This window comes from Hirundo rustica, chromosome 4 (assembly GCF_015227805.2).
Source record: "Hirundo rustica isolate bHirRus1 chromosome 4, bHirRus1.pri.v3, whole genome shotgun sequence".
Classification (NCBI taxonomy): domain Eukaryota; kingdom Metazoa; phylum Chordata; class Aves; order Passeriformes; family Hirundinidae; genus Hirundo; species Hirundo rustica.
The window spans coordinates 45244635-45316723 of NC_053453.1; the positions used below are offsets into that span (position 1 = coordinate 45244635).

A 72089-nucleotide genomic window follows, 5' to 3' on the forward strand; every position below is an offset into this window, starting at 1 on the left:
CAAGTACTCTTTTTTCTTTCCTACTGTTCAAAACAACCTTCATTCTAACATTTGCTGAAATACATGTTGGGATTTTTTAAAAATTTAATCATCTAGTTAGGCTTTCTCTTTTCAGTATAACATAACAATGTACTTAAAAAACTTTTTGAATAGGATATATGTTCATAAGTGGAACATAGAGTCTCTAAAAATAAGTGTCTGAGGTAGCAGTTTTGACCACTTTGGCACATGCAATGCTAACCTTTTTTCTGGTTCTTATTCTGCCAGGCCTCTCTTAGTGTATGTGAATCATTAGACAGTAGGCAGCAGGGTCAGAAGTACATATATATTTATTTATTTAGGGAGCTGAATGTCAAGCAAGTTCCCTGCTCTTAATAGCTGATGATTTTATAAGTCAGACACTTTCCTTGTGCTGTCACTCAGGTTAGGGTTTCACACGAGATATTGTCTTGGTACTTGCAGTCTTGGCAGGCAGGCTGTGTGCTTGCCTCTTCCTCTTCTACTGCTGTGCCTTCAGCCTATTGATCTGTGGAAGGGGAAGTGGCCATCAGAGGCAAATCCTCATCTTCAGTGCTGCAGTCACTATCTTCTCCAGGTATCTCCACTGCCACTTCATTTTCATCTATCCTCATGTACTCGCGGTGGCCCATGAAGAACTGGTTGGTGTTGTGGGGTGTGCACATCCCTGGCAGCCGGTACCCTGCCAGGTTCATGGGCCGGAGGCGTGTTCTTGCCTCTTGCCATATTGTTGCTGGCAGATGTGAGACTGTGATCCAGGAGCGCTTCTTTGCATTCCAGAGCAGCTCTCTCTTTTGATCACTGCCACTCTGCTCACCTGCCTGGTCTTGGTGGAGGGGCTTAGTGCGTTGTAGTGGTTGTTGCTCCCAATTCCTGCTACAGTCATGACCCTGCCACTGTGCCTTCCCAGGCCGCTTCTGCTGTGGTCCATGCACAGGACTGCTGCGCTGGCCACCATGTCTCTCACAGCCATTTGAGGAAGATGCCCTGGGGTCCTGCTCCATGAGGTCCTTCTCTCTCTTCTGTTGCCCTCGTTGATTGTCTCCGTTAACGTGCCTTCTGCCCCTGTGCTTCCATTTCTGCTGTTGTCCCCTGCCAGCCCTGTTGCTACACAGGAGCACGATGAGCATGTCTCTTGCCTGTACTTGCTGTCCCTGCCTTGGTCTCTTGTCCCTGTCCTCACTTCGCTGTGCCTTCTTGCGCTGCCCAGCAGTGCCCGCAGCCAGCAGCAGTGCACAGCCAGGGGGATTATGCTGGGCTTGGTTTTCCCTCCACCTGCGGCCTAGCCCTGGAACGATGGCCTGGTGGGGGGTGTTTACCTGGCAGGCCTGTGAGTGAGCTTTGTACCTTGCCCTCTCCATGCTGGCACCCTGCTGTCCTGCAGAGGCTCTCCGTGTGGGCACTCTGCGACAAACTGCCTTGCCACCCTGGCTGGGGGAGCCAGCGGTGCTCGGTGGTGACATGGAGCTGGTGACAAGGGCACAGCCCATCAGACAGTAGGGGGCTCCCTCCCCTGTGGGCCCTGCAGGCCCAGGCCAGGCCTCGCTGGAACAAATCCAATCTCCGGCCCTGATACCATTGCCAGCCCTGATACCATCACCAGCCCTGGTCTGTGCTTCCCTCCGAATGCCTCCTGGGACTGAGGGAAAGTTGTCCTCAGCACCTGGTGAAGAAGGCTGCGGAGGGACTGTCGCAAGCTGGCACAGAAAGTCAGCACCTTCAAAAAGCTTTTCTCGCCCTCTTAACTCAAAATCCTGTATCCAGCCCTTTATGTCAGGTGTTGACATTAATTTCTGCTTTTTCAGTGTGGAAGGTGGAAAGCCTAGTGGATACCAGGCTTATCTCAAGATTAATTTTCTATACACAGTTTATTTACAGAACACCAGGTACTATTTGTAGCATCCCTTTTGTTGGCTTTTTGTGATACAAAATAAAAACTAATAAATCACAGAACGGTTTGGCCTGGAAGGGATCTTAAAGATAGTCTAGTTCCAATCTCCCTGCCATGGGCAAGTACATCTCCCACTAGGCCAGGCTTCTCAAAAGCCCCAGTCTGGACCCGAACACTGCCAGAGATGAGACTAAATAAAATAAAAACTTTTTTTTTTTTTTTTTTATGTCTGTTATGGTGAGAGAAAAAGCTTTATCAAAGCTAGGTTGAAGAGAAGAGTGTCCTCATTCTCACCACACAAGGATGAGAGTTTTGGGGCTGTGTTTGTCTTTGGGAGTGTGCATATTTTATGTTGCAGGGAATAGGTGGGTATTTATTGTTTTAGGCTCCCCACCCATCCACTGATACTATCAGACCAGGCTTATGGTTTCTTAGTGATGCATATCCACACTTAGACCAGTAAGTGTTTATCTGTTGCTGAGAGATATCATCAAGGACTCTGAATTTTTGTAGCTAATGATTAGAGCATCTGTATAGTATCATGCCCTGCAACATAAATTGTTATGATAGCATTTATAGTCTACTTATTTAAATACAAAACAAGAAAAATATTAGAATTTTAAAAAATATGTAACATACTTGTTTGCAATATGCTATACAAAAATGAGATTTTCCTCTTTTATATTTTTTTTATTATTTTCTAGGTTGATTTAAAATCCCCAAACAAAATACCAAAGCCAACCAAACAACCCCCTCAACAATAACAAAAACAAATATTTACATAATCTTCCTTTGCTTTTATCATCAAAGAGTTTTCCATTCCTTCAGCTTTTGTTAAAGATGAAAGGAGAAAAAAAAGTGCATAGGGTCAAGTTTACCAAACAAGTAAAAACAGGTCTCATCTGCCTGTGTCAGGCTTTGATATGATTTCAAGTTTCACTATTTATCAACACACGATGGCAGTAGTGGTCCATGAAATTGTTAGCTGATGATGTACATTAGTGAAACAAAATCTGCCTAAGGTGTTTTTTATAGAGATAGCAACAGTCTTTGCTTATGAATATTGGCAGTTCTGAGCCCAGCTCCACTGAGAAATATAAAGGCGGGGGAAAAAAGAAAAAAAAAAAAAAAAAGAAAAAAAAAAAAAGAAAAAAAGGAATGTTCACAGTCTTTTCTCGATCAAGGTGACTCTAGATGTTATCCCAGGTACAGTTTGTGATCAGTGCTTTCATTAATCACAATGACTTTTGGCCTATGACGTTAACTACAGCAGATTCTGTAGTCATTCTTTATCTCCTGGTCAGATTGTAGCATTTTGAGGATCTTCTCAAATCAAAGATTTCTCTTGCAGCCCATTTAGATAATAACACTCCCTTATCTGTGATCAGTTTTGAGTGAGGTAACAAAGGTTGTTGCATTGTGCTCTGTGTTATTTATTTCCTTATTGTATTTTTTGTTATTTATTTTCGTTATAATGGTTTGTTCTGTACTCCCCTGTTCTCCTGAGAAATGTTATGTTCCAAGGTTTGTCCCTGCCCCCTTCCCTGTCAATCCTCCCATATTTCTCATAGTCCCCTCCTACGTGCCCTGCCTGTCATTCGATTGTTCCTCCCGGCTTTAGAGAGTTTGGGTAAGGACATTGAGTGATAGGGCAGGAGCCAAGGAGGATCCTCCCTTTATGTTCTCATTGGTTTCTTTGAATAGCCCTCCAACCCTGTTCCACTCCCACCTTATCCTTCACTGGATGTTGGTTTGTCTCCTCCCTTAGTCCCACCCCTGTATTTAATCCCAGAACTCAGTGCCTGGGGCGGCTCAGGTGGAGCAGCTTCCCTGAGGTTAGCATGTCCCCGGGTGTCTGGGCAGGAATGGTAGAAAGCTGAAGCAGACTAGCCCATACATGATTTAAATATGTAACCTTGGCATTGTTGATGCTAACTGCTATCTGAAGTGGGAAGAGCGGCAACTGTATTACCTCTGATAACACTCTAATGCAGTAAGGGAAAGCATGCATACACACACAATAAAGGAAAATATACACACAAAACCTGTGAACTCCCTGGCTAGATTTCCACAACTGAATAAGGTCTGCATTAGATTAATACAGTTAACTACTGCACAAGAGAGGAAGCTCTGGTCTATGATTTTGGAGGTTTCTTCCAAGGCAAAGTTTGGCAAGGCAAAATAGAGAGATTATATTCCATTTAGTATTTCTTGACTTCTGGAGCAAAATAATATTTTTTTTTATTATTTACGGTATACCCTTTTCTTGCTGTCCTTGATCTGAGAGTTATCTTGCAAAACAGTCTTGATACTGCAGGTTTGCGTCATAGAATATGCTTGGGGATCAGACACCTGAACATCCATATTCCTTTGTATAATTGAGGTGCACCATGCTCTTCATGATTAGCAAGGTTTGCCCTCTCCAACAGAAATGCATCTTCCCTGAAACAGATGTAGTATTCACAGCAAATCCATCACTATGGCACGGAGTTTAACCTGTACAGGAGCTCAGGGCTGATTCAACCTACTGGAGCAACAGTGGAAGGGGCTTTACTGCTCTCCCTCACCTCCCCCTCAGCCTTTGAATTTTTATCTTTCCCAGAGCACGTGTTCGGCTGGGAACATGACCATCTGATGATGGCATGAGAGGTGGTAGGTGGATGGAAAGGAAAGGATAGAATTGCTTGACAATAAAACTAAATGCAGGTAGGGTATAAGACTTTTGAAATTTTGCTGTTCTCCCTCTGCCTTTGAGCAAGACAGGAGACAAAAAGAACGATCTGTCTCTGCTCAGTAAACACTGTTTACTTCCTCTCTTGCTTCATCATATCACTCCATATCCTGTCGTTACCTCACCTCCTTCCTCTCAGATCAAACCATACTGACTTTAGTCTGTCTAATCTCAACATGTGTTCACTTCTAGAAAGTGGCAGTGAGGGTGAAGAGTGAGGTCTCTGAACAGTTTCCCTTGTCTGGCCCAACAGAAATTCATCGTTTACATTTTAAATGAGCATACATGTTCAGCTAGATGAATGGGAACTTAGATATTGAACAAATACCAGCTTGTCTAGGTTGATTTGTTATGTTTAAAGGGATTTTTATTTTTTTTTTTTTTTTAATTTGCCAAAGTCTTTCATCAAACCTTTATCACTGAAGATGTGCAGGTGTTATTTGCTGCTTGTCACCATAGAACAGAGGAGCAGGTACCGGTGTTGTATCTAGTGGATCCTTCCTGGGGGCTTTCTCTCTAGAAAATTGTATTAAATCGCCTCCACTAAAGGAGAAGAGTTATTCAAACTATCCCAAGAGAGATTTTTTCTAATCTTTACCTGGAAAGCCAGTTAAATAGTAAAGCAGAGATTTTTTTGTGTGTGTGTGAATCAAGTAATTAGAAATTGAGCTTCACAAGGTGCTTTGTGACTTTGGTCTCTGAATCCTGGTCCTTAGCGTATTGATCTGCAAAATTTTCTCTATGTAAACATGACAAAGGGAGGTGGTGGGTGGTTTTTTTTTGTTTTGTTTTTTTTTTTTTTTTTTTTTTTTTTTTCTTATTTTCATTTTCTATGAAGAAAAAAATCTAGTATTTCTCAAATAGGCTATATTATGTCAGATTTTTATTATCACATAATCTGTCAGACAAGTCTGTTAAAGATACAGAAAGCAGCTTTGGGTTTCATCAGTATTACAAAGATAAATTATTGCTGAAAAAATATAGAGAGATTATGTGAGAGTAATCTGAGACTTGAGATTTGAGCTCTATATTTCATTATTGATTCAAGGAAAGATTCTGTTTTCTAAAGAAAACCTGTGTTTTGGAATATTGCTGGTACTTTTCCAAAATGAAGGGACCTTTAAGGAAAGAAGTAGAAAAATTGATATATCTCTGAAAGAATAATATTTAATTAAAACCCAATAAATAATCAATTGTGTACACATATATTATTTTTATTTCTTTATTTACTGGGTAATAGTTAGACTTTATATGTAAAATTATTTAAATTTAGAATTCATACATTAGATCTGAACAATTCACCAAAAATTTGGTATTTGCATTGTTTTTGTAGTAAAGTATATTTTTTGGTATTGCTAAATAACATGCAGTTGGGTAGATAATGAATTTGTCTTTAAGCATTTCCTAATCTTCTCAGTATCTTAGTAATCAATTCCAATATTAACAGAAATATTTCCCAAATCAATGATATTTGTAAAAATTTTTCTAGGTTAATGTAGCAGTGAGTTAATGATTTGTCTCTAGAAATTCTTACAGCATATGACAGTCTTGGCTGCTGTCAAAGCTTAGATGAGGTTACCAACTGGCAAACGGGGTAGACACATGTATGCATAAGGTGTTTTGCTCAAGTTGATGGGATTACCATCCAGTCTGATGTCTTCGAGAGCCCTACGCACATAAGTAAAATCTCTCATTTTGCAGAAAGTATCTTCATGCATCTCTTGAATGTTGTTGTTCTAAAAGAAAACAAGCAAACAAAAAAGAAGCTATCAGAATAGTTTCATGAAAGTAATTTTTTACTCTGAAACACCATTTATGGATGCATCTGCAGTGTCTAGAGAGATACTTGCTTGAACTCAAGGGCCCAGATTGTGGCAGCAAGTCCTCAAAAGAGAAATCTTCCAAGCAGGGGAAAATTTATTGGCCAGTGCAAAGCTTCAAAACTATGTAACCCAAACCATGTAGCAGAGACAGCTTTGAAGGAGGAGCCTGGTAGAAGTATAGAGCATTTTCATTTCAAAATTGTAGTGAAAATCCTTATTAAGATGAATTTGATCCACAATAGGCCAGTCCAAAAACTGTAGAAATATAATCATCATCCTGACATCTTAATATACCTCAACCTGCAAAGGTACAACTCTGAAACTTGATCTGTGACAATTTCTTTCCCCCAGGCCTCTCACATTAGTTTAACTCACATCCGTTAGCATCTGGGAAAATCGAACGCTTTTGGTTTATTCCTTTGATTTAAATTGCTATTTCATGCCTTATACTCACTGAGCTTCTGTTCTTGAAGCAAGCCATTCTCAACAATGAATTGCTGGAATACAGCATTTTCAGGAAACTGGGACTAAAAATTTCATCACCTAAATGAGGGTTTCCTGAAAATTCTTCCCTTCTCCATTCCTTTGCTAGTGAAAAATTGATGTGGAAAAAGTCCAGGTCACTAACTTTTTTCTGTACCACATAGCACTGAATATTTAATTTACAAGCACAAATAGGTGAAAAACAAGTAAGCTAGAAGGCAGAGAGATTCAATAAATTTACTTTCTGAAAGACAGAGGTTGAGTGATGTGAGGTACATTATGTTGCTTACTGAAAGGTTTTTTCTGTATGATGTAATAAATAAAAACCTCTGCTAAACGAAACTGTAAATTGTACCAAATTATACCAAATTGGTACAAGAGAAGATAAAGGGAAAGAAGCAGAGCTGGAAAAGGTTAAAAGGAAGAATTCAGAAAGAAACTATTAGATAAGAGTAATTCTAGAATTTGAATTTTGAAAAATTTTGTATTACAAATTCTGAAAATTAGCTGAGCTAAATTTTACTTCTTTGAAAGGCTACAATCACTAGTTAATTTTATGTTTAGCTTGTTTTGTCAAGTAAGAAGACTTTTGGATAAAAAGAAAAACACAAGACAAATGCTTGCCTTTCCCAGTCGTGAATACTATTTGAGCATGATATAAGGAGTCTTTTCTTTGTAGCCTACCTGAAGATGAAGGGCTTGGAGGCTTTCAGGGAGTGGCAATGGAATGTGATCCAAGTTATTGTCAGTGATATAAAGATGCTGCAGTTCATCCAGATTCTAGAGGAAGATGGATAAAACAGGGGGAAATGACAGACATATCTGAAAATCACAGGCAAGTAAGTTTGAAATCTATCAGTGCAATGAACACCACTGGATCACAAAATATTTTGCTTCCACATGATATGCTGAAAAGACAGAAATTCAAAGACAGTAATAAACTCTGATTTGCATAGACTCAGAATGGTGCTGATAAGGGTTAGGTATTCAGATTAAAATGGAGGGGAAAATGTTTTTCAAATATATACAGAATTATTAAAGATGTAATTTTAATGATGTTGTTGTTTCCTTTCTTTTGTGACAAGGCTACTCAATTTTGCAGAAGTGTATTGTGGTGAAGCAAATTATAGCTGTATAAGAAATGCCTCAGTTAAAAATGCCTTTCTCATTCCATTTCAAAAGGTAAATGATTTTCTCCCTTGACTTGTTGGTGGAATGAGTGTAGAGAGGTCTGTCAGACACCGTAGCTAGGCTGCTCACAGTGGTCTTTGAAAGGTCACAGGAATCAGGAGAAGTACCCGAGGACTGGAGGTAAGCCAGTGTCACCCCTTTCTACAAACAGGGCAAGGAGGATCTAGGTAACTACCATCCAGTCAGCTTCACCTCAATCCCTGAAAGGTGATGGAGTGCCTCATTCCAGAGGCCATCTTGATCCCCATGGATGTCAAGAAGGTGTTTAGAGGTAAAGGTAAACCACATTTGACCAACCTGATTTCCTTCTAAAATGAGAAAAAGTACCAGAATGGATGAGGGGAGAACAATGAATATTTTCTACTCTGACTTCAGCAAGGCTTTTGATGCTTTCTCTCATAGTATACTCTTAGCAAACTCAGGAGGTGTGGACTGGAGGAGTGGAGAGTGAGGGGGATTCAGAACTGACTGAACGGCAGATCCCAGAAAGACATAATCAATGGCACAGTCTAGTGGGAGTTCTGCCACTAAGGCTGTCCCTCAAGGTTCAGTATTCTTTAACATGTTCATCAATGACTTGGCTGGAGGGACAGATGCCTCCTCAGCACATTCACTGAAAACACAAGGCTGGGAGGAGTGGCTGTGCAGCCCTCCAAGAGGACTCCAAGAGGCTGCAGAGATGGTCCAAGAAGAACCATCTGAAATTCAACAAAGGCAAATGCAGGGTTTTGCACCTGGTCAATAATAATAATGCCACACAGCAGTACAGGCTGGGGGCTGATCTGCTGGAAAGTAGCTCTGCAGAGAAGAACCTGGGAGTCCTGGTGGACAACAAGCTGTCCCTGAGCCACCAGTGCCCTTATTGCCAAGAAGGCCAATGGAGTCCTGGGGTACATCAGGAAGAGCATTGCCAGCAAGTCAAGAGAGGTGATCCTGCCCCTCTACTTAGCCATGGTGAGGCACATCTGGAGTGCTGTGTCTTGTTCTGGGCTCCTCAAGATAAGAGAGAGACATGGAGCTCCTTGAGCAGGTCTATTTGAGTGCTGCAAAGATGATTAGAGGACTGGAGCATCTCTCTTGTGAGAATAGGCTGCACTTTAACCACATTCTCTGGAGAGAGGGAGAAAAGATTTTCCCATCACACTCAAACTTACTTTAAATGCCTCATTTGGTATCCCTCTGCGACCGAGCCTGTTCTTACTAACATCAATGAACGTTAAGGTGGATGGTAACTCAGGGAGTTGCTTTATCCTATTGTCACAGAGCACCAGCTCCTGAAGTTGGGGCAATCTTCGGAAGGCATCCTTGTGGATATCTGATATGAAGTTTGCAGTCAAATCAATCCTCTTTAAATGTTCTGGCAGAGAAAGAAAATACAACAGACTTATAAGAATGTCTTTCCTGAAATTTAAAAAAAACCCTGCCTGTGTCATTCTTTATACATCTTTCAGTGAAAGGCTTCAAAGTTAAGTTTTAAGATTTTGGTGCATTGGAAATCTTATAAATTCATATCTTTTTGGAAAAATGACAAAGGGAAATAAACGTATTTTCTACTACCTTGTTTCACATTTCTTTATTTCAATACATTCCTGTATATAAGAAATTTGATATATTGACTTCTTTATAAAATACACTCAAGCACTTTTTCCAATTAAAAAAAAAAAAAAAAGAATATTTGGGGGGTGTTATCACTTTTCTAAAGATGATTGCAAGTAACATTAAAAAGATCAATGATCATTGTTATTTATAATAATTCAAAAGTTTGACAGAGAATCTGCATCTAAAATATGGACCTTTATGCTCTAATGTAACAAAATGCATGTGCATTTATGTGTAAAATTTACCATAATCAAACATTATATAAAAATATATCACTATATTTTTAGTTGGTATGAGCCAGAAATAACAAAAATTAAAGTTGATTTCAATAATACTGCTATCCATACTTAAGTTAGCAAAGTCATTTCTGCTGATCTTCTTGATTCTGTTATAGCGTGAATAGAAATATGTGGTTTTTTTAGGCAATGGTGGAACAGCATCAAGCTCACGATCATCACAGTAGACTGTGGTGTCTAGGCATGTACACAAGAGGCAAGTGGGAAGACCTATCAAGGAATTTGAAAGAAAACACATTGTTAGAAAGGAAGTGTATAAAAATCATGCATAAATTACTACAATGAAATGCTCACATAAGCACCTAACAATCAGACTATGTCTATGGTAAAGTTCATTTCTCATTCTGCTTTGATCACCAAATCATGTAATTGCAACAGTAAAGTGATTATTTTTAAAATTATTTTTTTCCTCCCTATGCCTAGAATAACAATTAAATTGTTCTAATAAATTGTTTCTCAGACTGTAATACAATATTTGGTGACAGCAACCAACCAGAAGTTGATTTCCCCTTGTGATGGGTATTTTGAGATAAATTTGTGTTCTATATGTTATAAACTATAAACTGTATTACAAGCAGAGGGTTCCCACCAAACTGTGGAAACTCTCCTGCTTCCCAAGAAGGATTTGCAATTGTAGAGACTCCCTCAGATTTACTATTAAATGAAATCCATCCTCTTAACTTTGGCATATGGTCTTGTGTGGCTCCGGTTTTGCCCCAGCTAGCTCGAGAGACAAACTGCAGTTGGAAGGGATTTTCCTCAGGGTCCCAAAACCCAGGAGCAGCCAAGAACCTTTCCCTTAGGAGGGAGAGCAAGTCCCCGTTGATGGCAAAGGAAGGTCTGCACTTGATCTGAGGGTGAAACCAGGGCTTTATTCAGTCTTTCTTCTGTCATCCTGCCCCAGCCTGGGTCAGGAGCCCCTTCCCACTCCCAGAGCCAAGAGGAAAAGCCAGCCACGTGGCCTGGGCTTACATCCAGGGAAGGGGCTAAACACGGGTACAAGCCACTACCCAATTAGGAATAAGGTGGGAGTGGAACAGGGTTGGATTACATTCCAGGAAGGGAACAGTGTGAGAGATGGGCAGGGACAAACTTGGGATAGTACATTTTCCAGGGGAACAGGGGGGTACAGAAGAAACCATTACAAAATCCAATATAAAAATGAAATGCAATATGAAACCAAATAATACACAGCAACAGTCTTGTTTGTACCTTAATTCAGGCAGATGCATAATCCCTCTAACAATTTTAATAATAGGATTTTAACATTTGTGACACTGACTCTTGATACATCTTTTCCTGGATTATGAGTATAAATCAGCATATCTGTTTATCAGCTTTAATCACATAGAAATACTTTTTTGTTTCATGTTTTCCTCTTCCTTGTAGCAGATGGATTGTTTGCTCTTGCAGGATATATACTATATTCTATAAAATAGTAGGATAATTCAGGAATATGAAAATGTTTTTCTTGCAAATTAGTTTTTCCTCCAGATCAGATTTAGCTATATGGGAGATGTGCCTTCTTAATCTGCCCCAATTGTCTGTAGGTAATTGAGGTGCCTTTTGAGGCAAGATTAAAGAATCAGTAACCAGAGTACTCTTTTATTTTTATGTGATAATCTCTATTCATACATCCAGGAATACAATTTCTGGAGATATAAGGGTATTTTCATGCTTTCCCTAACTTTCTCCACAGGACAGATTAAACTGGCTGGAGAGAGAAGGTCTGACACAGGGTAAAAAATATTCACACTTTGAACTATTCCAGCAAATCTAGGCCTAAATGAGTATAGAGTTAAGAATGGCTGATAGTTTTTCATATTGCAATATAGTACCACAGTATGGGGAAAGTGTTTCACCCTGTCCTATTTTTGATCTTGGAGGAGTGGTATTTTTCACCTATTTCTGCTGGATGCGGAAAAAAACAGAGGTAGGGGAAGGATTCAAAAAGATATCAGCAAGAAAAATGAGCTTTGCATAATGGTACTGAGCCTTGTAGTCTTCTATTCAGTACCAGGCCAGTAGCAGCAGCATCTGAGAGGAGAATGTGCTGCTAAAAAAAAGGAAGACACAAGAGAAATCTGATTTGATATATAGAGCATTTCTTTAGTTAATGCACTACTTGATTTGCATTCAGTACTGGAAAATATTGAGAGATACAAAATTCATCGTATATAATATTTCCAGGACTTACTGTAACATCTTGTAATTTTCAAAATTGAAAAAAAGTATAAACCTTTTTTTTTTTTTTTTTTTTTTTTCCCTAGAAAATCCTGGGAAGTTCTCATTCCATTTTTATTTGTTTTGACAGGGTCTATTTTTTTCCTGTTCAAACTCACTTGTAGTATGTACCAAAATAAGACTGTGAATTATTAACATTTTGGAAGCAGAAACTCTGGGGTTTAGGTTTGGGTTGTTTGTTTGTTTGTTTTGTTTGGGTTGTTTTTTTTTTTTTTTTTTTTTTTTTTAATTTTCTTCTATGGCACTCAACTGTAGTGTTGGGCATAGTAAAAAGCAGGATTTTCCTGTTACTGTACTGATCACCATACAACACAAAGATCACTCACAACAATGGATCGCTCTAGTGAGCTTTACCTAGTATAACTAGAGCAGCTTCTGACAAATGCCAAAAATTAATAGTTCAAAATTTGTGTGGGAGAGGATCAGATTATGTTTTGCAATTTTCATCCCCCTGCAAGGTTTATAAAGTTCTTATTTCACTGTAGATAGTCAGAAGAATTGAAAATCTTTTTCACTAAAAAGTTCTAAGTAGCTCCCTTTCCTTAAGTTTTTCAGTTTATAGTTTTCATGGTCAAAATTTCTTCAACATTTTAATTATACTTTGTATTAATACTTTTATAAAAAACATAGCAAATCATTGTAAGTAAAGACAGCTGATAATGATATTGAAATATAAGACAGAAGAAGAAGTAGTGGTAGCATTGCCAACCATCAGCAAACTTTCAAGATGTAAATCTTCACTGGCACGGTTGTTTTCATAGTTAAATAGTATGGAAACCTTTTGACTAGGCACCTATCTGACTTTGGAGCATTCAGGGTAGGTATGTTGTATCTTTCTTCAGTAAGAGACATACAGAAATTATGTGCTTCATTTTCAGTAAAAAAAAAAAGAAAATAAAATGGGCTTGCTCAAAATCTAAGCTACACACAAAACTATTTCACTTTCCTACTAACCATCTTGTGTCTGGGGTCCAAGAACCCCTGACCCCTGTGCTGAAGACCCGTCAATTAATTTTGGCGTTGATGCCTCATCTTCAGTTTCTTCTGTCAATGGTGCAGAAGAATAACTCTCTTGAATTACAGAAGGTAGTTCTGTCCCAATATCTGTCTAGGGAAAATTAAAAGAAAATGTTACTGTTTACTTCCTGTGGAAGCTGTTTTTCTTCCAGTTATTCATATTCTCCCACTAGAGGTCATATGTTTTCTGAGGTTTAGTGCTTGAGTTGCATTTTATCCAGGAGCTATAAGGAATTCTGATGATATATAAACATTACATGAAAATCCAACATACTTACTCACTTTTTATCTCAGTGTTTTGAATATTTTTTTATGTATGCACACATGCATATACTTCCTTACTGAGAATATATAATAGCAAAATTATTTTTCCATATTTATTTAAAGATAAATTAGATTTGTCATAGAAATTGATAAACTGTGTGTGAAAAATGAAATTTTGTTTAAAATATCAAACATGTGCAAGTCATTTACCATAAAATTGTAAATTGTACCATTATAAATCCAATATAGCTGTGCAGACTGCTCAGAACACTAACATGATTTAAAAATATTACTAAATAACTCTAAACTCCGACATCACATACAACTTTCTAATATGTTAAAGACTCTGGTTAACTATATTCATTAGTAGCTGTATTATGTATTATGAAAAAAATGATATAGATAAAAATAATGGATAAAACCTGGGTTTTAAAACACTTATAAAATTTGGAAGATCCTTGTGTGGAACTAGGAACTTTTTTTTTCTTTTGTCCTTCACTCAACATAATTAGTCAAAGCAGTAAATTTTTTCAGGTTAACTTTAATTCTAAAAATGCATTCTGTTGATTTTCCTCTACAACAATTGAAGATAAAAATTAGGATGTAGCAATTTTCTTGTATCACATCACTGGTCAATAAAAAGAGTATTGCAGACTTGCCAGGCTTGTTGCAGAGTGATCTATGTTAGCAAAGGGCAGAGTTGTTTTCTGTAATCACCCAGATATAGTTATATGATCTTTGCAAATTACTTTCCCACTGTATCTTCATTTTACCATATGTAATAATATTGTTCAACTGAGCCAGAGCCACTTTTAAAAGTGCACTCTTTATTCTTTAAATCCAAAACAATTAATTAGTGTCATTATAGGGTTTTGCACATCTGAGGTGCTGTTAAAAATGTAGATAATGCATTTAACCCTGTGGGTGCTGCAGTTAGCACTCATCTTTAACTAAGGCACAGTCAAATAAAGGATTTTGTCACAGTATCATTATTCCAAGTGCAAAGGCACCAAAGCCCAAAATTATGCTTCAATTTTCATCCACTGAAGCTTTCTAGCACAACACCACCACAAAACTACTGAATCCTGAGTCTTTCACCAGACCAAGCATCTCCTTTTTTGAGACCATCCTACATCCTACTGCTTTCTTTGCTGTCTCCATGAAGTACCAATTGTTGAAATCAATCGCAGCAGTGTTCATAAATTCTAATTGTAAAAGACAGGTGAAAAGTAATTGCATCCAGACTGGCCAAATAGAATTTTAAAATTTGATTTTATATGTAGACCATAGAAGTTAAGGGAAATAAAACACCTGACATATCAATTCCAAGCACAGGCAAAGCTTTGCTGTATTTGATCTTTATTTGCATATCTTGGTATGTGTTATATATTTCATATGTAACCAGCAGCTCAAGGGATATGATTCTGTGCTTCTGCTCTGTTCTTGTGAGATCCCACCTGCAGTACTGCATCCAGCTCTGGAGTCTCCAGCACAAGGAGGACATGGGCCTGCGGGAGCAAGTCCAGAGGAGAGCCAAGAAGATGAAGACAGGCTGAGAGAGTTGGGATTGTTCAGTCCAGAGAAAAGAAGACTCTTGGAAAACCTTATAGTAGCTTTTCACTACCTAAAGGAGACCCACAAGAAATCTGGAAAGAGACTTTTTAGAAAGACATGTAGCAATAGAACAAGGGGGGATGACTTGAAGCTGAAACTTTTATATATAATTTAATTCTGTACTGTGCAGGTGCTAAGGCATTTGAAATAATTTCCCAGAGGAGTTATGGATTCCTTTGCTCAAGGGAAGGTTGGATGAGGCTTTGAGCTACCTGGGCTAGTTGAAAGTGTCCCTGCCCATGGCAGGGGGGTTGGAAGTAGAAGATCTTGGTCCCTTCAAACCCAAATAATTCTGTGATTCTATAAACCATGAAAATTTTGGAAAAAAACCCACTTTACATCTCATAAGACTATCTTGCAGCATAGCTATATATCATTACAAGCAGAATTAAGCATTATGATCCCAGATTGCTTTAGAACATCTAAATAACTACCTAAAATCTAATTTTTTTGTACATAAATAATTTGGTTTAGGTTATATAGTGGCAATCGGTTCAAATATTTTATATCCGTTAGTTTCACTGAAGAAAGAGAACATGAAAGCCATAAAAAACCAATACGCACTCTGAACCCACAGGCTCAGATATTGACTAAGAATGTTTTAGGTTTTCTGTATATTCTTTAGTTGTATTCTACTAAGCCACAGATATTATTACTAATTAGAGTTTATGGATAGAAATGCTCCAATATAGTTACCAAGGTCATAACCTCACAAAATGCAGGGTAAACAAATGAGCAAGATGACCTTCAGCTGAATTGGGTAACTCAAGTTGATGTAAGTAGTAGTAAGGATGTACCTTGTCATTCTCTTCACACAAGTACACAGTGTTACCATCTGCAGCACTGACAGTAGACAGCTTAACCAGGAATGGACTTGGGGACAAATCAAAAGAAGGCTTTGGGAACAAAGGAAATGGGACAGCTGTTCTCTGAATGGAGGAAGCCTAAAGGGAGAGATACATTCCAAACTTTTATTGACCCAGATTAGTACTGCACTAAAGTTCCTGCACATGCTGTCTACTTCTTCACCAGATTTGTGGAAATCAGATAAGAATCCCTCTTCTGAACTTAGGAATTAAATCCAGAGATTTTAAAATCTGTTAATGTCTTTATATGCAATTTTATTCTACTGAACGTAATATTCTGCAGAAGAATATTTTCAAGACAGACATTGTAAATAGGCCTCAGGCCAAGATAATTTTTCTTTAATTTTTTTAATGGAATTTTGGTTATCTACACTGTCTGCCACCTTTCTGCATATTTGGGGCATATTTTATGGAACTTACTGTCTTGGGATTTGTGATTTACTTTAGACTTTCTGAGGGTTCTTAGTTGATTAGTCACGGTAGCTGTTGGGTAGCAAAGCAGAGGTGCTAACCTCTAGCACTTCCATTCCTACACTGTTTTCTCTTTCTTACTGTAGGATGTTACCTAGATTTGTAGATATGCAGTTGAAAGTCTTCCAGCAGTTTTCCTGCAAATGCACTAAGTCTGGGGTTTAGGGAAACAGTTCCAAGTAGTTCGCATTATCTATTCAATATCCTGCAGTTGCAAGTGTCATAAGAAAATAAAAATTATTGATGTTAACTCAATGATGTTGCAATTTTTATACTTATAATGGAGTAGGAGTTCACTAATATATGTGCTTTACATACCAGACCCAGAGCATGAGCAGTATTTTCTTGCTGTACATTACTTGGACTTTAACCAGTGACCTAAACGTAAAAGTCTGTTTCCCATTATTGGTCATCTGATCCATGCAGCTTTGTATCTTTCACAAGTTTGATAAATCATGCAAGATTTTAACAAGACAAAGATGTTTCTTGGACTATATACTGTACAGAATAATCCCTCATCTTCCAGATACTTGTTTATTTTTGGCAACTGGACTTTACTAAAAAAAAACAAATTGAAACATAGATAATTGTATATCATTTAATGGCATTATTTTCCATAGGGTTTTTTGGAGGGGGCCTGGAATTAGGCAGGGAGTGGACTTGTATTTCATTTGATACTTTAAGAACTACTCTTTGTGAAAAATCACAAAGCAGGAAGAATATTGTAGAGAAATACAATAAAGTATGTTTCTCTTTGCTAATAGCTGCAAGTCTTCAAATAATAATCTGCCTTTCAAGACAGTTTTAATGCACGACATAAGAAAAAACTGAAGGAGTATCACATCACCTATCTTTAGATATCCATGTGGTTAATTGTTACCCTACTCTGCCTTTGGAATCAATCAAGAGATTTAGAGAATACCAGTGCAGGTTATTCCCAGAGCGTGCCAAAGGATAGCTGATATCTTTCCTAAAATTTCATGGAGTACCTACTTTTTTCCCCATCCTATATTTATCCAATGTGACTCCATTTTCTAGTGGAAGTTCTTAGTGTGGCTGGCCAATTCAGAGGCATTTTCAGACCAGGAAGTTACAAAAGTCAAGAATGCAGAAATCAGAACACATCAGTAAAGGATAAAATGCAATTGGTAAAATCCCATGTGCAACTTGCCATCCATAGGCTGGGCATTAATTTACATTAACCTTGTTTCACAGTCAGTACAGAATGAGACAAAACTTCTGAAAAGCAGCTCCAGATATTGGCTACAGAAATTCCTTTTAGGGTGGGCTCTTTAGGTATCTGTATCTCACCATTGACAGTAAAGGAGGCGAGACAAACAAAAGACGGAGAGGCTCAGGAGTTTATTTTATGTGTCTTTTTTATGTGTCTATTTTATATCTACATATTTTAGGATCAAAGCTGATGTATTACATGTGATAAGTTTAAATCCACAGGAGAATGTAAAGTGTGTTCTGTTTCAGTGTTTCTTTTACTGCAAAAAATACATTTATTACACAAATAAAAATTCAAAACTTAAAAAGAGGCAGTTTAACCTTGAAGGGACAGTTGTTCCACACAATGACCCATCAAAAGGAACTGGTTTCTCCCATAGCTGTTCTGAAACTACCAAAGGCTTACAAGAAAATGTCTAATTATGGTAGAAGTTATTCATAGAACCACAGAATAGTTTGGGTTGAATGGGACCATAAAAATCATCTATTTCCAACCGCCTTGCCATGGGCAAAGATGTTTGTTTTCCTTTCCAAAATTGGCCTATACTTGTTACTGAATTTTACATTTAAAGACTTATTTTCTCCCAGTGTTCTATCTTATAAAGAAATAGATTTGTTAGTCACTGCAGACAAGTGACCTGTAGTCAAAACCTTTCTGAAAAATGAGAAAATCCTCTGTGGGGATAAAGCTTCAAACAATAAGTTTGATTCTCTTATCAACTATGTGGCTATCTGACTTGTACATTACTTGTACCAATGAATAGGATTTCTTAAAAAGGTATATGATGTTCTGAAAAGTCATTGTATATCCACTTTGAAGTCTCTTATTTAATCAAATGCTATGACAGAGATTAGAACAGCAGTGTCAGCCTCTCTCAACTCTGCAGAATGGCAAGGATGAGTTCTAGTTCAAGTGCGGCTCCTCTTCGTGTGTGTTATGCCAACAGGAGAGACAGTTTGTGTGTATGCACACAGACATGAGCAAAAGTGAGTGAAACTCAAGTTCTGAGCTTTGTGCAGGGACCAAAATGCCCTATTGTTAGTTTGATTCAAATTCAACAAACTATGAACTAATGCTAATCAAAATGCATCAAGTATTAGACTTTCACTGTGGTTTTTTCTACATATTTTGTGAATCATACTTTACAGCTCATGTCTTTTATGTAAACAGACCCAGACCCACCTGTATTTAACTCCCTTGCTTTTCTGCTTATTCGGTGCTAGGCAAACCATTCTTAATTAAGTGCTCCTTTGCTTTTCAGCCTCACTGATGGCCTGTCTTAGCAATTAAAATATTTTTATGATGCTCCTATATTTTAACTTCTTATTTTTCTAAATTAGTTTTTCCTACTAAAGAAAAATTGACTGATTGTTTAACAGACACTGTGATAAAATCGCAGTGCCATTTCAGCTTTAGTAGCTGATGTATATAAGAATCTTTCTCCACAATCAGTTTTTCCTCACACATTTTCCAAATAAAGTTTTAGCTTCAAAGAGAGAAAATGTGAGAAGATCACACAAAAATTCCTTTGAGAGTCTGGTTTGATTCTATTCATTTTAAAGAAGGAAACCTCACTTTGTGTATGTTTTCAGAGCCATTGTGAGATGCAGTCTTGACTGTAGCCTCTGGACCCTATCATGATATAAATATTAATTCAAAATACTAATGAACGGTAAACAAGAGGGAAGATACATCAGATCATGTTTATACTGTTGTTACTGTCAGAAGAAAAATCCAAGACAAAGCTTGTACACTTATGGTGACATTTCTTTGATGTATCTTTCTCCTTGAGGACTTTAGATTTCTTTCCTTGATAATAGGCTTTTCTTTTACACTGCCTTTTTTTAGCCATTAGCTGTGAAAGAGTTGATACTGCTGTCTTAATGCCTTGATGCACATTTTATTTCTGTACAGTTTTTTCAGTAATAATCTCCATTTGGATGTAAAGCATTAGCTAGGTCTTCTGTGTCTTACTAACCTGAGATCTTGGAAACCACAGATTTTATAATCTATACTGTCACCTAACACCTGAATACATAGCTTTGTTTAAAGGTTCAATGCAATTTTCACAAGTAGTTCACAGCTACAATTACTTTCCCTGTGCAAATACTTGCATTGAAAAAGTATTCCATGTATACATTAAGTAACCTCTCCCAACCTTAAGATTTTTCTAGAATCTATGACAGAAATAGACTTCAAGTGGAAGAATATCTAGAAATGTTCTCAGAAACATACAAGAAACAATACTTCCAGAGTATGAGAAGTAGCAAAGAAGTCACAAACTTGGACTCAGTCACTCTTAGTTAACTGTATTAAGGAGAAATTCTCATACTAAGTCTGAAACAGATGTCTATGGTTCATCAAAATTGAGGAAAGTAGGTGTATGGGGTCAGGCTGGGATGGAATTGATTTTTCCCATGACATCCCTCAGTGCTATGCTTTGTCTTTTCAGCTGGAAAGGTACTGATAATGCACCAGCGCTCAGCGCCTGCTGAGCAGAGCTGGCACAGCACCAAGGCTTTCTCCAAAATTTCCCTCTCACCAATCGGGCTGGGGTGGTCAAGATATCAGATGGGGATGCAGCCAGGACAGGGGACCCAAGCTGAGCAAAGACGGCATCTGGTCAGCAATAAAAGATGAAAGAAAGGAGGCAATGAGAGCAAGGGGGTGGGCTTTATTATTAAGGTATTTGTCATCAGGAGCACCTGCTACACGTACTCAAGCCCTACTACTCTGGAACTTGTTGGCCAGTTTTTGGTGTAGAGAATAAATCTTTTGTTTCCCTTTGCTTCTGCACGCAGCCTTTGTTTTTCTTCATAGAACTGCCTATATGTCAACTCACATAATTAATTTCTTCCCCTGTCTGTCTGAGAAGGGGAAGTGAGACAGCATCTTGATGGTCACACACAGCCAGCTAAGGCCAACCCACGTCAGCAGATCCCAAGAGAACGATTCATACTTGTCTTGGACCATGGTCTTGGGATGCCAATCCTAATTTTAACCAGATAGAATGAGTGGAAAGAATCCCTTTCTAATTACCTTTAGGTCTTCCCTCACTTTGGTGATTATACATCAAATATGTGATTATAGTACCTAATGGTTTGGAAAAGGACATGCTGACATAGGTGCTTTAGTTTAACTCCTTGAGGTGCACAGGTAATTAATTCACGTTGGCATTAACAGGAGTAGCACACTAAATCTGTAATAATACTAGAACAGGTCAGTCTCCTGGACCTTCTGCAAATCAGTTGGATACACAACTTTGGTAAAGTTTGCATTTTGCCAGTGAGTCTAAAAATGAGATTAACAGAATGACTTATACTTGCAAGTAACTGAATTTTAAAATCTTACATTGAAGACAGCAACAACAGAAAATGGTCTTTGAGTCTTTTTTCCACCATTTCAGAAGTCTGAAGACATGATTCAGAGCTCTCTAAAGGGAAATTCAAGTCTTAAAGAGCTACTGCACACAGGCTAGATCTGTTGAAGGCCTGCTGTTTGTTTGAGCCTCTGTGGTATTGCTCATCATGTAAACTAATCATAATGAAAACTAACCTGTGACCTTAAATAAATATTGAATTTTACACATAGACCCACTTGTGTTGTTCATATCATTATGACAACAAGATTTTAAGCAGTAAAGTCATAACCACAATCAAGAAATCAAATGTATTCTGCTTAAAACTTGAGTGACATTAATTATATTCAGTGATTAAAATATAACTTGCAAGACTGACAAGCCTTATCAAATAGTACACTGACTTATCTATAAAATTTTCTTGATTTCTACAGCACTGACCACTCATATCTCCTGGGATATGGGGAACTATGAATGCTTCAGATTCTCTTGGGTGGTACATGGTATTAGGAATGTAAGCAAAAAAAGATTTTTGCTAAACATCTACAAAAAAAAAGGGCTCTCACAGGCAGGTCCATCCATATGCAAGGCAAAACTCTGTTCAACTGCTGTGATGGATGAACTTCACCTGATAAATTTAAAAAAAGGCTATCTGAAGAGCTCAGCAATGGAATAATCCTGCTCTGGAAAGAAGCTCATTCGTTTTCCCTGATTCTGCCTATTCCATGCCTTATAAAAAGAAAACAACCTATCCTTCACTCAGAAACAAGTAAAGGGCCACCCCATGTTTTGGTGTTATAAGACCTCACAGAGAGAGCACAGCACAGAAAAATCCTACCTCCCATTCAATGCATTACTAAGATACCTGTTTGAATGAGAAAAACTCAGTGATGAGACACATTCAAAATAACTTCTCCCATTTCTGGGAATAAAGCAGTTTCTGTAGGAATAATAAAGGCTTCATTTCTAAGAGCAAAGAGAGACAGAAACTGTGGTTTATTAATCAATGTGAAATAGAGCACAGCAACTAAAATTGGTAGTGACTTTATCAGGAAAGCAAGCTCAAGCAGGATCAAGTAGAGCACAAGAGTGGTGCAAGGGAAACAAGCCAAAGGCAAGTTCCTTACAGCAAAGTTCTCGTCAATCCCTCTTAGGCACTGAAAATTTATTTCTTACAAATTATAAGGTTCTGGTATTAGTGCTAACTTTAAGATTATTTTTATCTCTACAGTTCTCCTGATTTGGAATACAGTTATTCTTAAATTGTCTGTGTTCTTTGATTTCAAAGCTGTTATACAATTTCTGTCTCATATTGATGAAAAGGTAGCTCTTGTACCTCCTGCTGTAATCATGAATCTTTCAAAGGACTGCATTTTCATGAATTATGCATTATGTGAAAAAAGTACTAAAATATTATATATAAAAAATGAAAATTCCTTATTATTTAAATGTTATATTTTTGACTCAATTTCTATCACACACAATCCTGAATCACAGAGTGCTTATATTACCTTCATGGAAGTTGTGCCAATGTCTAATCAGCAGGGTAAGAATAAAATTAATGTAGCCTTTTAGTAATTGTAAAGAAGTAAAGGATTGTAGAAGAGGAAGGAAACATTTAAGTCAACAAGTGGAGTCCCTTGCATCTACAGGCGCTACATATTACTGGCTCATACTCTATCAGAATTTCAACAGTTCTTCTTCATTAATTTTTCTTCATTAATTTTTCTTACTTCCCTGTATTAAAATTCAAATGCTTTCCCTTTCTTTTTTCTTCCTTTTGCCACTTTCCTAACAGCAATAGAAAGCATTAGCATTTGTAGCCTGAAATACTTGTACTGAACATAAACCCAAGGAAACAGCATTTTGCAACCTCACTTAATGGGAAATGCTGGAAATCTTGTCTCAACTGCCTCTGTGCATCACTCAGACAGATAAATCACAATGATGACCTCCAACAGAATTTGTGAAATTGCATGGAGACCTGAGGAAATCATGATACCTTTCACCTACTCTTTAAGATTGCCACAAATAAAATCCAAATTAGAATATATTTTGGCAGTGTTTGTAGGTTAGGAAAAAAGTGAATGAACTGCAAAGGCAGTAGAAACCACATGAGTAGATTCGTCTGATTAGTATTTTCATGGCAAAGAAAAACTGATCTGTAACTACTGCATTTATGCACTTTGGAAAGACGGAATAAATTAAGTTCTAATTACCTCTACTTGGTCAGACTGCTTGTTTTCATCATAGGCAAATGGATGAAGCAGCTCTCTAAGTGGTATGTCATAGAACTCAGAATCATAAATTATGGTATCATTGATAGGGGCAGCTCCAACAGTATCAAAGAAAAAAAATCCCAGGAAAACTTTTACAAAGGTCTGCATTCTGTTTTCTTTTCTGAAAGAGAAGAAAATGGACTTGTAGGTACTCTGGTATTGACAAGGAATCTATGACAATTTAATGTCACAAATACAGTACTTACAGTACTTATATAAAACCCACAATATTTATGGTTAATAATTCATATTTATTTATGGTAATTCATTGGTATTCTTCCTGGAGAGTCCCTGGATCTGAGAATTCCATGAACTCTTTTGGCCATACTCCTAGTCCTATAATTTAGAAAAGACCTGTTGAATTTTATTGTTGTAAAAATAAGCTGACTTCAATGAGAAAGAGTCTGAATGGTATTTTTCCCCTTTCATCTAACTTCAGCTCTTTTCATTGCACTTAGATATGGACTTTTGAGAAACTAGAGAAAAGGTAAATTATTATATTACTTGTCTTTATCACAATAAATAATCTTCTGGAATGTATAACAATGTAATATTATATCTCTCCTCCATTATAAAAAAACTAAATTGAATCAATCAAACAAAAAACAAAAACTAAAATTAAAATTAAATTTAAATTTAAATTTAAAATAAACCACACAACTCCACAACCCACACAAACACAACCTGCCCCCTCGCCCCCCCCGCCCCCCCCCCCCCCCCCCCCCCCCCATCTACCCATCAGAAAACATTAGAAACTCTGCTCTCTCTGGATAAGCATAATCAAAACACTTTTCACTTGTTAGTTGTTTTGTCAGAACATAATTTTAATTGGGGTGGCATGTTTGGACCAGACTTTTACAAAGGTCTTGGACATAAAATAAGAAAATAATATGTGTCCTCCATAGCCCCGTGGACAGTAGTGCCAGTAGTCTGAATTTCTTCATTATTCAATCAGCACTGTTTTTAAAGTAGTGAAAAACTGTCATGTATTCACCTGTTATCCTTGGAAAACAGAACTGTACAATTAAATTATCAACAATTTAAAGCTCTATAAAATTGAATTATCACCTATTTAAAGTTCGAGAATTTTGCAAAATGGTAGAAAATTCATGCTAGGCTCGAGCACTTGTGTTTATGCATTCCCTTTTCCTTGTAAGTGATGCATTCACTATTATCATATAAGATGCCTGACACAAGGCTCTATTCAGCATTCTTTACTTACAGCTTTATTTGTCTACAGCTCACACTAATTTCACTAAAAGCACAGTAATAATGTGCAATGGATAAGTCTAATAAACTATCCTCCTTATGTGATGTCACTCTTAAATATTTAATATAAAAAATCTAGCTACTTATAATAAAGTATAAGAAATACATGAGGGTGGTTTGGTTGTTTGTTTTTTTTTTTTTTTTTTTTTTTTTTTTTATGTATGTACTGAGCAACAAGCTGAATTTTACTTCATGAAAAGAGGTCTTTATAAAGCTGGTTTAGGCATGAGGATATGAAATTCCTCTGGGTATGGTCAGTAGCACAAGGCGTTCATTTTTCTCTCATTTTCTTTATTCAGAAAGACTTCAGCTGGGGCTGGAAGAAGCTAGAGTCACTGGGTCTTGTCTTTGAGAAAGCTCAGATGAATTTCACCTATCAGTGTTAGGTTCCAATATTGCTAAAAGTATTCTGCTTTATTAAAAAATTAAATAAAGTAAAATAAAATAAAAATGCAATCAATCTCTGAAATAAGGGAGTATGCTGGAATTAGCAGGGTTTTTTTCTGTCTTTGTTTTCTGCTGCCTATTTTTGACAGAATTGGTTTTGGTCTTGCCTTTCCTTTCCATGTAATTTTTCCCAGATGATTCAGCCATAAAGGGAATTAGATACACAAAATGTAGTACTAACATACATGGTGTAATTTTTCCTCTGAATAAACAATTCTTAAATAAAACATTGCTCACTATGCAAAATGGTTTCCTTGTCACAACTCCTAAAAAGAAAATATTTTAAAGGGTATAAATCTTGGTAAGTATTAATTTTTGCATATATAGAGAAAAAACCAGCAAATATCTGTGGGGAAAAAAACAAATGTTTACCTATGGCTGTAGTATCTGCACAAATTTGCAGGGTTTGTGTGTCTCTATTTCCCTTTCATGTAATATATTGGAATGCACTGTAGAAATATTGGCATCTGCAGTAGCTGTAAGATCAAATATTTTGATGAAGATTATGTACACCTCTCACAGGAAGGAACTAAGACATATCCAGGGAAAAATAAATAGTCTCCACAATCTGCAAGCTCGGAATCAGTATTAAGCATGATAAAATAAAACAAATACTAGTATTTCAAGCATTACAAATTCAGCTAAGAGAGAAGTGCCAAAACTTACCTTTAGCTTCCACTGTCTCAAATGGGATGGATTTACTCAGAATGTAGAGCCAGTGGTATTAGACCCTGACCAATGGCAGTGGCATTCTGGGGCTGTGGGAGGTAGTACAGCTTCTACCCTCAGCTGAAGACCTCAGCTCAGGGCGTTTCTCAGACTTCAAACACCTTTATATACGATTTTGCTGAACTAAATTTTTGGAATGCCAAATAAAGATCTGTAGTAAGGAAATGGCATTAATTTCATGCAACAGATTTTTACCCCTTCTTCTCAAATTTCTTGCTGCTCCTACCAATATACCAATAACACTCAGTTGTATTCTGGAAATAACATTTTTGTGTTACCTGTTAACCTACAAATAAAAATTTGTTGGTGTCCAAAATCAAGGCTGAAGCAAATTGGGTTATATAATAATATTTTTTCCTATATGTAACATCGCTATTTTGTGACTTATATGTGATAATGTTCTATAAATTTCCAGCTACTGCAGATATTATCTGGTATGTATTCAGAAGTACTTTTCCCCCCTTTACTTTCCTGTAAGTACTTATGAAGCAATGCTCCTAGAATATACTATTTCCAGTGTTTTTCTTCTGAGAGAAAATGCCACTTTCTTAATAGATATGAACCTCTACCATATGCTGCAAATTATGGGCATACACCATAGTATAATATGCTCTATTACACAAGAAACAAGTTTTACTATATTAGCCTGTCAGGCTATCTTTTTTCCTAATTGCATTTTCTTTATTATCAGTTCCTACTTAATTTTGTACTTTTATATTATCAGTATTTGTACAACATGCACCTATTCCTCTGAATATTTTAATCATTTTTTCCAACTCCTCAATGAAATATGCCTCCTAATACTGTCCGCATCCAGTATCAACGACAGAACCTCTCCTGTATCTCTGGAGGGATGTAAGATTCATGTATAAGGCTCCAATGCACTAAGGAAACTTTATTCCCTTTGCTTTATATAACTTCCACAGCAATTTTTTTTTTTCCCCCAATAAGGCCATCTTACTGGGCAAAACTTACATGAAGTGCTAAAAGCACATCAAGAATTTCAAGCTACGTGCCTTGTGGCAAGAATCCAAGATGTTTGTCAGGGTTTGGCCCATAGGTCAAAGGGTCAAAGAGAAATAGCTCTGTTAGCAGATAGGTAGAGGTTAGGGTGTTTTGGGACATACCAAACAGCTCAAGGTATCATGTGCTATTTTGGCAATTGAGTCAAGTCTGCGGTGGCCGTTCTTGTATGACAGAGTTTAGCGTGAATTGCTTCTATGAAAACAGGAGTCTTGAATCATTATATCAGGTATATTTTATTTATTTATTCACTTTATTTCCCATTGCAAAAGCATCTTCCTCCATGAAGAATCAGGGCAGTAAGTACAGTGAAAACACAGCATCCTGTTGCTCTTCTCTTTCTTCAGATCAATAGCCCCAGTTTACTCCTTAATTTAGTGATCTACTTGCTTGCGATGCCTGTGTATGCTCCTTTCTGACAACAAAGCAACATCTATACCTTCTGCAGCAAAAATTTGTCATTCACCTTCTTAGTGCTCCTGATAATTATGTTGTTCCATTTGCGAGTTGTTAACATTATTTCACTTTTAAGTATAGTATTTTCTGCTGTCTTTGATAATTTAAGATTTATTCTGCTAAAGCCTCACTTCCAATGTGTCTCCTTCATTTACAAAACATATCCTCTCTAGGCAGGTCCAGTATTCATTGCTTTCACTTGTGCAAAAGATTCCAATTTTTTATTCTTTATTGAAGGAAAATTCTTATGTGTAACAAGTTATTCATATAACTGCTAATACTTTTCTTCATTCTCACACAGCTAAGTAGATTTAGGCATACTGAGACTTAGGCCTTTGTATCTTTTGGTCTGTAGGTTTGCTTTTTTCATTTTATAAGACCAATGAAGTTCAAACCCCTTTGTGTCTGGATCTTAACTTTGATTTTAGTGTTATACTGTATTCCTGTCAGAATACGATATGCTTCACTGGCCTTGTTTTCCAGAAACATTAAGCAAGTAAAATTAATTGAAGGCAAATGTTAACTTACAAATATTGGATTTCTATTTTTTTGTTTGAGCTAGGGAAACTTATCTGAAAAAGAATATATTTTATAAAAAAAGTTTTACAAACTTACAGGCATGATGGTTTGCATAGCACCCAAATAAGAAAACAGTTTTGTTTGTTTTGGTTTATGCTTTAAAGAACAAGAATTTGGAGACTGAGTGTTGTATCTGTAGGGGACATGCCTTAGTTCATGCTGAAATTAATGTTTGGCAATTTGTTTGAGCTTGGGTGACAGAAGTCCTGATGATCCTAGAATGAGCTAGAAACACATGAGACCCAACAACAACAACAACAAGATAACAGAAAAGAAAGACTACTTAGAGGCCTTGTGGTACTGCTGAAAAAAACCACCCAACCATTTGAAAAAGCTCACAGAAAATTTGTGCTTGAGTTGAAAACTGATTCAGATCACTGCATGCATTTTCTGAATCCTGTTATCACAGAAGACAATGAAATTCCTAAGACTGACAAAAAGACATTTGGAAGCAAGCTTTTCATGTCCTCTAATCAGTCCCGTCACTGACACTTGGGGTTTTTTCCAGATCTTCTGGCCTTGTGCAATCCAAGTTATTGTCTTGTGAACTTCCTCAGCCGTCTTTAAATCTTTCTGTCTGACTTACTTGGGCTTGATTAAAAGCTCACTGAAGTTAATAGAGAGTTCCATCACATTCAGTGGTTTTTGGGGTACTGCTTAAACTGGAAGCATACCCAGCTGTGACCATTGCATAACATGCTCCTAGTCAGATTGTATTCCCACAGTATAATTTCTAGAAGTAGTAAATTAATTAATTTATTCCCCTGGGTTTTTAAGAGGGCTTTGTTTCCATTTCAGTTCTCCCAGTTCTTGGAGGTGCAATGACTCCTAAGTGTATTCTTGAACTCAGTGCCAAAGCCTCAGGGTCGTCCTATTCTTGTTTTTCCAAAACTTTGATTATAAAGCACTGAGCCTTTGATCCAGACTGTCAACATTCACTCATTATAATCTTTTTCTTTGCTTTTTTTTTCTTTCTGTCCTCACAGATTGATCCCCAGGAACTTATGACAAGAAAAAATGTGTGGAAAAAATGCTAGTTTTGCCAAAAAATGAAAAATCCTGCTTGACTCTCAGAAAAAGCTTGGGTATTGTACCAACTTTCCCTCTTGTCAGCTTCTTGACCTGCTGGTCTGAACAGAAACAGAGGTCTGCAGTCTACTGTGCCAAGTCTGGAAAATTCTAGTACCAATTTTTAACATGAGCAAGATATGTCCAGCTTTGAAAGGAGTGACAGGGAAATCCCAAAATAACTTGTCCATTTTGTTTCACCTTGGCACCTGGCTAAAAGGTTGTCCTGGTCTGAAGCTACAGTGTAAGAGTAATAAAGCAAAATAAGTTAATATGTTGATGAGTTTTCATCTAGAACAGTAGTAACAAAATAAAAGGTCACCTCCTTCTGGGCCAGGGACCAGTCGTACTTAAGGGGGTGGTAATACATGAGTGTTCCAGCAAGTTCAACTGTCTCTAAAAAAAGTCACATTCAGTTTCCTGCAACTTTTTCTTATTCTGTGACCAGAAATACATCTGTCAGATGGACAAAATGGGGTCACTCATATTGTGTGGCAGAGACAATCATGTTTTGGTCAGAAGTCCATGAGGTCCATGAATATTTCTCAAAATATGCTGTGCCTCATGGGCTTGTTAATATTATATGAGGAAGCAAATTAATGTTTGTTTTCTTTGAGTTTACTGTAGACAAGTGACTGCAAAGTAGATGTAACTCCTTCTACAGACATGCCAAATTCTTTGGAAAGACATGTATTAGTGTGAATTAAAAAAAAAATATTTTAGGATTAAAAAAACTACTTTTCAAACAATATCTTTTTACCTACACACATGTACCTTTACTCAAATACTGAAACAGGCAAGTGATCTATCAAAGCAGATTCCTACTTCTCTATCCTCTCCCTATGCCTATGGAACAAACAAACAAACAGTCAAGAGTGTTCAGTTTCACAGAAGGAATCAGGCCAAAATACTGGCCTGAATTTATTGGTTTTACTTTTCTAAATAAAAGTAGTATTTAGTATTCCAGATTATGCCCACTGAATGAAGAATTTTACTACAGTGCATAGCAAAGAGCACTCCCTTTTTGCACTTGGATCAACCATCTTTGACATCCTGCTTCTCCCAGTCATTTTATATGAAAATCCTCCAACATTTTCATGGATGTTACATGATGTACCAGTGTGTCTGCTTCATGTCCAAATAAAATATTTCCTCACCTTTTTTTTGGTCTGTGACTTTACTATTTCCTGAATCATTATATACCATTCATTTTCCAATCTTAGATATGTGGTCAGAATTATACTGAACAAAGGAAAAGCATGATGTGAAATGCTGAAAGTTACTCCAATCAGCTTCAGGGCTAAAATTCAAGCCAGTATTTTGGCCTGATTCCTTCTGTGAAACTGAACACTCTTGACTGTTTGTTTGATTGTTTGTTCCATAGGCATAGGGAGAGGATAGTGAGGTAGGAATCTGCTTTGATAGATCACTTGCCTATTTCAGTATCGCTCACATTTCATGAATTACTGGATTGTGGAATTCTGTTCACCCTAGGGCCCTGGGAAAAGGAGAGCATCATATGAACCTCACTGGGACTAGGGAGCAAACGCTGGATAACAGAAAAACAAATAAATCAGAGAGAAGGAGAAAGGAAGGAAATCATGTGAATGCAGAAGGGATTAGCATTTCCATTTTGCTCATCAAAGTTAAGAGAAGTACAAAAGAAGGATTTAGAGTGCTCCAACTGTTCCATCCCCTGTGCAAATTAGCATAAACAGCAGGGAAAAGAGAGTTAAACAGAAAATGTGAGACAGCTACAACTGTTTTTCTACCAAAGTCTTGTTTAGATTTAATTATTTCTGCATAAACAGTGAATGCAAGCAATAAAAAGAAGCTTTTTAATGAGTCACCAAAATAACTACCCTTTACATACAGATCTACTCAAGTGTCTTATTCCTCATGTTTGCCTGACTTTTTTGTTCTTGATGGCAGATTTCAATTCACGTACTGTTAAAGCCTGATATTCTTTTCCTCTATGGTTACTTTGTCACCTCTTACTTCCATTGTTGATGCACGCAGATAGCATATGACTTTTTCTTCTCTTCTTCAGATATATATTGCTGGTTTTTTTGTACTGCCTATCCAGCTGTTTGGTTTTGGATTTGGGGTTTTTTGGTTGGTTAGGGTTTTTTAAATATTTCAGAAAAAAAATAGCATGCCAATTTAAAATTTGTCAGATGTATGCTAGATCTGTCTATTATTGTCTACTAACAGTAAAATCTCAGAATATTTTCGTGCAGTCTGGTCTACCAGACTGATGAATTTCTAAATGAGCATTCAGAGTATTGCTTTCTTGCATATGGAAAGACCATATCTATAGTCTCGGACACATCATTGCCTTCAGTACACTTAGAATTTCTTAGCTGTGAAGAAAAAGCATTAGTTTCAACTGAGACCATGCACATTTACAGTAGAATCAAACAATCCATAGTTATAGCGACAGAAATGGATGGCTCCCACTTTTCTTTCAGAAAGGGCAATTTAGAATATTCAATATCTGCTTCTGAAGTTACTGAACCTTTTTCCTAACTGTGAACAAGATCCAAAACTTATTACCTTTAGTCACCTTAAGCCGGGCTTGATGTAAAGTTCAAAGATCCTCCCTAAATACATTGCCAATTTTACATCTCTGACATTTGTTTGTATAATAAGCCCACAAGTTAATTCCATCCTAGCATGCTATTCACTCCTTCTGTGTGTTATAAATTTTAAAGCAGATGAAAAGCTTCTTGGATTGTTACTATATACTGTATAAGAATAAACTATATTGTTAGCCTAGAAAAGCACTTTGGAAATCAGAGAAGTCCAGTTATTCAAACTCTGCTAAAACACGTCTGAAATACACTTTATAATAAATTATATTCCTTGCACTTCTTTTTATTTGATTAAAAAGTATCAAGAGAATATATTTTTTTGAAGGATATTTAGTAATTTTGGCTTTGAAACAACTGGAAGGTTATACTGAAATATATTTTAAATCAATGTTGGTGCCTAAGATAAAAATTTTCCTGTCCCATACAAGCATGCATATGAGAGAAGGAAAAAATATTTTTTCTGAAGATTTTTGTGGGGAAATCTTAATGGGTCTATTTCTTCTGCCTTGTTACTACTCCTTCCATACTTTTTAAATGATGGGCTACAACACACCTGAGTTGGTCTGTTGGGTACGTGCATGCACACAGACCTTTGCAGGTTATACCAGAGCTCATTCAGGAAGGCAGTTTCAGGAATTCCCAGTGAGGCTGAAGGCAGGAATCAGAGCTTCAGGCTCACACACTTGGGTTCTGTTTCACTCACATTAGACAGACTGTCATTCTTCTAAAACCAAATTTACAATTTGCTGTTTAAGAGGTATAATTTACATCAGTTTTGAGAAGGAGCAGGGAAAGAAATTGCTGTTCTTTCTTTAATCATACTTGAGTATAAGATAGTACTGCTGAGTATGCAAGCATGTGGTGTTGCAAAATGGTTTTTATTAGTATACAGAGCTATTGTCTGCTGTTCCAGCCCAGCCTGCGGACTGGTGGTGTTACACCCTTTCAGGAAAATGCAGTTCCTGGCCCCAGAGATGGAAAATTTCAGCGTGTTTTTACTTAGCTAAACAAGTACAGTTCAGAGCTGGGTTATCATATTTATCTCTAAAAGACAAATGATATTTTCCTTGGGATTTAAAAATAAACCAGAAGCAAAGTTCAATAACACAAGGATTTGGAATTCAGTAGAGCACAAGCTCTGTGCTCTATGTTGACATACCCATTTTTTCAAATGTAATTGTGAACACTATTATACTACACTCATTTCATGAATAGAGAATGTAAGAGATTTTTTGTAGCATAATGTCCTCAATATTCTGGAAAAATTGAAATTGATGTAACAAATTAAACTTTGTTTTATTATTAGCATAAATATTTCCCAGTTTCCTATGAAGTTTGAAATTGTATGTGTACTCTTAGGTTTGCATTTTGTATTACATATATTAAAGTGGTTTATACCCTCCATATGTGCTTCCAAAATATCAAAAAATGTAAAGAAGTTGGCATATCCCATTGCAGTTGACTGCCTTCAACTAATCCTACTTTTGCAACGTGTTCTCTGCTTTTATTGAATTTATTGCAAAATGCATAGATATTAATAATTTGTAGTGTCTTAAATTTTATGACAGTACATCTCTCTATCAAGTAATTCTCACACACAGTGATCCAAAGAAGTTACATTTCCTCCAGACTGTAGAATACAATCTGGGAATTATTAGTGCAGTGTATAAACCAGTCATTTTAAGACTTTGCTCAGTCACCAGTGTGTCAGACATGCAGTTAGTATGCATGTTCTCAAAATATCATTTGACCATTTAATGCATTGTCTGCTTTTGGTTGTTTCTTCTAGAAGAAGCCAAGGTAGTAGCTCTGAGGGCTTTGATCTCAAGGAAAGCTCTGCTTACCTTAATTTACATTGCTCTGATCTAGTATATTGGAAATATATTAATTCTCTTACTATCTTATGGAATCAATGTACAGGTCCTGATAGATAATCCAGCCCTCACTATAACACAGAATTTCAGGCTCTATCAACTTTGGGATTCTTCAGCTTCCACAGCTGAAGGCAGAGAAGGAATGGTGGCATGCAGTGGGTACATGGGAGGTGGGTGCTGTGGTCAGGGAACACAGGGCAGAAGTCAAGGAGCCAGTTGCTCAGAGTGAGACAGACATAGTTGGTCTGGGCCAGGGCTAACCACAGCCTGACTCCAGGACCTCTGGCACTGTAAATAAGAGACACATCATCCTTCAGCCAATAGTTCTGTTTATTTGGTCTGAATTTCTGCTTTAAACTGTTTCTTTTCTGAATAGATGTGGGAACATGTCCTTTGAGACACTAATGTCCAAAGAATGTCAGAATCTTGGTTTTTCTCATAGGCTTTAAGGAAAACTATTAATTAGCTTTAGCTCCTAGAATTATTATGGTTTTATTAATTGCTGATAAAATAATGTGGCTGTGAACAAGAATTAAAGATGTTTTTAATCAGACCTTCATTTATAAAACTTAAATGTTTAGAAAACATATTTTAAAATTTGGAGAAAATATCAACACAGATAGCAGTTCAGCAAAAGTGCAGGTTACTATGAGCATGACAGTGAAGGAAATGATCGTTTGTTAAGGAGTAACATGTAAATTTCACTGCTATTTTACAGGTCAGACATTAATATTTTAAAAATGCAGGTATTAAAAAAAAAAAAAATACTTAAGTTAATACTCCGTGCTTTTGTCTGTTGTTGAACTGAAGCATTAAAACATTACTTTTCAGCTCTATTTGAAATATAGGTGGCATTTTCCAAAAGTGTTTTTCTAATTTACACACACATACACATGCACACATACATACACATAAACACACATACACACACACACAGAGATCCCAGTAGCTTCAGAAGATCTCAAGATAATGAGATCAAACAGCCTTTAAATTTCTGATTAGTGGCATTGTCTTTTAGGAGATTTCTATGTTGTGTTTCATTGCCTGCACAATGTGTCATTGACCCTCATTCTTTAAAATCAGTATTTACTCATCTCACCGTCTCCATCTTTACCACATGGCTTCTGCTCTGCAAACTCCGTCATCTTTCTGTCGCTGTTAACAGAAACAGGATCAGAACAGGGTGATGAAAGGCCTTTTATCCACGACAATTAATACAGCTAAAATACAAGTAAAATGGATCACTGAGTGCAATTTCACTATCAGATATCATCGCGAAGAGACAAACAAAGCAAAACCTGAGCACCTGATCTAAAAAAGTGCTGGGAAAATACACAAGGAATGGATGATACACAGAAGGGAAAAGGGAAGTGTTAGGTTTCCATGTAACTGCAAATATAGCGAGTTTCAGTGCTATTTCAAGGTTGCTTATATCCTTTTTCCACACAAAGCTGTGCTGATGAATGTGTGAAGGAATCATTCATGGGGTTGTTTCAGTTTGTGCAAGTTTCCTGAAGTCTGGAAACCCAGATTAATCTGGATTCATCCAACTTTACACTAAGGGAATAACTCCAACTCTGTGTAGAGAAAAATTCTACATCCAGGCACATGGGAAACAGTGTTAAATTTCATTGTATAAATGGTGCTTTCTTTTTGTTTCTGTCCTTTGATGAGCAGTGCAGTTATTATAGTGTATTTTGCCCAGATATCTACAGTAGTTTTGCTGATTCCTTTGGTAGTCAGTTGGTCCACTGTAACTGAGGAAAAAGCTATCTGCTGGCACCATGGCAAAAGACCTTCTGTCAGCCATATATAAATCCGGGTGGAAACTTTAAAGTTTCCTAACTAAGAGCAGTAAGAGGAATTGTGCTGTGATGGTAAAAAGCCTTTGGTCGTTTAAGTGTAAAATCACAGAAATGCATTAATTAAATTATGTGATAACAGGTAATGGAGATTTTTTTCTCCAAATGAAAAAGTTGTTCATGAAGATCAGAAAGGGTTCTTTTAGCATCTGGGGAAAGATGGTAAGTGGGAATATTCAGCAATAGCCTGACTTAGTCAAAATGGCAGGCAAGGAGGAGCATTTGAAACTGAGCATTTATAATGTATGAAGCGTATCTGAATGAACATGTACAAGGAGAGAAGGAAAATAAAAAAGAATTGCTGTACTGGAGATCAAAAGGAAGATATTTTAATTACAGAGCTTTATGAAAATATTGACAAGAACTATGCATAGTTCAGGTATACAATACAGCGTAGCATGTAGTGAAAAAATTCAGACCATAGAATTGCATTATCCGAAAGAAGAATGAGTGGGATATTAGTATCAGTAAGGAAGACACATAGATGGCATTATGAAGAATCCGAAGAGAAAGAGTAAGCTCCATTTTCCCCATTTAAAATTCCAGTTTCTTCAATACAGTTGTCAGCAGGGACTGTGTCCCTACCACAGAGGATAAAGTAGTGTGAATCATTAAACTTGTCCAAGGAAAATGAGCAAAGGGAGATCAGCAAGGAATGGAAAAGATTGGGTGAAGGACTAAAAACTACTGAAGAATGACCTGAGAAGTAAGAGGATATCCAGTTACCGATATTGCTGTTTGACCCATAAATAAGATGCAGAACCACAACTTCTTCACACAAAGAAATTCCTTTTTCCTGGAAGGAAAAAAGACATTTCAGTTTATCTCTGTTATGCAGAGATGTAAGTGTTCCTCTCATTTGTAATTTCTAGTATTCATAGATATTTTCTATACTTGCAAAAATAATTTCTCTGCCTTAGTAAATTCTGAGGGACACAGCTGCAGCTGGTGAATAACATCAGATTTTCCTGTCAGAGTGCAGATTAATGAAAGTTGAGCCCTGAGCATCTTATGGTGGTTTAATGATAGCTACTACATAAGCATGATGGGCCAAAACTAATTAAAGAACAGTGCAGTGTGACTTGTAGAACTACAGTACTGAAGTAAAGCCATCTCTGAGGTAAATACTTGGAGCCTGTGGTGAGCTCAGTCTGCTGGCAAAAGTCATTGCTTTCATTTACACCTCTGAAACCTCACTAACAAAGGCAGATTTTGGCCCATGTGCTACTTTAAATAGAATTCAAGGGCAGTGAGTAAGACAAACATTTCTATCATTAAAAAGAATCCTGCTGAGGGGACCAGTCAGATTTGGTTGCTACTCTATAGTGCCAATGACTGTCACTATATCAGCTTCTACAGAGAAAAGTTTGTTCCTGAAGGACTAAATGCAAGAGCATTTGAAATTATTTCATTTCATTATGTCTAGAATTTTACATCATTGAATAAAGATAATAAGGGGAGCAGAGGAGAACTCCATAATATATAGTCTGAGAAGCATAAACAAAGGCAACAAAAACTGTCCCTTTGGCAGTTAGTTTTTTCCCTTTTACTCTATGAATCATGAGAATTTTATTATATGAAACTGTGCTTTCTTGTGAATTTTTCCTTTAGGTTTGCCAGTGAGAGATGATGATTTAATTCTTTCCAGATATTCAGTTGATTTAATATAATTTCTTTCATGTGGAACAAAAGGGGATATATGGGCACAGATCCTAGAATATCTATTCTTTTTCACAAATCCTTAAGGGTACATTTCATGGAATCAAAATATATTTTTGGCACTCAAGTCTTGAAATAATTACACAAGGTTTGATTATAAGGCTCTTTAATGAAAATCATATGGTGTTGTCCTGTATGCTTACCCTGTTTTGTTTTGTTTTGTTTTTTCTTTGTTTTAATGGACTGAGATGTATGCTTGAATTAGAAATACTGTTTAAACAGACACATTTGAATAAGAAGCCCTGTTGTCCGGGTTCTCTAGACACAGCTGTTACTTTTTCAAACCCAGAAGCTTTTATGTACCTCACTCTCATTTCATTTCTCTTGGATTATTTCCAGAATAGCTTGAAGCATTGATTGTGGTTAAAAGCTTCATTTTCCTCTAACTAAAACCAGTTTCATAAAAGTCTTCATTTTAATAGTATCTTTTATTCACTCTTGTGCCTCTTCCTGTCTCCTGTCTCTTTTACGTGCATGCAGTATGTTTCTTTTGTGTGCTACACATATTTAGTTGGAAAAATCCATACTGAAACAAGCATATGTGTCTCTCAATTGGGAGCAATTGACACAAAGAACTACTTTGCCACTGTGGAATCCTGGCAAGAAGATGAGTCACTGTGGAGAGGCAATGAATGATCCAAGACAACATTTTATTCCCTAATTAGATTGTGTATTGAAATAAAAATATGCTGTGTTAAGGTTGAGCCAAAAAGCAGTTCTGTGGGTATGGGGATTTGTAAGAGAGCTGTTGATTATTTTCTATTCAGATTTCCTTTTCCTTTGAAATTCACTTTCGAAATCAATACTGTTGTTCACTGTTCTATATATGATTGAGGTAGAAAAGGGCTTAGGGAAATTAGCAGTTTACTTTTTAGCTCTTCCTTTTCCCTTAGTTTTTTAATAGGAACCCAAAAGGTCATCCTCCCTGTCTGGGAACATCTGCTTCACTGACTTCATTGTCCCGAATGAGGGAACAGCTGAATTTTGCTGCTATTGCTGTCATGGCCATTTCAAAACAGTGCTGCTGTTCTCACTGTCAAATTGTTGACCAGAATCCATTTGGGACCAATGTAACCCAATCTATCTGTATAATAAGAAACTCACTTTTACATTCCTGCAACCCCAGAGGATGTAAGATCAGATGTTTATCTACCTTTAAAAAACACAAAACAAAACAAAACAAAAAAAACCCCAAAACAACAACAACAACAAAAAAAAAACACAAAAAAACCCCCAAAAACAAAACAAAACAAAACAAAAAAACCAAACAAAAAACACAAAAACAAGCAAACAAACAAACAAACAAAAACCAACCTGAAAAAAATGTATCTTGAAAGGTAACCTGCTCTTCAGTGAAAAAAAAAAAAAATCAATTTGGATTTCTGACATTCTAAAATATGAATTTAAATTTAAATTTGGTCCACATCAATAAACAATATCCAGTTGTTTTCCCATCAGGACTAAGATGACTTTATAAAACCATCTCATTTAGACTTTATATTTAGCAGTGTTTGGGTAGTTCTTAGAACTTCTTTAAATATTTTTTCTATAACCATCGAATATTGACTTTTCTCCTTCAACATGGACAATTTTTTCCCAGTGTTCCTAGACAAAAATAGGACTTTTTATTGCATGATATGAAATGGAGGCTAGCAAGAAACAAAACTTTGCTTTTGGTTATGTAGTACATCTGAGCCATGATTCAGCACCTGAAAGTATTTAGGCAGCCATAGCACTTCTGTAAGACCCAACAAGTAAACATGCCTTTGAAAATTAGTAGACTTTGGGTCTTACATCAGCCAGTGTCTGATAGGTCAGCTCATAAAACTAAGCATATAAGCTGATAAAACATGGAGAAGGATATGGTTTACAGGATGAAGACAAAGCCTGAGAAGCTGCCAGAGATGATTTGCCAGCTGACATTGTCTCTTCCAGTGGTTTCCAACTAATGAAATTGATGGTTGTGACATATAACCATATTCCTTTTGGAATTCATTCTAAAAGGCATGAAAGAAAGCATAAAACAGTGCACAGAATTCAGCAATGAATGATCAAAGAAAGCTCATGAGTGTTAATCACGCATCTGCACAATTCCTTTGTGTTTGGACTGTGTCACAACCAGTGCTTTAGTCTGCATTACGAATACTGAACACTTACTCTTAGTTGTTGCTGTCATGACAGTTCCCAAAAGAAGTAACTCTAGACCAAGCTGAATGATTATAAGTTGTAGGCTATAAGCACCTTTGCAGGCTGATATTTTCCAAGATTTCAGCTCCCAGTTTTCTTCATTAAAAGCACATGAGCATCTTCTGTCTCCTTCCTCATTCTTTTACTCTCATGCAAAGGGATGCCCAGTAAGGAAGGCCTCTCTCAACCTACCTTCTTTTCCAAATGTTTTTCCTTCCTCTTTTATCCGCTCATTACAAGTTTTTCCTCTTCCCTTCCTCATTATCTTTTTCATGTCATTTATTTTCTCCTAGTATTTGACTTCTTTTTTCTTCTTCCTTATCAAAATACAATTATATTGGTTACATGAAAAATGAAAGATCAAGTTGTTTTGTTACTTGTTCAGATACTGGCCACAACAAGAGGCTTTTCCTATATCTGGAAGTACTGAGTAAAAGTGGCAACAATTAAGGCTCCTGCACATATTTTTGAGATCTCTAAGATTTCTCCCTAAAAAGGCAGTTTTTCTACAATTACAATACTGTGAAAGGGCAATATTTTTAAATGTGGGGAAAAGCCATCTATAGGGCTAAAATTAATATAACTTTCTAAGTAAATAATGCCATCCATGGCTATTTTGACTGTGATCTGTTAACTGATTCCTGATTTGTTCATATCACATCACTTCCTTTCATCACAGTTTTTATCTGCTCCTGATTCTACAACTGACAAAAGAACTCTGTGATTTTGAGATGCAGAGGAGGAAGTCTCACCTAATCCTGGTTCAGGGCTGTACAAGCTACCTAATTTTATTTCAGCTTTTTTTTCAGCTGTAAAAAGGACAAGGCTTCAGAATATTCACCTCATCTTTAGTCAAGTTAAAAGGCATCAGTCTGAGGGCTTAGTCTCCTGAGAGAATAGGAACTTATATTCCCAGCAAGGAAGTTAACTGGAGTCAACTGTTCCAGTGATTCCCAGTACATCGGGCATTTTGTTGAATTTGAAAAGACTATTAAATTTTTTATATGTGTCACTACACACACACACAGAACAGGACAATTTAGAAATATTAAATATTTGCACTTCAATGGGAGACAAATATTCCATATAAAATGTGTCTTCTAGCAGATAAAATGAAAAGGTTTCTCTAAAACTTTTCAAATTGTCTATTAATGACAAGATATGCTTGTTCTAAGTTTTTTTTTTTTTTTTTTTTTTTTTTTTCTTTTAAATAAGGGACATGCATTCCTCTGAAAAAAGATCCTGAAATAAGGAAATCTTAATGCAAACTATAGGAGTACTTCTCCCTCTAAACAATAACAGTTTTCAAAGGACAGTTTAGTTTCTTGGGTTTTTTTTAAACAAGTTAAATGTTTATATGATCTTTCAGCAACACATATGACTGCTGGGCTGTGCCCAAATTGGTTTGTTTTAAACAGTTTCTGGAGATCTAGAAATACTGCCTGTTTAGAGCCAATCACAATGATCAGTATAGGAAAAAAAAAAAAAAATTCAAATCCTGTTGACAGCCTATTGTTTACCTGTGAGAAGGTAAACATGAGACAAATGCTTACACACTATCAGAAAACTCTGCGAGTGTTAATTCAGCCTGTGTAATCAAGAGGCAGTTAGAGGGGATAAAATTGTTTCCATTTCTGCATTCCTAGCTTTCCAATGTTTCTTCTCTCTGAAGTCCCTCTGGGTTCATGGCTTAGCAGCAAACTGCCCAAGATTCATGATAGGTTTCCAAAGACCTGTACAAGTCCTTGCACATACTTTTAAGCTTGACAGTCTGCCCCAATTGCATCTTCATCTCCATCTGTCTTTCTCTGGATGATTTTCTGCTTGGCACGTTTGTGAAGAAATAGACTTCAGTGGGTTGTTGAACACATTTTTGCACTGATTCCTACCACATAATTCAATGCCTTCATAAGCTGAGCTGCTGGTTATTTGCTTCAACTCTTCAGACACAAGACCCAGGCTGTCATTCCCTCACCAAGCCCAGATGACCCATGTCAGAAGCAGCCCACCAGCAATAGGACTTAACTCGCTCCATGCCTTACAGTACTACCATTGGGAAAAATCCCAGTATGGAGCTAGTATTAAACCAACAGGAATTAAAACCACATGAGTGTCAGGAGGTAAGCAGAGGATGTCTAAATATGGGGAAAGTAGGCACCACTGAATGCCTTGAATCCTTGGGAGCACCTTTTTCCCTGAATAAAAAAAGGGGGGCTGTACTGCAGGGTTTGCGAAAGCAGGAAAATACAGGCACAATACTAATGCTTTGAGGAAAATCGGAAGCATGGGTAATACACTGCAGCTGAAATCATTCTCAGTGTTCCTCAATACCTAATAAATCTGCTACATTGATCCCAGATAGAATACAGATGTAAATAAAGAACAATGGAGAAAACAAGGAAAGCAGGGAAATTTTGGCTTGAGAACAGAAAATTTGCTTTTCTGATTGCTTGTTTATTTGATGATCAGTCTAATGTAAACATATTTATATTTGTTTGAGGAGGAATTAATTATTTTAGTCTTCCTCATATAAAAATGAAAAATAAAGCTCACACCATGTTCACATGTGATATTTTAAATTTAAGGTTAAAGAATTTGCACCAATCCAAAATAAATGCATAAATAACTAGCTTTTTGAAAGATTCAAACCACTGGGACTTTCAGAGAAAACCTTCTCGCACAGCTTTCTCTTCCCAATTTGGTCAGCAATTCAAAGGCAGGGAATTTGGGGACCTTGTTCCTGACAAATTTGTCAAAGACATTTTAAGTGTAACTCACTTCTGCTGCTAAGCAGAGTTGAGAAGGCTTGCCATCAGTCTTCTTCATTGGAAGCAGTTCCAGTCATTAAAAGAAACAAATCTTAGGATTCACAAAACAGCATGAACCTCTAGTCTGGTGCTGAGAAGAGCCTCCTCAGAGGAAAAAAAAATAAATTCTACACTCCATTTCAATCTGCTTCCAATTCAGCCAGGGTCTTGAGCCTAGATCCTATAATACCGTGAAGCCTATCCACACTGCCAGGAGAGAGAATCAGTGATTATTTCAAGTCCTGTGACAAAGCAGAGCATCACAAGGAGATTACCATCCTCGAAATAAGCTTCCCAGCAGTGGGAGCATGATTTCAGACAAATTCAAGAATTTCATTACCTGGTGAAGGGCATATCATGCTACATGGACATCTTAGCAACAATATTAAGTAAGAAGTATGAACACTATTTTTTCTTTCCTTTCCTCTGGCTGAAACTATTTTCATTTCTTTTTCTGAATCCGCTAATATTTAATAAAAATGGTGATAGACCATTTTAATGAATAAAAAATTTTTGAAGAAAACATAGTTTCACTGAGAGCTGCTGAGCCCATATATGGCTTTCATTGCCCCAGCCCCTAAATAAGAACAGGTTTTCTTTGTGGAAGATGTGATTCTAGTTTCTTCACAAATTCAGACTGTGAGTGGGGAGAGAAAGACTCAGAAAAGAGATTTCCACATATACTCTGCCTACAAGACAGCACCAGCCTCGGTCTGCATGCCCACACCAGAGGAGGCATGAGAGCTTTGAGCAGTGGGGCTCCCTGGGGAGTTTCCCTGGGGAATTCCAGATGGAGTTGAACTACCAGGAAAGGGCAGGACATCAGGAGAGACATTAACACCACGTACATAAATATGCATAAGTGAAAAAACACTGAAGAGGTAAAACTAAATCAAGCTGATAGGCAGATAGTTTGGCCAAATGAATCGTAGAGTGGTTTAGATTGGAGCAGACCTTTACCATCATCTAGTTCCAAGAGCTCTGTCATGGGCACGGAACCTTCTACTACACCAGGTTGCTCAGAGCCCCATCCAACCAGGCCTTGAACACTTCCAAGCAAGGGGCACCTACAACTTCTCCAAGCTGAGCAGCCACAGTCCTCTCTGTCTTTGCATGAGAGGTGTTTCAGCCTTCTAATCAACTCAGCGACCCTCCTCTGGGCTCATTCCACTGTTACAAAAATCAAGGCAAAACTAATTAGAGGAATATACAGGCTGTTGCCAACAGTGCACAGAGTATAAGAAAAAAACATTTTGGCAAGTGTTTTGAATTCAACAAAGTGTAGATTTGCTGGAACTGGCACTGCTAGAGCAAGCACAGGGCTTAGAAACCATATCACTTCTACTAATGGCTGAGATAGTAAGCTAGCTAGGGCAAAACATGATATGAATTATGGATATTGCTTCATACACTTGACCTCAAGTGGTTATTACTATTCCTGAGCATCACTACACAGGCAGTGTGGTGCTCTATAGAGCCTCTCATCATGTTTAAACAGGTGAGCAATTCTGGGTCAAAAAATGCAATTATGGAGGACATTTCAGTCAAGAGAAAGATATTAACTTGCTGAATTTAACAATGCCAAAGATTCTCAGCCATGCTTGGTGGAAAAGGGATATTAGCTATTTAACAGTCAACACAGAAATGTAGATGTTACAGTAATCTGATTCCAGGGAGGTAATGAGAATAGCTGCAATTCGATGACAGCAAATAGTTTTTCTAGGCGGAAAAGTGAACAGCAACAACTTGTAGCACATATTAGAAACCATTTGGGTGCAGCAAGGGGGACTGAAAATCCCTCCAATAATATACCAATAATATAGACTATGTGTTAGAGTTAGCAGTTGCAAACATGCAAATTACTTTTCTAGTTGTCTTCTGAATTGTTATGTTAGTGTTTGTGTTTCTTCCTTTAGGTGTCATACAGGATGCTGTGGTCACTGGCATCTATCCATGATTGTTGTGGTGGTGTTTCTCCCTCAAAATGTTGAAGAATAGTGGTAGCACACTGGACTCTTGAGAAAGAAACAGAAAATGCCAGAAAATAGTATGGAGCAGGGAGAATCACACATGTAGTTAAATTTTTAACTATGCTGGCAGCATCTGAAAAGGACCTTTCTTACTGCAGAGCCAGCTGTATTATAAAATCCCACAGCCTTTTGATAGATCCAGCATTCCAGACTCCAATCATGCTGGTAGCCATGTCAGAAACATCTGGGAATTTTTCGGTTCTTGAGTCTCTCACTTTGCTTTAATACTTTTCTTTACGGGGCAACTGTCTGTACTGTTGTTGTACATTATTTGGGTTTATATTGTATTTCATTTTTGCATTGGGTTTTGTAATGGTTTCTTCTGTACCCCCCTGTTCCCCTGGAAAATGTATCATCCCTAAGTTTGTCCCTGCTGCTTTTCCCCACCAATTCTCCCACACTGGAACATAACCCAACTCTGTTCCACTCCCACCTTGTCCCTGATTGGGTAGTGGCTTGTCCCTGCCTTTAGCCCCTTCCCACTAGATAAAAGCCAGGAAACCACATGGAAAATTCCTCTTGGCTTGGGGATGGCGACTGAACAGGGCTCCTGACCTTGCAGAGGCAGGACCACAGAAGAAAGACTGAATAAAGCCCTGATTTCCCCCAAGTTCAAGTGCAGACCCTTCCTTTTGCCATTGACGGATGCCTGCACTCTCTAAAGGAAAAGGTTCACAGCTGCTCTGGGATCTATGGGGCCCTGAGAAAAAAATCCTTCCAGCTGTGGTTTGTCTCCTAAGCTTGCTGAGGCAAAAACAGAGCTGGGGCTCTGAGAGAGAGAGAGAGACCACACTGTACCCTGGGCTTAGGTGATATCACATCTGTATTAACAACCCTAATTTCAAAATTATCCAATATGCAATATGGCTTTCTCCTAAAAGCACTAGATGTTTGTGGTTGGATTAGTGATTGACCATGGCTGCAGTACGCTGTTCTCACCTTCTCACACTTGTAAATGTCTTTGTTTCTGTGCATGGTATTCCATTTAAAATTGTTTGCAATGTATTCTGACAAGGAAGGGAAGCAAATGACTATTCTATGATGACAGCTGTACTTTCAGACAGGACAGCTGAGAGGTGCGTTCCCCACTTCTTTTAGAGGAAAAGAACACAATTTTTTCTGAACCAGGAAATATCAGTGGGAAATCTTAGAGAAATCTTGTATTAGGAAGAATCAACAAAAGACTTTCAAGCACAGTGATTTTTTTTTTACATTGTATTAGTGGCTCTCATCATTGGGAAAAAGACAATGTGTTTTACATATTCCTTTATAGTCTTCTGGCACAATGAACAAACTGACTGTGTAGTGGCTAAAAGCCTACATTGTTTAGTAGGCACATAATAATGCAATTTAGACCTGCTATTGTAGTCTGAAAGAAATTTCAACAACTTTCCCAGGAGATTTAAGAATATTAAAACTGTTGCAAATTGCCATGTACATGCAGTAAAGAAGCTTAACCCCCAAACAGTATTGATTTATTTTGTGAAGGTCACTGCAGCAACCTAACTGGGTTTTTTTCTACTTCTTAGAGCTGGTTTGGGGGGGAGAGTATCAAGATGGAACAAATTAGGCTAAGTGAGAATACTTAAGATTTTTTCTTTATTAAATAGCTCCCAGATGTGGAGTCAGTGCATTGCATCAAAGGTGTAGAATACAGAGCACTTGGCAGCAGCAGCTTTTCAGCCCAATAGAAGTTCGTCCTAGGATGTATCATGAATTTTCACTTCACTCAGATTAACTGGGATTTGACAGAAACAAATCTTGAGCATCAGTCTGCATGTGTTCTAGAGCTGTTGCATAGGATAGTACTGACTATTTGAAGGACTAGTTTATAAGGATTTCCTCATTACACTGCATTGCAAAAATAGCAGTACAGCTGGTGAAATAAATAACTGTTAAAAATTATTTCATCAGATCATGTGCTCTTGCTGCCATCAAAAAATTCCCCTATCCAGAAAATGGAGTATCTTGATGCCCTAGTACCCTTTATGATTTTACATATCAACCTTTGTCATATGTAAGCTTAACATCTCTTTGGGGAAAGTTTAGTCTTTTCTTCAATGTGTATGTGGTACCTAAAAGGGTAGTAATTTTTACTGGATCTTCAAGATGCTTTGCTGTCCAATTAGATGTATAAGTAATATTAATAAATGCATATATGCCTGTGAATATTCACTTTGGAGTACATGTATTTGTTCTTTGTTTAAAATAGAAATTAATTTCCTAGTTCAAGAACATAATTATTGTTATTATTTAATTAGTAGTATTGTCACATAATTATTTTACAAAAAATAAATTACTATGTTATTATTGAGTAAAGAACATAGCTAAACATGCATACATATTGTAAAGACTTTTTAAATCTGTATTTTTTCATATAGGGTCAACACAGAAGTATAGAAATTTATTTTGTTGGGAGGGCAGGAGCTTTTCAGCAATCACATAAAAAGAACAGCAAAAATAAATGGTATAGTAATCAGATTTCTGAATGGGTTATTCCTATGCTGGGTTTCTATACTAGGTTGTTTCCGCAAGTTCTCTGGAACAGAATAAGTCTTGATTTTCAGATAAAAAGGATCAATTGCCAGAAATTACAGTTCTCAACACTTTTAAAAATCTACTTTTAAGAAAATACCTAATCTGAAAAGCAAAGGTTATACCACGTGCATAGTCTTTAAATGCTTGCTACTGAGGTCAGTTGTATTTTCCCACGAGACTAGACGACCACCGATGGCAAAAGTAAAAGAGTCCGCTCTCTGGCTTCAGGTGGGATTTTACAGCTTTTATTCTCAAGTCCTGCCCTGCTTTGCTGGAGACCTTTCCCGATGACTCACCGATGCCAGAAAGACCTCACCTCTCCCCTGTCAGCACTTTTTCCCCCAGGGGGCAGGGCCCAGAGGCAGGGCCCAGAGGCACCACCCAGTAAGGGAGAAGCGGGAGGGGAACAGAGTTAGGTTACATTTCAGTGTGGGGGATGGACACTGCTGGGCAAGGACAGATATATAGAAAAAACATTACAAATCCGATGAAATATAAACACAATTAATGCATTACAACAGCCAGTCTTAAAATGTTAGCAATAGATGCAAGATATCAATGAGCAACTAATTGTTCCTATCTAGAAACGCAAGAAGACTAAACTAATGACTGATGGATAGTCTGTTGTGCTGGCTAGCAGAAATAAGAATGTCATACTCTCTCAGTGAATAGTTGACTCTAATATTCAAGTCGTTTGTTGAAATGCCAATATTATAAAATAGAAAAAAAATCAATTAGATTTGATAAAATCATTCCTATTTCATAAAATTTGCCTCCTGGTATCTCCCTTGTTAGTGAATGGTTATTGTGTATTTTGTGCTAGTAATCTGGACTTCTCTAAAATCCAGTATTATTCTGTGCATATATGTGAGTTAGCACATAGCTGAATACTGCTCTGAGTTGATTGTGTTTGCTTAAATGATACAATTCCTACACAAGTGCTTTCCTAGTTCAGTAAATAATTGGGAGGGGATGTATCTCTTGACTTCTTAATTTTCTCTTCATCACTATTGTATTAACTATCCATTCAAATTTTTATGAAGTACCTAATCCATGAAATATGTAATCATTACTATTCTTGTATCTCTCTGCAAACTAAAATTAACCAAATATTCAATGACAATCCCAAAGTTGCAGTAAGAAATGGTGCCAAAACTAGAAATGGAATAAAACAGCAGAAAACTGGAAATTTGAGAGAACAAGATTACATGTCATGTCTCTTGTCTCTGCATTTGAGTTGGATCAGTTTAGTCCAGTTCTGAAATTCAGTGAAGGAATCCCTACAATGATATATATTCAGTATACTGCTTTGGATGCTAAGCCTCATGTACTTTTTGCCTTAAAAGTACTAGTCTTCAAAGGATGACAGCATCTTATGGGTTATTTGCATGTTAAGCGGTTGTTGTTCACCCTGAATCCCTATCTGAAATGTCAGTGGCAGTTCTGATAACTAGTAATTATGCAGCTCATGATTTTATTAGCATATGCATTTGGCCAAGTGCACCCAAATTCATTGTGTTAGTTACTATATAACAAAGTAAGGACACATGACTTTTCTATAGGAATGATGTTGGCAGGGTAGGCATTGTCATATTTGACAAGAAAGATGGAGCAGGCAAGAATTTTCTTTGGAATATTTGGGATCTTACACCAGTGATTTTCAATATATTCATGTTATGAATTTATAGGATAAGGTGTAAAGCACATGTTCCAGGTCCTTACAAAATCCCTTCTGAAAGAACAACCTTTTCAGTCATAGAAAAGATACAAGCAAAGAAAAAGATTAAAGTCAAATAAAGCTGTTACTTCTTGATTTTAGAGTTAGAACAAGTTTCATTCCAGCAAAACTTGTATCTTAACACTCTCACAGTACAAGAGTGACACTGCAATATCTTTATATGACAACAGCTTGAAGTAGTCGGAAACAAATCATGATGTCCAACGGGATTGGAGGTTGAATTTCATTTCCATCCAGACGAAGGTATCGGAGGCGAGGGATGTTGCCGTAATAACCATAATCTTCTTCCAGGGCAATGGAAACTGGGCATATTTGAGTACCATTGACACCTGAAAATGTAGATTAACATATTAGGTTATTTCCATGGGAAAAGTTCATGAAGATAAAGTTCACTTCGGACAAATAAAGTAAACTTCCACTGATGTTAGTATGGGGAGACTGTTGCTTTTGTTACTATTTAAATACTTGGTTGATTGAAAACAAGCATCTTCATATAATGTGATCCGGATCAGTGAGTCACATATTTATTGTGCTGCAATTATGGAAAAAAGCCATTAGATGTATAATTTATCCTTGGACAAATAGGACACTAAGATAGAAAACTACATGGTAAGCATTGAGAAATAGCTCTTTACACTCTCAGTGAGCAAGGCAAGATTATTTCTGAGGGGTTTTGAACACCTTATTTCAATGACAGTACATTAATTTTAGGCTGATAATATTCCCTAATGAAGATCTTGAATTCAAAGCAATAGCAGCATTGAATCAGAGAACTTTTGAATCAGAACTTTTTGTATAGTGTTTTTAAGTTTTAATCTTTTCTGTTCTCTTACATTATTAAGTGGAGTTGGTTTTAATTGCAAGAATATAACTTGTGCAATGGGATATTTTTCTTCCTAATCTGAAACCTAAAAAATCCCCAAAATTCTATATACATCACACATAATTTGTTTCTGTAAAGATAAAATTTGAAACTATGGCTTCAATCATTACCTATATTCGTAAATGTTGAATAGTTTGGGGTTTTTGTCTCCTCTAGGTAACCTCTGCACTCTCACTTGGCTAAAACGTTTCTATATTTTATCTCCAGCAGTTAAATAGTCAGGCAGCTGCTGCCCTATTTCAGCCTCAAAATGGCCTCTAGAAAACACTGAAGTTGTCTTTGTTTATCAAAGATGTCAAATTCCTTTGACCAAATGATTTTTTTGACTGATCTTACTGCTTGAGAATCTTGGCCCCAGACTAACTGAAAAAAGTGAATGGAGGATGTGTATATAGCAGATTTTTTAAACTAAAAAGATGGAAAAATAATTTCTTCCTTTATATTTAGTAATGATACTATACACAAATCTTCTGACTACAATCCTCCAAATCAGAGAAATGTTACGAAGTAAAAATAAGAACATAACTTACTTTTTTTCCCTCCATAACTTACTTTTTTCCCTCCATACCTTTTTTTTCCTCCACTCTATTTTGAAAAACTGCCCAGATGTTTGCAACATCTTGGAAGTGGATTTTATCTTTGTCATGGAAACTAGATAAATACATCCAGCTGGCCAAGGCCTGAAGCTTTTGTTATATCCGTGATATCAAAATGTGTTTATCTTGTGAAATTTGATTAATGTTGGCAAGGCTTTTTGTAGTCTTAGAAGAAACAAGCTACAACTTATTTTTATGTGTGAATTTACAACACAGAAAGCTTAAGAATATTCATTACAAAACCAGCTGTTAAAAGTTTTAGGTGATTCAACACTATCTAGCAGAAAATATCTGCTTTGTTTGGTTAGCACTGCTGTTCATAGAGACAAGATGGCCTCAAGTATATCCAAATATCTGTTTTCTCTGACCCAGAAACTATCTCACTGCATTGATTTAAACTGGGTTAATTACTAAAGCCTTGAAGTAAGGCAGCAGTTATCCAACCACAGGCCACTGAGGAAGAAGTTATTTCCTGATGATGTGTGATATGAATTGGTTTGGGTTTTATTGTTCTCTTCCCATAAAAAATAAATGCAACCCAAACTATCAAGGGAGTAAAAGCCTCTCTCTCTTTTTGTCTCTTTCACTACTCTTCATGGATATACTACAGAATTTTGTTCAAGTAGGAGAAACAAGTCTTTCCTTCTAGAGGTACAATTCACCTTGCCTAAACTAATCCAAATAGAAGTGTAGGCCAAAATAAACCATTTAGACTCTCTTTATAAACTCGAGAGAGAGATTAATACTTCCAAAAGGGCACCAACAACTCCTTAAGATGGGATGAATTTCCCTATTCAATTGTATAGCCCTTTCCATGGAGTAGGAGGTCTGTATGACTATCACAAGTTAGATTTAAGAAATCCAGGATAGTTTACTCAAAGAAGAAGAATTGCACTACATGAAACTTATAGCTGCTGTAATGGGAAAACTGCCAAAGAGGTTCTCATTAATGGCTAATACTGTATCTCTGCTGAAGAACTGCAGAAGATCCTGCTTCTTTTCCAGTAAAACTTACAATTTAGAAACAAAATTTAGATACATGACCCAAGAATTTCTCCCTTTGTCTCCATGTGGAATAATATTAGTTCACAGTCTCTATCTCAGCCTTGGTGTTCTTCCAGGGGAACCTACTGTTTGCTCCCTTGCATTTGTCCTTTGATAACACTGTAATTACACCACCTGCTTACCCTTGCTCACTTGTTACACATTTCTTACCTTCTCTTTGCTCACTTTAACATTCTCTTTTCCACTGTTTAACTACTCAGAGCCTCACAAGTGTATCTCTTAGGTAAATATGTAGGCATGTGTGTTTTAAAATGCCATGGAACAAATGTCTTGCAAGTCTGTCAGAGACATAATTAGTTTTGGTTTTAAGTTGATTTTAATTCCAAAATTAGAGTAGTTTTTTCCTCTGTGTATTGAGATCCTCAGGGAAGGCATTGCAGGAGAAATTCTTGTTCCACCGTGACAAATGATGAGGCTATCATTGGTTTCCTGGGCTTCAGAAGAAGGCCTTATATCTTTATAAATGGTCTCTGGAGAAATAAGGCCATGCATTTATATGAAGAACTGATATTACAAAATAACATACAATAAAACAATATACAAATGGTATTACATGGAAATGCTGATGTCCGAAGTCTTGCAATGATAACAGCGTAACTATGATTCACCAATAGAAAATAAAGCAGTGATTTGCAGTTGTGAAGGAATACCTGACAATTAGTACTATAAAAAGGGTTCTTTTGTGAAAAAAAACAGATCGAGCCCTTACAGGTATTTTTCTTTCTAACCTCTTATATTGATTATCTTAAAATAGTGACTGGTCTGGGTTTAAGAAGACAAAACCAATCTGCAGAATTAATGTCAGCTCTTATTACTCTGGCCTGATTACATTCCTTGTCTGCAATCCTAAGGGCCCTTTAAGATATTATCTATTAGAGCAATGTCTCATGAAGATTCCGTCATTATCCATTCCTTCTTGAAAAATTATGCTATGTGATAAAATACCCTTACATAATACTCAATTTTCATTTAAGGTATCAGGTTGCAACTATTTTATATTCAGTTACTAATAATTCTTTTTTTTTTCCTTTCTTTTTTTTTTTTTTTTTTTTTTTCTAAAGTCAGTTTTGTGCTTAAGGCTTAAGTCGACAATGATATTTGAAAAGTGGTAAAGTCATTGAGGAATACAAGACTTGTGGAAAACTATTCTGATTCAGTTTGACAGGTCATGTGTCATTGGAGCATGACACTTGATTTGGCACATACTACAAAAGTTAATTTTCATTGTCTTAAGCTTTGTCAAACTTATTTAGGGAAGGAAGAGGACTGGACATCTCTTTAAATACTACCTAGACACAAAACTGTTCTTAAACTGGACAGACTAAATTCCGTAGATTCTAATTCTGTGTCTACTTGAAGTGACAGAATAAAGTCTGCACCTGAGGCCTTAAAATAAATCCCTTAGTAACCAAGGGGCAATTAAATATTTCCAGAAACAACATCTGTCATAAGCTTTAACTCTAATTAACAGTTAGAATTCTTGCAGGCCACTTACATATGTGCCAGTTATAATTTTTTTTTAAATTTATTTACATGCTTTCACACTTTCATTAAATGCAATGAATAAATTTTAATTATCGATAATATCTTCCTTTCATAGGCCCTTGTTTTGTGCAAAAGCCAAACTATTATTTTAGTATATTTTTGATCTTAAGTAGCACAAAAAAGTGATAAGGGACCATGTCTTCAATTAAATCACCATGAAGGGAAGATAAGTATAGAAACTTGGCTTCCTTCTGTGCCATGGTGAATAAAAAGTCATAAATTTTATTTTGCTTTTGGCATGAAATGAAGATCTTAGTGAGTAGATGCTTTCATTATATAGAGTATGTAATGTCCCTAATCACCACGGCCCCTCTATACCTGCATGAATTTGGAAAAAGTCCTGAAAGTGAAACCATTAGAACTAACAGGCTTCTGTTGCCTTGGGTAGAAAACCTCGTCTCATTTACACAAAATGGAAATCTTTTGAGGACATAAATCTTAGTAGAACAAATATGCTGTAAAATCTGTAAAACACAAAAATGAGAGGTGGTGGATGCCCCATCCCTGGCAAATTTCAAGGTCAGGCTGGACAGGGCTCTGAGAAACCTCATCAAATATCCCTGCTTATTGCAGGAAGGTTGGAATAAATGACCTCTAGAGGTCCTTTCCTTCCCAAATTATTCAATGATTCTATTATTTTAATCACTTTTTTTTTTATAGCTAAAGATATATTTATAATGAATATGGTTTTGAAGGTTTCCACACTGGTAATATATACTTACTTTTGATTTTGTTGTGATCAAGATGAAGGTGCTCAAGGTGAGCATTGATTGGTGGAATTTTAGTGAGCTGATTGTGAGACAGCTGTAGGTCTAGAATAGATGAAACATTAAACCCATTTGGAGGGATACCATTATCAGATAATTTATTGTAGTTCAGCCTAAGGAAAGTCACTTTGGGTATTGCACTGAAGTAGTTTTCTGGTATAACTTCAATGGAGTTGTTGTCCAAAAACAGCTGCAGTGTATTAGCTGGAATGCTTAAAGGCATTTTCTTGAGTGAATTTTTTGCTATGTTGAGTTGCATAAGGTTGTTGAGTCCTTGGAAGGTGTCACTTTGAAGAGCGCTGTCCAGCAAACTGTTCTGGTGAAGGTCTAACATAGTAAGGTTTTCCAAGTGGCTGAAGACTCCTTCTGGGATTCTGGAGATTTTGTTTCTAGCTAGTCTTAGCTGTTCCAGACCCACTGGTAATGGGGCAGGCACCTCTTCCAGTTCGTTATCTTCAAGGAATAAGTAAAGCAGTCTTTTCAGCTTGCTCAGCACACCACTCTCAATTCCACTGTTTGTGATCTTATTCTTGTTCAGATTTATCCACCTCAGATGAGTGGCATTCACAAAAGGCTTCTCTGAAAGTGTTTCAATTTGATTGTTTTGAAGATAGAGGTACCAAATTCTTGCTGGAATTGGAGGTATTTCTTTAAGTCCTTTGTTATCACAGTATAACGCATTGGGGAAACTAGGAGGACAAAAGCACTCTTGTGGACATTCAGAACTATAGTGAGACCAATGGTCAGGATCCAGATCATCGTAAACTTGTCGCACCATTCGAGTCCACACAGAATTGACCAAGAATAAGAGCAAAAGGCTTGTATAGACTTTTAGAATCATGGTGTTTGCTTTGGAAAGGAAAAAAAAAATTAGCTGTTTCTCAATAAAGTTCCCTAGAAGCATACTAGATTAAAAAAAAAACAGTTTTGCATATAAAGTAATATTTTCTTTATAAACAGCCAAAATCTGTTCTCTAGGGTATTATCCATGGCCTGCTAAGGAAAACCTGAAAAGTAGTATAAGAGGCATAAACAGTTTTGTGCTATATGTTGATAAACATTTCTCTGATTCATCTTAGATTCCACATTGGCTACCAGTTTAAGTGATGTTTATGCAAGTATCATTTTAATGATTATGAAAATATTGATCATTTTGAGTCAATAAATCAGTGCCTCCTTTAAATTTGTGTAAGTTTCCCTTTACAGATCAATAATCTACATTATGTAATGGTTAATACTATTGTACTCTGTGTTCCTCCTGTTAAAATTAATTATACCCTCTTTTCTGTTTTTGCTCTCTTAAATTATAATGGCATCTGGATCAGATTTTCCATTTTTATTTCTTGTCTTCATAGAAAATTGGAAGATCAAATAGTGTCTTAACAGCTGCTTGTTGGGCATGTTCTTAAAAGCTTGGAGGGAATATGTTTGACTTATCCCTTCCCTGCCTCACTCTCTCATAGCCAGAGTTATAAATTTCCTTCCCTAAAGCAAACAGACAAAACAAATGCCTACTCTAAATGACACAAAGAATAAGTCCTAACAAAATTATGTCCCCAAAAAGAAAATCCTAACCAAACTATTCATATACATATATGCATCTTTTAACTATTTTTCCTGCTTATTTGCTCTTTTAGCCTCTTCAATGATTAAACTATTAACAAAATCATCACTGATGGTTCACTCAGAAAGGAAGTAATTGTGTAGCACAAAAACTGTGTCTTACAAACTCTGTTATCTTGCTTACTGCCTCATGAAGATTAGCAAGCATTTTGCAAAGTAGAGACTGATAGCTGAAATTTCTGGTCAAATTCAGGAAGTTGGTTTTGGCAAAAATAGTATTTAAATAAAAAGTAAATTCTCTCATAGGATTAATGCATCAGTAAGGTTAAGAGCTCAGTTCAGTTGCTGCATATGATACGTAGTCATTTATTAGTTTTCAACACTGTTATTAGCAGTAACAAGTGCAGTATCCTAGAGATTTTCCAGCCCCAGAAACTGTTATCTGGAAGCATACCAAACAAAGGGACAAATGAAATATTTCTAAAGAATAACATTTCTATTTCACGCAGTGAATTTGTAACATTCTTAGTCTGTAGATATTCATAACCTTAATAACACTTTAAAAAAGAAATATAAAGCAATTTACCTTGTTAATCAAGTTCCTGGAGCTATCTGAAGTCAGTTAGAAATCACTGTAAATTCACCGCTTTTGGCTGCTAACCACTGTGTTTGTTTCCTGTCCTCCTAAGAATTAGCAGCATATAAAACTGGAAGTACATACTAGTATTCCCAGATGTATTTCCATGCACACCTTATTAGCTATTGCTTCTAGTTTGACATTGTTTCAGAGTTTGGGCTTACCTCAGCTTTCTTGGATCTTCTCTTTCTATTGGTCCCTGTTGTTAGACTGTAATAGCTTGAGTCAGGCTACAAGCCGTGTTCTAGGAATACAGCCTCATATATACGCATCAGTGGTTACAGCTTTTAACCCCTGAAATAGCTAAGGCACCTCAGCACCTCGGCAGGGAAACAAGGAAATCCCAGCCTTCGTATCAAGCAGCCATAAAGCTGAAGGCATTTGATTTTTTATGTTCTATCAGAGGAGGGGAGCTGGTCTAGATGAAACAGGTAACCCAAATTGTAAATTAATTCAACATTTTTGTTAGAAGATACTTTACATGCAAAGCTGAATTACATCATAACTCATTCTCATAATACCTGAATTGGCCACAAAGAATTAAAACCAGTACCATCTGTTTCTACGGAAATATTTTATTTGATTTTTATTAAATACAGATGCTGTCATGCCATTTAAAGACAAAATTCTTGATTAGGAGAAGAGGGCAAAAGCATTTGCTAAGAATTTTTTGCTAACATATTTTCAGTTCTTTAAAGATTAAATCTTAGCTTTTCCTTTTTATTCAGAGAGATATTTACATATATTTCTACAAAGTTATAATATTCCTCAGGGCCTCCTGTAATTTTCTTTTATTGTTGATCTATCTTGGTTTGAAAGCAAATTCTTTGCAGCCAACTTGCTCTCCAAAGATAGACACATATTTCTCACATTAAGTGTTTTGGAAAATTTTTGTTTTCCTTTTTAGTCCAAACTTAAAGTAACAACTTCATATCAGAAAAACTATTCATGTTCAAAGCCAGACCAATGACATAAATATTTTAAGGGGAAAGCTAATGAAATTTTTTGAAAACGTAACATATATATCCTGGTACTTTTAATGAGTTATATTAGTTTTAAAACTCAGTTGCATAATTATTTTAGTTCAGTTTCATCTGTTTGATTTTAACCATAAAACCTCTAACAACCTATTTCATAATTTCACTGACTTCAGTAAAGCTAATGTTAAACATCATAAATTTTTTCATGAGTATGCTTTTACCGCCGTGTTTATTGTTTATGAAAAAATACATCCTTACCATCAGTAATTTTTGCATTGTTTATGTGCTTCAAAAAAATAATAAGTGCTTAAGTGTTTCACTCTGCTAGAACTCCAGGGTCTTCAACACCTCTTAAAGATTATCAGGGATATCTTACAAAGCAGGTGTAAAACTAATTCCTTCATGCATACTAAGTAGAATATTTTAATAGTTTAAATTAGATTAAATTAATTTACATCTATATCTAAAATTAGAGGTTCTGTCTTTAAGCAGATGTACTAATTGTAGGACAGAGGCCATAAAGACTCTCTATTTTCATTGTGAGTGTCCCTTTAAACACCTAGAACTTAAAATGTTTAAGATTTGGACCTCCTGCCGCAGAGCTGGAGAGCTACCCCACATTAGTGACAAGGATGCTTGTCAGCTGGAGTGAATCCAAAGGAGATGGGGAGAGGCAGAGGCACCACTGTGTGAAATTTAAAATAGTTCTTTGTCCAGCTGTGCGCCATTTAAGGAGGCTTTGCCATGAAAAGTGCATCTGTGATTCTTGTAAACCACAAGCAATGCAGTATAAAACCAGTTTGCTTTTGTGATAAATCTTCACAAAGTATGTAGAGAATATGGAGACACTGAGGTCTCTGCCACTAAAGAACCTGCTGAGTCCATCCTGAATGTTGTGCTGAAGGGTCTAAAAGCTTGCTGAAGGCAAGTCCTGATGGCAGATATCTGCTATTGCACACTAAAATGTATGTTGCCAGATGTTTACATTTAGCAACAACAAAAAGATTGATTTGTCTTATGCTTCATGGTGGTCTGAATTTACCTGCTATTTTTACCTGCTAATCATGTCTAGATATTCATTCTATTATCACAGAAGTCCCTGGCAAAGGGATTTACCCTATTAACCCTGTGGCAGGCAGTGGTGCTATTTGTATGAAATGCTGTTCAGCAAGAGGTCACAAATTGCCCTTTGTGGATTTAGAGGCCAGGTATTTGATCCTTATCAAACACAGATTTTCATCCTTTTCAAAGGAGGTGTTCTTCACTAGGAGAAGAAAATAACAAAATACATTTTCTAAGACTTTCTCAATAATGTGAATTTCCATTTCTTCTGACGCAAGCAAAACAGAAAAAAATGTCAAGAAATATCCTCAAAATCAGGAAGCAAGAGTGTGATGAATGTAGTACATATTCTTATATGCTCTCACAAATTTTTGAAATATCTCTGCAGAGATAAGTGATTGCCTGGGTGTCTTTGCAGAAAGCTTGCTTTCCATGAAACCTTCAAGATTATGCACATATCATGCATTTGTTCTGTTCAGTCCTCCATCATCTGGTATAAATATTTCTTATTTAAAGGCTTCACATTATGGTGAGAAAGTTTTATGGACTAATAAAAGACCATAGCCAAGATTTTCAAAAATGACTAATGGTTTGGGAGACTTTTTGTTTTGCGTATCCAACCTGAGACTCTTTCCAGAACCTTATTTTCAGTAAGAGACTGCTAAGAATTTTGTGTTAATGAGGTAATTTTTGACTTGAGCAGCTGAGTGATCAAAGGCAAACATTAGTGAAATACAAAGTGCTCCTGAGACCATGAACAATTTCCCAAAAAATAACAGTATGAAAGATACTTGCACAACAATAAAAGGAAGCGGGGAAAAAAAAAAAATACAGTAAAAATACTGTTGATACCCACCCTGAATTTTGGAGATAATTCTAAGAGATACTGTTGGGATTGTTCTAGTTTGAGAAAGATGTCTGAAACTATTACAGGATTTTTACTCCACGTGTCTCCTTTCAATCCACAGTGATAATCAAGAGAATTTGCATCAAAAATGTATTAAAAAGCGAGGAGCATCAACAACTGCAGGGGATAGTAACATTTCCTTGAGAGGAGTAATGCACATGCTTGAAACTAAAACAGCTCACAACGTTTAGAAAGAGTAGAAGAGTAAAAAAGATAGACTAGATTGTGAGTGCTGTTTGGAGCTGTTGTTCTGTTTTAACATCAGAGTTGCTGACAGTGAAAAATTGCATCGCTTTCTTTTAGTAACGGTTGCCATGTGTCCCAGATTGAATTCGAAGCAAGGTCTGTTAAGCATCAAGCATGTGTATAGTTCATCATCAGCAAACCCCGGAGTACACTTCAAGCAGAGCTTATTCTTAGCCCAGTGGATTACTCCATTTAGCAAAGGCTGCAATCCAGAGTGCCTAAATTTGGGCAGTACTTTACTAAAAACCATGTGCCTTGCTCCACAGGACGATCAGTTCCTCTGAAATAGGCTCTTGAATTATCTTCATGTTACTAGAGAAAAGGTAGTGCTTTAAAAGCTAGAAGAAGACAGTTTGTGTATCCTTCATCCTATACTCCAGCGGTAGCTCCAGGCATCTTCATGGGGATGCTGACTTTTACTCAGGGTTCAGTCTGCCTTTTTCACTTCTGGTGACAGACAGAGCAGTGATCTCTCTCTTTATGCATTGCTGCTCTGAGTTTTAACTACAGTCAAAAAGGCAAAACTTCTATTTCCAGACAGTTCCCTGACCACCAGTCAGTGGTATATCTCAATTAATAATATCTGCTGCTCCTTTTAAAAAACAGCCGCAAAAGGTCAGCAAGATCAAAGAGTCTAAAAGAAAGCAGATGACTGTGCCCTTCAGGCTGACCCAAGGGACACTGGAGACAGATCAAAGGAGCAGCCCAGATGTTCCAGACCCTGCTCCTATGGATGTATTTTACTCTACATCATTCCTAGTGAACAAAAGAAATTAAACCAAAACAGACTTAGGAGCAGGAATGCTGCATCTCTTCTAGAAGTCTATAATTACCAGTTTAGAGCTCTCAGCGGAAGAAATTGCATTTCCTATTTATGTAGGCATTTTTTGTGCATATGCAGCTAGCTGAAGTGTAGGGAGTTTACATGGGGAACTTTCAGTTTAGATCAGAATACATTGCTTAAAGAAACCCTGGGGAACAGTTTGACTGGCTTAATTTGTTAAATAGAGATGTCACATGACCTCTTATTTATATAGGGTTTAGGAAGATAAGATCCCATTCTAAAAGTCCAGAAACAAAGCTCTAGCTGTTTACTTTCTGCGCAACTTCACTCCCTTATCAAAACTACAGTGGGAACTGAGTAGCTCAGCTAAAAGGATCGTTGCAGAGCAACACATTTCAGAAAAGAGCAACTATGGAAAAGGGCTCAGCTTTTATGGGAAATATACTGGTCTCCTGAATATGCTTCATTAAATAATTTTTTGGCACTCTGTTCCTTTTCTCTGTTTTGAACTCTTTACCTCAGTGACACTGAAACAGTTCCATGACACAATGTCAATATCTGGTATTTGTCTTGGCTTTCTAGGTTTACTTTATCTACTATGTAAATGTTGCTGTCAATCTCTTATTTTTCTTTGTTTTCATGCTTTCAACAATTTCAACACCGAAACAAATCTATCCTGTCCTGGGACTCAATTTTTAAAATGCTAAAAGTATCTTAAATTAAAATATCTAACATGCATTTATCAATTACACACATATATCAAATTGCTGGGACCACGTGTAACTATTTATGTGATTTATATTTTCCGGACAACTAATGGTAAATGAAAGCATTAGTATTCTGTAAACCTGCAATTTTGAGCCATGGACCACCAAGGATTAAATATTATGAGATAATATGAGGATAGTGAAAACAAACTGGTTTTACTATCCTTTAATTATACCTTTATCCTTAATTTATGTTAACTTCAGTTTTCTTATTTTCTTCTGTTGTTAAAGAACTCTAAAAATATTTTAATTCATTTTCATTTTAGATCCCAAAAGTAAGACAATGGATTTCAAGAAGTTTAAGTTTATACAAAGTTCTGTCCTCTAAAATGAATGACAAGGTTGTATAAAAGAGAACTCGCACAGCTAAATGAAAAAATATTTTATTCCCCTTATAGTAATGATCTGCTACAGTGATTTTACCACATGAGAAATTCAAGGATCAGGGGCTTTTTTAATATTTAGAAAGAAAAGTGAAATGTCATAAGCGATATGAAAACTCAGCTCTTATTTTCCATTAATTGTAGTAATTTTTGTCCTAATTTTAAATGCAAGTACTCTTGGGAAATACTGAAATTAAACATAAGACTATGTGATTTTATTTTCTTAAATTGCAATATCAGTCATCACTTTCAGGAGCTGATGTCTCCCAAAGCACTTGAGTTTTCTTCCAGAGTCCCAACTCAAATCTTATTCACCAAGACTACTCCACTCACTGATTATTCTTTCAGATGGAACATGTTGACCATGTTGAAACTAAGTCTTTAAAGTGTAGATGAAATTCCTCAACACCCAGAACTTTGATGCAATCACCACCTTTTTCCTTGAAGACAGCTCTGGAGCCCAGCTCTAGAGAGAATTCATCACCCATTCCTGTCCAAGCATTATGCCGTGCTCCAGAGCCCTAAATAATTACCTCAACAACCCTAAATAATCAAAGGGGTGTTCTTCAACACTACTTGCCCTTTTCTTAGATCATTCCATGCTCTTCATGGTGGCAGCTGGGAATCCCAGCAGTAAAAGCCTAGTTCTCTTCTGCATCTTCTGTATAATACTGTCTTGGTTTGAAAGACAGGTATCTGTTAGGGAGGGGTGGGGCTTCTCTAGGAATGGGGAATTCCAATCTCCTCCCTCTAAGGTATTATAATTTAGAAAATTAAAGGGGTTTTTCAGGCAGGTCTATGGGGAAAGGAATAACAGTTCTTTACTAGTAAATATAACAAGGGAAACAAACAACAACTACAGCATTAATAATAAACAGAACCTGGAACCTTGAGGGGCTTTGTTTCACAAAGCCCGGGGCATTCTGATCTCTTGGGACTCCAAGAGCACCAGGCTGGAAGGGTGGAAGTCCCCGGGCTGGTGAATGGAACGGCAGGATGTCCCCGGCAGGCAGGGGGCTGTCTCTGCCGGCAGGGGGTTGTCCCGGCGGGCAGGGGGATGTGGGGCTACAGCGCAGCGCAAAGAGCAGTGCTGGAGAAGCTGCTACTCCCGGGCAGGATTGGCGCAGCTCCTGAAAGGCAGGCAAAGGAGCTCCTAATTCCTGGACTTCTCCTGCAGCAAACTGCAGCCTGACCATCCTCTCCAATGCCGAGAGCAAGAAAAAAAACCAGCCCCAGCTCCCCCAGCCCTGTCCTTCCCCCACCCCGCCCCCACCCCCCAAACTTATATGATGTTCCCCCTCCCTAGGCCACGTTTTTCGTGTGGGTCAAGCACTCTCTAAGCATCAGTACTTTGTCTCTTAGCAACTTATGGGGAAAAATTCTATAGGAAAAAAAAAACCCAAACCCCGAATACCTACCTCAGCACAAGGCTGTGATTTTCATTAGGAGAAACACACCTTTCCTTCTCTAAAATGAGGGTGGGAATAATAATATTGCAGAGGATGGTTCTTCTTACCCAAACTTAGGAACCTGAATTTAAAAAAAAAAAAAAACAACTCATTTTTTTACACAGGTAATCACAAATTCTTCATCAAATCATTGCAGCATTGCACATAGTTTTGAGAACTTGCTGGTCTTACTGTTTGGTGGGGGTGTTTTTTGTTTCTTTGTTTGGGGGTTTTTTGTTTGTTTGTTTGTTGTGTGGTTTTTTTTTTGGTTTTTTTTTGACAGAAAAATGGTTGTAATGATGAAATCTAAGAGTGAAGTTCAGGAAGAATTTGTTTATACAGCTTGGTAACCAGTGTGCATAGTAAGATGGATGGCAAAAATCACATTATATGATACTGTAAAGATGATAGAAATAGGAATTTTGAAAGACTTGTTTATCTTAAAGACAGCTTATTATTAAATTGTTTTATAAGGTATGAAATTTATAAAGACTTCCAGTACATCTGTCTGAAATATTATGCATGTTTCAATGAAGGCATTATCATCAACAGAAATATATTTTTACAAGTATTATTTAATAGATTCCAAAGTGTCTTCATAGTTATTTGAATATATGCTCTAGTCAGGTTGACCAAATACCACGACAGACTTGTACGCATTGCTCCACATCGGGATTCACAATAAATAAAGACAAAACTTCTTTTTTTGCCCAGTGCTGCAGCTTTCCTCTTTTTCAGAAGTTAGGTGCATTTGACTAAATCCCTTTGTTTCTACCCTGTCATATGGACTGTAAAATAATATTTCTTATCTCATGTGTTTACCTCATTTCTTCACTTCCTTCTTAATTAGACTTTATTTTTTGCTTTTCTTTAACAATTTCAGAATAAAAAGTATGCTATATCAGAAAGGTACCACATAAGAGGGATTATACTTTAAAAAAAAAATATTCTAGTAATCAAAATTTATTAAAAATACTGTGCTTTTCAATCTGTAGATTAAGAATTCAAATTATGGAAATGAAGATAATTCATCTCTTAACGGTTGGCACCCACAAAGCATCATGTTTATAGCACTAAAGAATAGCAATAAGTACCTTTTAGCCCACAGTCACAATCTTATCTGAGAACAGGGGTATAGCATGATAAAAAGTGCTCCAGCCTCTAAAACTGCTTTTCTTTACACAATAAAGTGCTGATTTGCCCTGGTATTTGAACCTGACCTTTCTACATGCAAGGTGAGTGTCCTAAAGTACAATTAGCACTCCTTTTCTTTCCCTGTACTACCTGATGTTGAACTTTTCAGACTAAGTCGGAAAGAGAACTATTTCTGCGTGAAAGCCTTAAGGCCTGCTAATTAAGTTCTTTTTCTTATGGATGGAAAGCCTTTTAACCAATATCTGAATCTGAAAAAAAATTCATAACCAAAATGTCCTCTATGAAATGAGGAAGTATGAGCACTCTGTCCATTAGGATGGTGGCATGTTTGCTAGTGCTGTCCCACATGGGAGAGTTAGAAGGGATGGATCTCTAATTTCACTGCCACTATTCAGTAAATCACAAGAGTTAAAATAGGAGCAGATTTGCGCAAGCCAGCAAAGATATCGAAAGAAAGATTCCACAGTTCTTGCCTATGGAATCTGTATCCAAATGCCAGCTGAGTTAAGATTTTGTGGGTATCACAGGAGTTGGAATTATGGACTGGAACCTGAAACAAGAAATTTTCCACATGAATTTCATGCTAAACTCTTCAGTTGTAGAACTGGTTATTAAAATTGAAATTGTTCCCCATTGGTTACTAGTATTCTTAGAATCACAGATTCACAGAAATGATAAATAAGCTTGAAGAAACATCTGAAGGTTTTTTAGTTCAACCTCCTTCTAAAACTGAGGCTAGCTTCAAAGACAGATCTGTCCCTGTGGGCACTGCCCGTGCAAGTTAAGAAAAATTCTGAGGATGGAGAGTACACCACATCCTCGGGCAATCTGTGACAGAACTCACTATGAAGAATTTTTTTTGTACGTCCAGTTCAAATTTCTCTTTCTGGATTTTTTTCTGTGCTGCTATTCCCTTTCACTGTGCACCCTGGAACAAGACACTTTCTCTCACTCTTTTAGGCAGTGGCAGACTGCAATAAGTCATGGACTGAGACATATGGTATATTCAGAGACTAGGGGAAGTACCTTGGCATCACCTAGAAAGAAGGTTGAGGGAAGTTCTCTTAACAGGTTCTAATCTATCATGGGTTGGACTGTTCTCAGTCTCACTGTTCACACTTTTCATTTTGTGTGAAAGTAATTGGTTTGCTGAAACAAGCTGAAAAGAATATTACATTTCTCTTGTGTTGTTAAATTGCAGCAATCAGGTGTTTGTGCTCTAGATGTGTTTAGTATATTTTTCTATGAAGGGAACATTTGGGTTAAAAATTCTCTGGAAATGGTTAAATACCATTTGCCATACATTTTTGTTTACTTTGGAGACATTTGCATGCACTTCCTTCTTCTTTTTCTACGTTACAATGTCTAGGTGCTATTCCACAGTGATTCCCCATCTGATTTGTTCAGAAAGCCCCAGATTTAGACTTCATTCTGCAATGAAAATTCTAGCCAATTCATAACAAATTTTACTGACAATCCTTCCTGTCTGTATATGGGGAAAAAAGCAGCAACATTTATGAATTCTAAAATTAAAAAAAAAAAAAAAAAAAAAAGGAGGGGAATATTTCTATTGTTTGAATTTTTCCTTTTGTTTTAGTCCCAGGTTTCTTTGTGAATTGTGTTTTGATTTTGAACATCTGGAATTGGCAATATGCCAACTAAATGGTTTGGTATAAAATGGTTTGGTGTGTTTTTTTGGAGGTGATAGTTTCTGCTTTTGCTATAGAAACTAGCAAGTTTCTGTTTGAGTGTTTAATAGTCTAGTAGTTGAAAAGAAAATAGTACCCGTGGGATGATCTGTACTTACAAGCAAGCCACTTACAGCTCTCAGTTACTAACACATTTATTTTAGTGTGTTCCAAGATGCTGACAATATTTGGACTATTTATTCCTGGGTGGACTATATTACCATGTCTTTACCATGTGTATCTGCATTTTACTCACCACCTGTGGTTTCTGAGAGATATCACTGTTATTTTGACAATGCTGAAACATTAATTTGCATGTCTTCATAGTGCCACGATTCTCGTACTGCAAACTTCATAAAGTATCAATTTATTGGCCAACACAGGTGTAGTGGTGTATGTTAAATTATGTGTACAAACATATTGAAACATCAAAGTAGAGAAAAAAGTTTATTTAACCATATAAAAAATCTTAAAAATAATAGAATAGCTTAGATTTTCTTGTCTTAACCTGTTGTTTGTTTGTTTGTTTGTTTGTTCATTTTATAAAAGAAAGAAACATTGTCAATGATCTGGACAAAAGGACACTATTTGATATGTTTTATTTTCTACAGTCTGCTAAAAATAGCATGCAAATAACTGAATAAAAATATTTGCATATATGATTTATTTTGAAATAAGAATTATACTGCCAATGAATAAAAATCTTACCATGAAAGTTATATGAAAGTATGACAAAAAGAAGAGTAAACAATTATTTAACCTGAATACCTTTTCCTTATCTTTCACATATTCCATTAATTTAACAATGTCATAGGCTCTGAACACATATTATCACAAATTTTAAATTGTTTGTATATTGTTAAATCATTTTTTTCCTTTGAAATGGGTAATAATATAAAAAACACATGATAATTAGGAAAGTTGGACAGGAATCTTGTATTGGCATGGGCCAGCCCATACTTCTGGCTATAACCCACAATGAATCCCACCTGACTTCCCTGTGAGTCTGAAATATAACGTTTTGCATGCATGGATATAAAGGTTTATGAAGTTCAATCTTTTTCATCAACTCGTCTAGCCAGGTAAAGGCATATTTTCCGCCAGATATAGTAATTTTTGTGCTTTCTAAATAGAACCATTTGTAAAAATATACACACATTCCCTTAAGTTTGCTGAGTCCATGCTAAATATTAACAAACAGAATGAATAATATGCAGATTGACACTTATTTTAAGGCATATCCTAATTTTAAAGCGCTATCATGGTGTGTTATTCCTGTAGTTACTGCCCCTGGAAGGGAACTGGATGACCACGGGTATCTCACTCCAGTGAAATCTCAGCGGCCACGCGAAGGCAGTTGTACATCTCCTGTGGCAGGTCAGCCCGAGTGAGATTGTTTCCATCCAGGCGCAAATGTGTGATCTTGGAATAGGTCATCGGTCCAACTACCTTACAGAAGCTGCTCAGTGGGAACTCTGAAGCAAACAGACCAGAAATAAGAAGAAAGCATGAATAATTAGGACAAATCAGACAAAACCACTATTTCCCTGCTTTTTTTGATTTCCATTCGAAATTTTGGCCTTAATTCATAATATTATTTTTAATATTTTGCATTTACATGGATGTAAATCCCTATAAATTTATTGGAACTTGAGGGATTTGTGTTGAGAGAGATTCCTTCTGTTAGTTGTGAGTCTCAGGATTTCAAGACTGAGTTTTTCAAATGACATTTTCTTCCAGTCCAAATTTGACTTTTAGACTTCTGATTTTATATAGAGGTCTAATCTTGCATTTAAATAAAAGGAAAAATCACTCTATTAAAAAATGTGAGATGTAGAAGGAGGAATCAGTCAGTTTGAGTACGTTGCAATGGAAGGGTAAAACTGTTACCTAAGATATTGAAGGAAATAAAAAGTTTCTGGAGAAATTGAAACCATGATACTTCTTTACGCTAAAGAACAGTCATTCAAATGGGTGTCTGTGTGTTTTGTATCTATTGTATATGTGCCATTTTTATTTACCTGTTTCAGAATGAAATTTGGGTTTAGGGTTGGAGAAGAGTTTTACATTTAATTTGTCCAGTGGAACATTTCTACATCAGGATTAGAAGGTGAGTATGAATACAAAATATACTTATAAAATATTTATATTTATTGTAATTTATATATTGTGTTATATATGGTCTCTATTCAGCTGAGGTATTATTTGGTTCACGTAACACTAGATAGATCTTGAAAGGAAATCTGTCTTGTATCCTATGATCAGTATTAACTGTAACCTGGAAATTACATATGTCACAGAAGTTCTCTGCTCAGTATGCAAAGAACACCATATTATAGACCTCTTTCATGCAGAGAAGGTCTATCCTCAGGAGAGAATATATGTGAATAAATCTGATGTCCCCTGCACACTACATTGTGTAATTTTGCAAAGAGGGTCTTCACTTGCATCTGTGTTTCCTTTGAGTCAGACAGAGAATTAATCTATCAAAAAACTCCATAACTACTAAAGAAGCAGTCTGAGACACTTGTTCTTCAGAGCACTAACATCGGATGAATTCACACAGAAAATACTTTAAAAGGTCAAAGGGACTCCTTCAATGAACCCATACATTTCATAATTTCTGAGACATCAAGTTAGTATTATCAAAATCAAGTGCCATTTGATTTACCTTTCATAGGTCACCTTATGTACCGTTTCTACATGGCTACTTAACTCATCTAAGTATGATCAAATTGTAGTACTAAAGGAAGTGGAGGAAGTACCTTTCATACTTTCTCGTAAACTTTTGGATTAACATTCTTCTAATTGGATTCTTCCAGGACTCGCATTACAATAATTTTATAGCATTAATGAATTATGGCTTTTGTAAATTAAGTATGAATGTACAGGCAGCTCTTTAGAGCATGAGAGCTTAGATAATTTTTTGGACAGAGATATGATGTTAAGGGTTGCTAAAGATTCACAAATTCACCTTCCACAAAATGAGTTGTTTTGAGAAGGAGTTGAGGAAATATAATTTGAAAGTCAGATCTTGATCACCAATTTGATTAAAGCAAATCAAAGTAATTTCCTAGATTTTGTGTAGTGTGAAGCCTTCTTTTGGAAGGGTAAGAGATGAATGCATCCTTTGAGCAGTCCATGTTGTACTATAGTAAAATTTTAAGACTACATGCCAATTCTGATACTCTTCTGGATCAGAAGCTACCAGCAGAAGCAAACTAATGATTCCTGTTCATTAAGTTCATATGATCTGAGAGATGTTTATAGGATTATGTCTGTGTGGAATTTTGCTGAATGAAAACATAGATTCCTGAGATTTTAACACATTTTCTTGGGCTATAGGCCATACCATTGACTATTTAGTCCCAGTTTTCTTCAGATAACTTGAATTTAATTTCTAAATCTTAAAATAAACATGAATTCTAATATTGATTTTTTCCATCTCCTTGCCATTCAGGAATGACATAGCAAATATACTTTTGCTGATGGCAAACATTTAAAAACTTTATAAATTTAAATTTTAGAGGGTTTTTTTTCTGTATTTTTACATTTGGGCTTAAATACTAACATTTGGTTACAAAAGAAGATATGCTTATATAAGCTCAAAGGACATAAACTTCATACATGTAAGCCACAAAATTTAACAGTAATAACTAAATTCTGATCTGTGCTGACTCTGTGAGACTAAAACCACTTGGGAAGTGGGTGGAGATCTTGTCCTTACAGAAGTCAATTTAATTTAGTGGGCCTCAGTGGGATTTTGTTCCAATATTTGGTGCACATCATTTGAATGTGTGTATCAATTTTTTATACTCTTCATATAATTGTCAGTTGTTAAAAGGATATTAAAAAATGTTTCATTTTGGTTGCAGTCTCTACTAGCAGAAAATAAGACCAGTAGTTCTTGTGAGTGCACTTGATGAGATGTTACCTGTATGATCTGTATGGGGAACTGCAATCCTTTAGACTGGAGAACTGTGACATAAAATATCTCAGTAGCTTACTTCATCTTTTGTTACACTTACTAATGTTGCAGGTGAAAAAATGTCTTCCTGAATTTATAAAATTCAGGTTCAGAGACAGTGTAGCTGGATTTTTTTCCCACATATTTTCCTAACACATAATTCCTACATAAGCCAGATGTTGAGAGAATAAGAAGGATTGGATGAAAATTGGATTTTCATCTAACAGTGGGCAATCCTAATATGATTTGAAGTCCTACAGTCATTATTGTTGGTCTGTTGTCCACTGATCACATGTGAAACATTTCTAGACAGGCCATGTTAAAAAATTCCTTTGGAAATTGATGGAATGAGCCAAATAAAAGACCATAAAGCACCTCCACAGTTTGATATACAGTCTCTTAACTGCCCTCTGGAACATTTTCATATTTCCCCTTTCATACTCCATTTACGAGGAGTAACCCCATTACTTCCTGGGGTTTCATGTGGCAGTAACAATTTTCTCCTTAATCCCTTAAAAGTACAGATGAAACATGGAGAAGGCCATCTTTGAACCCTCTTCTTGTTTCACTGAACCTCTTTGATTCTTGGGGATTTTTCCCATCCTTCAGAGTTTCTTTCTGCCTTGAGGAGTCTGTAACACAATTCTGTGTCTATGTGTGTATTTTTGTATGTGAATGTGTATGTATACAATAATAATGGCATCTTAAAGACATTTCAATTTAGAAACTACAATTTAGGTTTGAGGTGTGGAGAAAGCAAAGGTTTTTCTAAATATTCAATGATCCTATTTTAGCTTGGAGATCTAACAAGCATCAATAGAGTAGGTAAAACTGTAGGGTTTTCACCTACAATCAATATAATGGTTGTGCTTCGATTTGTTAGAAATCAGAGGAGTTGCTCTGAATTTGTTTTCTTAACATTTTGCTATCTGCTTCACCCACTGCTCCTTGCAACACAGAGGGAAACAGAACATACTAAGGTAAAGCCAATTCTGCTACATCTTTTTATATATTTATTCATCTGTTCTTTTCCAAAAAACTCAGAGTCACTCAAATAAGATTATTTCTCAAACACTTTTTTTTTTTTTTTTTTTTTTTTTTTTTTTTTTTTTTTTTTTTTTTTTTTTGACAATGCATAAAGACTGTAGCAAGTCCACAGTGAAACTCATGGACAGTAATTTAGAGAAATATTCTTTCCAGTAATATCAACAAAGTTGGAACCAGATTATGCTTTCTTAGACAAATATAAATGTTAATTGCAAGCTTTAAGGTATCTGAGAAAAAGTGAGACATAGCAAGTTAAGAACGCGAGAAAAATATCTTTATATTATGTCTCAGTATAATGAAAACTTCAAGCTACCTAAACTGAAAGATTATACCTTTTTTTGTATTTGAGGACAAATTATCATTACGCCTTAGACGGAAATCTCTCACTGCGTATGTGTACATATGCCAGCATATGGGATGAAAGCTGGCCTTACAGTCATCCTTTCACAAATCACTGGTAAATTATAATAATTTAATAAAGAAAGGAACTTGTCATTGATTTGAAACTTAAATAATCACAGATCAATCAATTCAATTTTCCAAAAGACTTAGAACTCACAGCTGTAGGTCAGGTGTTGTGAATGGTGAAATCCAAGGGCTTTGATTTCCCTATAGTAATGATTATTTCTAATTAATTTTTATCCCACATTGTCAGTCAGCATCTTAGGCAACTATATATTATGTCTATGAAATTAGTTAGCCGAGAAAATTGATTCTTGAAATCTGCTAGATTTTACAGAAAAGAAAAAGCCACAGTAAAAGATAATTCCATTGCATCAGTCCATAGGGCAGCAATGAAAGCATAGCAGGTAACTGGTGAACATCCACTCCCCACACCTTCCCCATGAAAATGCAGCTTTCCAGGAACAGCTAAATTTGTTGTCATAGCCCTTGACTCTGATGTCCTCGGAAAAGTGAATGACATCCAAGGTATTATATCTGCAAGATACCAAATACCTGGGTATCTTAAAGAAGGCTCAGATCATTCTAAGCAGGAAAAAGTGCTTCATATATCTCATGAGTAATTAAAAATCATCATTGTTAGATATTTTAGGAGCGGCAGAATATCTGGTGGAGTTCCACATGTTGCTGTATGTAGCGCCTTAGGTGGGAAGCATTAACTCATTGTTTTCCCTCATGAAAACAAGAAACTGAGATGCACTAAGAAGAAAAAGCCACTGAGAAAAATGAAACATAGTAAATAAAAAACCTTTCAAAATCTCTTGCCTGCAGTCTGGTAAGATCTGCACTAAAAATACTTGGTTTTCAAGGCTACATCTCCATGGAGTTAGCTATATATGGAGTAGCTAACACTGATACTCTTAATCCTTGATGGATACAAGTAGGCAAACACAAGGGAGGATTTTGTGGTTTACTTTATGTCAACCAACAAGATGATATAAATCCTTCTGAAAAACCACTGTTATATTCAGCATATCTTGCTCTCCATCAGGGGCTACCACTGACAGAGGTACAGCTGGAGAACTTCTGACACGGTGATGAGGCCTCTCCAACTCTGCAACACCTCCTTGTCAACCCTGGAATGGGACAGCCTTGTAAAAGCCCTGTCTGAGCAGAAACCTTCATGGTCTCATGCACAGTGGGGCATTTCTTGACTTCAGAATGAACATTTTTCAAATCATATGTGAATGGAGACAAACTTGCCACTTGATCATATGATGTCCGGAATTGGAATGAAATGAAAGAACAAGGGCAGCTCTTTGGATTTCAAGAGAGATTTGGAGGGATACTGTATGAGGCAGGGGAGGAAAGAAACAAACACAGTTTTGATGTATCTTTTTCACTGCATCCTTACGAATTTGTTATCTTCTCCCTTTCTCCTCCCTCCAGCATTTTGACTACCAGCTCCTTAAAGGTTACAATAGTCAGATTCTCACCTGACATCCCTCTCTTATTGTCCACTTAAAAATTCTGAACATGTTTTCCACCAATCAAACTTTTTTCAGGTTTTTTCCTGAATTGTATAAGACAACTCCATCGGCTTCTATGTAGTTACTCCAATTTACATAAGGTGAGAATTTGAGGAAAAAATCCACATTAGTATGAAAACATAAATTTCTCATTTTAGGTATATATTGAGTGGCTATTAGGTAAATATCTGTCTTTTAATGTGAATGTGGACAACTGTCAGCTAAATGTCAGTGTGTTATTTTTTTCAGACTGGTTCAACTATTATTTCAGATACTTGCACTGGCCATCAGTATCTAGTCTGTGGTAAAAATTAATGAATATGTGCAAATTTAACTTACTGTTAATTTTGTTGACTTGGAGGTAGAAGT

The 72089-nt window shown here is 36.5% G+C and overlaps 3 protein-coding genes across 3 annotated transcripts in view; all 3 read right to left on the minus strand.

The window, feature by feature from the left end:
• Positions 1-6205: 6205 nt before the first annotated feature.
• Positions 6206-34563, minus strand: EPYC (epiphycan). Its single transcript, XM_040062566.2, has 7 exons — positions 34518-34563; positions 23320-23432; positions 13231-13384; positions 10084-10242; positions 9292-9494; positions 7631-7726; positions 6206-6376 (listed from the first exon to the last, which is right to left on the minus strand). The coding sequence occupies exons 1-7, from the start codon at positions 34561-34563 to the stop codon at positions 6206-6208; spliced, it is 942 nt and encodes a 313-aa protein (XP_039918500.2).
• Positions 34564-48455: 13892 nt separating this feature from the next.
• Positions 48456-53996, minus strand: KERA (keratocan). Its single transcript, XM_040062853.1, has 2 exons — positions 53111-53996; positions 48456-48628 (listed from the first exon to the last, which is right to left on the minus strand). The coding sequence occupies exons 1-2, from the start codon at positions 53994-53996 to the stop codon at positions 48456-48458; spliced, it is 1059 nt and encodes a 352-aa protein (XP_039918787.1).
• Positions 53997-65202: 11206 nt separating this feature from the next.
• The window catches only part of LUM (lumican), an 11026-nt gene continuing 4139 nt past the window's right edge, over positions 65203-72089 (minus strand). The window contains exons 2-3 of the mRNA XM_040061337.2: positions 72060-72089; positions 65203-66250 (exon numbers count right to left, since the gene is read on the minus strand). The exon at positions 72060-72089 is cut by the window's right edge and continues 867 nt beyond it. Coding sequence (XP_039917271.1) covers positions 66096-66250; positions 72060-72089 — 185 coding nt within the window. The 3' untranslated portion in view covers positions 65203-66095. The remainder of the gene's footprint in view (positions 66251-72059) is intronic.

Bases quoted from the DNA above. Each gene is read 5' to 3' on its own strand.
- KERA (XM_040062853.1), bottom strand. From the start codon at position 53,996: ATGATTCTAAAAGTCTATACAAGCCTTTTGCTCTTATTCTTGGTCAAT. The intron at 48,629-53,110 runs GTAAGTATATAT...CTACATTTTCAG, and splicing joins TGATCACAACAAAATCAAAA to GTGTCAATGGTACTCAAATA.
- EPYC (XM_040062566.2), bottom strand. From the start codon at position 34,563: ATGACGGAGTTTGCAGAGCAGAAGCCATGTGGTAAAGATGGAGACG. The intron at 23,433-34,517 runs GTGAGATGAGTA...ATACTGTTGGAG, and splicing joins ATGTGGTAAAGATGGAGACG to CTGCCCCTATCAATGATACC. The intron at 7,727-9,291 runs GTAAGTTTGAGT...ATCTTCCTCTAG, and splicing joins TACCAAATGAGGCATTTAAA to AATCTGGATGAACTGCAGCA.